The 67932-nt window shown below is 43.5% G+C and overlaps 2 protein-coding genes and 2 non-coding genes across 6 annotated transcripts; 2 read left to right on the top strand and 2 right to left on the bottom strand.

Annotated features, from left to right (window-relative positions):
- Positions 1–32081: 32081 nt before the first annotated feature.
- LOC123096364 (E3 ubiquitin-protein ligase APD2-like) lies at positions 32082–34401 on the top strand. Of its 3 annotated transcripts, none has more exons than XM_044518088.1 (9): positions 32082–32201; positions 32285–32535; positions 32678–32780; positions 32858–32908; positions 32989–33071; positions 33183–33332; positions 33416–33473; positions 33559–33862; positions 33949–34401. In XM_044518088.1, the coding sequence occupies exons 1-9, from the start codon at positions 32147–32149 to the stop codon at positions 34022–34024; spliced, it is 1131 nt and encodes a 376-aa protein (XP_044374023.1). In that variant the 5' UTR covers positions 32082–32146; the 3' UTR covers positions 34025–34401. The 3 variants fall into 3 exon arrangements, with proteins under 3 accessions (XP_044374023.1, XP_044374040.1, XP_044374032.1); XM_044518105.1 differs by having other exon boundaries at positions 33425–33473; XM_044518097.1 differs by having other exon boundaries at positions 32861–32908.
- On the bottom strand, positions 34121–34193 carry TRNAK-CUU (transfer RNA lysine (anticodon CUU)). The gene has a single exon. It is a non-coding gene; the product is annotated as a tRNA-Lys (tRNA).
- A 2418-nt stretch (positions 34402–36819) lies between the features above and the next one.
- TRNAF-GAA (transfer RNA phenylalanine (anticodon GAA)) lies at positions 36820–36892 on the top strand. The gene has a single exon. It is a non-coding gene; the product is annotated as a tRNA-Phe (tRNA).
- Positions 36893–37484: 592 nt separating this feature from the next.
- LOC123140671 (kinesin-like protein KIN-14K) lies at positions 37485–45247 on the bottom strand. The gene is made up of 21 exons (XM_044559960.1): positions 44953–45247; positions 44141–44295; positions 43937–44050; positions 43525–43762; positions 43036–43133; positions 42867–42950; positions 42709–42786; positions 42533–42625; positions 42413–42442; positions 41393–42031; positions 41236–41317; positions 41056–41151; positions 40792–40971; positions 40600–40706; positions 40306–40481; positions 40013–40177; positions 39673–39926; positions 39422–39585; positions 38200–38576; positions 37933–38033; positions 37485–37736 (listed from the first exon to the last, which is right to left on the bottom strand). The coding sequence occupies exons 1-21, from the start codon at positions 44990–44992 to the stop codon at positions 37663–37665; spliced, it is 3345 nt and encodes a 1114-aa protein (XP_044415895.1). The 5' UTR covers positions 44993–45247; the 3' UTR covers positions 37485–37662.
- Positions 45248–67932: the final 22685 nt, after the last annotated feature.

Here is a 67932-nt window from a genome sequence, read left to right on the forward strand (position 1 = left end):
ATGATGCAACCAGAAGATTTTGTCGATCCTAAAGGTGCTAACAAAACGTGCAAGCTCCAGCGATCCATCTATGGACTGGTGCAAGCATCTCGGAGTTGGAATATACGCTTTGATGAGTTGATCAAAGCATATAGTTTTATACAGACTTACGGTGAAGACTGTATTTACAGGAAAGTGAGTGGGAGCACTACAACCTTTCTGATAAGAATATGTGAATGACATATTGTTCATCAGAAATAATGTAGAATTTTCTAGAAAGCATAAAGGAGTATTTTAAAGGAGTTTTTTCAAAGAAAGACCTCGATGAAGCTGCTTAAACATTGAGCATCAAGACCTATAGAGATAGATCAAGACGCTTGATAAGATTTTTCAATGAGTACATACCTTGATAATATTTTGAAGTAATTCAAAATGGAACAGTCAAAGAAGGAGTGCCTGTGTTGCAAGGTGTGAAGTTGAGTAAGACTTAAAACCCGACCATAGCAGAAAATAGAAAAAGAATGAAAAGTCATTCCCTATGCCTCAGTCATAGGTTCTATGAAGTATGCTATGCTGTGTACCAGACCTACTGTATACCTTGCCATGAGTTTGGCAAGGGAGTACAATTTTGATCTAAGAGTAGATCACTGGACAACAGTCAAGAATATCCTTAGTGAGGACTAAGGAGATGTTTCTCGATTATCGAAGTGATAAAAGAGTTCGTCGTAAAGAGTTACATTGATACAAGCTTTTACACTAATCTAGATGACTCTAAGTCTCAATCTGGATACATATTGAAAGTGGGAGCAATTAGCTAGAGTAGCTCCATGCAGAGCATTGTAGACATAAAATATTTGCAAAATACATATGGCTTTGAATGTGACAGACCCGTTGACTAAACTTCTCTCACGAGCAAAACATGATCATACCTTAGTACTCTTTGGGTGTTAATCACATAGCGATGTGAACTAGATTATTGACTCTAGTAAACCCTTTGGGTGTTGATCACATGACGATGTGAACTATGGGTATTAATCACATACATATGTGAATATTGGTGTCACATCACATGGTGATGTGAACTAGATTATTGACTCTAGTGTAAGTGGGAGACTGAAGGAAATATGCCCTAGAGGCAATAATAAAGTTATTATTTGTTTCCTTATATCATGGTAAATGTTTATTATTCATGCTAGAATTGTATTAACCGAAACATAATACATGTGTGAATACATAGACAAACATAGTGTCACTAGTATGCCTCTACTTGACTAGCTCGTTGATCAAAGATGGTTGTGTTTCCTAACCATAGACATGAGTTGTCATTTGATTAACGGGAGCACATCATTAGGAGAATGATGTGATTGACTTGAACCATTCCGTTAGCTTAGCACCTGATCGTTTAGTATGTTGCTATTGCTTTCTTCATGACTTATACATGTTCCTACAACTATGAGATTATGCAACTCCCGTTTACTAGAGGAACACTTTGTGTGCTACCAAACATCACAATGTAACTGGGTGATTATAAAGGATCTCTACAGGTGTCTCTGAAGGTACATGTTGAGTTGGCGTATTTCGAGATTAGGATTTGTCACTCCGGTTGTCGGAGAGGTATCTCTGGGCCCTCTCGGTAATGCACATCACTATAAGCCTTGCAAGCAATGTAGCTAATGAGTTAGTTATGAAATGATGCATTATGTAACGAGTAAAGAGACTTGCCCGTAACGAGATTGAACTAGGTATTGAGATACCGACGATCGAATCTCGGGCAAGTAACATACCGATGACAAAGGGAACAACGTATGTTGTTATGCGGTTTGACCGATAAAGATCTTCGTAGAATATGTAGGAGCCAATATGAGCATCCAGGTTCCGCTATTGGCTATTGACCGGAGACGTGTCTCGGTCATGTCTACATAGTTCTCGAACCCGTAGGGTCCGCATGCTTAAAGTTAGATGACGTTTATATTATGAGTTTATGTGTTTTGATGTACTGAAGATAGTTCAGAGTCCCGGATGTGATCATGGACATGATGAGGAGTCTTGAAATGGTCGAGACATGAAGATTGATATATTGGACGACTATATTCGAACACCAGAATGGTTCCGGGGGTTATCGGATGTATACTGGAGTACTGGGGGGTTACCGAAACCCCCTGGGGGGGTTAATGGGCCTCATGGGCCCAAAGTGGAGCAGAGGAGGGGCGGCCAGGGCAGGTCGCGCACCCCCTCCCCCTCTAGTCCGAATAGGACAAGGAGAAGGGGGCAGCGCCCCCCCCTTTCCTTCCTCCTCTCTCCCCTTCCTTCCCCTCTCCTACTAGGACAAGGAAAGAAGGGAGTCCTACTCCCGTGGGAGTAGGACTCCTGCCTGGCCGGCCGCCCCCTCCCCCTGGATCCTTTATATACGGGGGCAAGGGGGCATCTCTAGACAGAACAATTGATCCTTGAGATCTATTAGCCGTGTGCGGTGCCCCCTTCCACCATATTCCACCTCAATAATATCGTAGCGGTGCTTCGGCGAAGCCCTGCGTCGGTAGAACATCATCATCGTCACCATGCCGTCGTGCTGACGGAACTCTCCCTCAAAGCTCGGCTGGATCGGAGTTCGAGGGACGTCATCAAGCTGAACGCGTGTGCTGAACTCGGAGGTATCGTACATTCGTTACTTGGATCGGTTGGATCATGAAGACGTGCGACTACATCAACCACGTTGTGCTAACGCTTCCGCTTTCGGTCTACGAGAGTACGTGGACAACACTGTCCCCTCTCATTGCTATGCATCACCATGATCTTGAGTGTGCGTAGGAAATATTTTGAAATTACTACGTTCCCCAACAGTTGTCACCGTCGGTGATGGAGGAAGCCGATGTGCACCATCCTCTCGGAGTCGGCGCTAGCACAAACGAAGGTCCTCCGCGCCCTTGTTCGCTGTCGTCGTGTGGGAAGATCCCGCCCGCCCGCCTAAGCGACATCTCGCCCACTTGAGGTATAACTTCTTGTACTGGTCCATTTCCCCAGGTTGCTGCATGCGGGTTTTCTTCTATGCGACTACTCCCCAGCTCCCCATGTATAGTAGCTAGGGTTCATCGGCTGGTCCAACATCACCTACTATTATAGAGGAAATGCCACTCGAAAAGTTGTCCTAATTTATGCCTCGGTGGAGGTATACATGTTGTTTCGACAAAAAGTGCATGGTGGTTGTGCGGTCATTGTCCATATGCTCTTATTGCTGCTGCTAATCTAATACTATCACTGGTTAAAAGAAGAAATGCTTTTTTTCTCGGGTATCTTGGTTTAGTTCCCATCAAGATAATCATGATGCTTCTGTTTGTTGGTGTACTTTTCATTAATTCTTATTGACAATTGAGATGTCATTGTTAATCTTGTAAAACAAAGTAACAACACTATATCCCTTTTTTATATTTTTGGAAACAACGATGTGTATCTCCATACCCGGGCATGTCTTCCTCAATTTTAGTGGAACTGCACAAAATTGGATGGCCATTGTTGTTCCGCCTCACTGTCCTCTGCCACGTGGTTCTTCCTTCCTCGAGCTTGATTACTGAGAAGAAATAGACCACAGTGAGGATTTGTCGAACTTCATAGGTGCCTCACCCAAACTTGATGCCAAATGGATGATGCATCACCACGATGACCTATCGATGCTCATGGTTGCACCTCATGGTTGCGTCGGCTGGTGAAGCTGATCGATTTTCAATGAAAAACAAGTTATCTTCCATCCGTGCTCTTTGCTTGTTACCCACAAAGATGATATCCTTCGTCAGTTCACCTTGGTTGCGTTGGAGACGCAGTCATCTTTCACGTTGGTGCAATTTTATCACACAATTGGCTATGAACCAAATGTTTCCTCGAAGAAGGATCGAGTTTGGTACTAAGAGCATAAGTTTTGTATTGATTTCTAAGCCTTCTCACAACTTTGTCTCCAGCTCCCCTGTAATTTTATTTTTCCAGCTATTAACTTTGATTAAAAAATGGTATGGACTAAAAACCCGGATGGACGTAGTAGCCCTCCATTTTTATTTACTCCGCATATTAGATTTGACTGAAGTCAAACTTTGTAAAGTTTGACCAAGTTTAGGCCGAACACAACAAACCATAATTATTAGAGAGGGCAAACTATACATACTCTCAAGCCATTCTGATGATTGAAATTAAAATTCTTTATTTGTACACACTCTCACACGTTTCCGATAATTTGGCATATGTGTGGTTGTTCACTTAAGGGAGGCTAGTGTACCGCACGTGAAGGACAGGAAGTGCGACCAGGACGCGTGGATCATTAGTTCATCGGAAGTACTCCCTCCGTTCCAAAATATTTGTCTTTCAAGAGGTTTGAAATGGACTACCACATACGGATGTATATAGACATATTTTATAGTGTAGATTCACTCATTTTGCTTCGTATGTAGTCATTTGTTGAAATCTCTAGAAATACAAATATTTAGGAATAGAGGGAGTAGATGTTTTCTTCACTGGTACGTTAAATAAAGAGTTTCATTTCATACTTACACAATTTAAAATGGTTGTTATGGAGAGAACAAGAAAACCACTCCACTATATATTAGTCGTATACACGTGTACTATATGGACGCAGCTTCATTGACTTAGTGCACCTGCCTTTGGGTTTATGACAGGTGGGCCCAAAACATGGCTGGCACACCTGTCATACAGCCAAAAGCAGGTGCAGTTAAGGCACCGGAGCTCAGTCCATACTACAGTATATATATAAGTTGGAGCCTCAGTGCTTGTTCACTAGGGTTTGCACTCTCCACACTCCCGCCGCACTACATATATATATACACGCTAGAGGCTCAGCATTCCTTTGCTAGGGTTTGCTATATTCATAGTCTGTCACCCTCTTCACCAGATCTAAACAAGACTGTGTTGGCCTCTTGTCTCTCTCTCCCCCCTCACAGCTGGTGAAGGAGGCGTCCGGATCCCGTCGCAACGGGAAGGGGAGGAGGTGCAGCGTTCACTCTATCGCCTTCAGCGAAGGAGGCAATCCACTGCCGGCTGCGTTGTTCTCTTTCACCCAGCGCCTGTGCGGGAGGGCCACCGACCCCTTCTTCCTCGCTATCGTACGTAGTGTGGGCAGATCCGGCCTCCCGCCGCACGCCTTGCCACATCCCGACGAACCTAAGGTATAAGTTTCTTTGAAACTGTCATTGCTCTAGCTGCATGCAGATCTTTGTCGATTTTGTAGTCGAATCTAGGTCTTGGTTCAAAGTGGAAAGAAGGGTGCGGTGGGGTGGAGCATGAATCTAGCACGTGGTTCAATGAGGAAAGGAGGGAGGGAAAGTAGTATAGACTGGCTATCCAGCCACTTTGTTGGTCGAAAAGGGAAAAAGGGAGTAACCCAAAACTGGGGTTCGGGTAGTTTGTGCAGGACTAGATTTGCTGCCCTCACATAGGAAAAAGGTTCAAAGAGAACAAATATGGGACCAACGCAGAAATGCTGCTTGGCTACATATTCTGCATCACCCATTTATATGTGTGGACGCACATGGTGCTGGCATGTCCAATGTCCCATGTCCCATATAACTATTTTGCTGTTGTTAATCTAAGAATGCTGCCGGAAAATTGAAGCAATGCCACTTTTAAAAGTAAATTACATTTTTAACAATGTTGTTTTAAGAGAATGTCTCTGTTAATATGAATCAATGCAACCGTTTTAGAAATGCTACTATCCTACTTTGTTTTCCATCAAGATAAGTTAGATGCTTCTTTCTGTCACCGTTTGTTTCATCCTCCTTTATCGGCAAGTAATTTTTTCCTTTTTTGCCTCTGTTAAAATAGGGGTCTCTATTCAACTTGTTGCTATTGCGATATTTTGCTTCCCTACGCGAAACACTTGTGTTTTAAGAGTGTTTTGTGTAGTTCAACTTGAATGTCACACCGGCGACTTTGCTTAATTTTGGTGGAACTGCACAAAAGGAGATCGAGATTTGTTTCCAGTCTTGGTGGCGAGTTCTTTCAAATCTTGGTCTCATCCACATGATGGTGCAGTGTGCTTTGAGATGTTGTGCTACTTGTTTTGGTACTGTTTTGGATAAATGTTGAATTGAAGCTATTGAACTGTTGTCTTTTACCATTAAGTGAGCAAAAATTGTTCCAACCCAGACATGATGCTTGTTGCTTTCTTACACAAAACTCTGCATCACCCCCTTTATAAGTAGATGGAAGCACATGGTGTTGTTGCGCCCACTCTCCCCTGAAACTGTTTATGCTTTTTGTTAATCTAATGCGGCTGGTAAAATTAAGCAATGCCACTCGCAGAATTAACTACTGAATCTTAGTTCAAAACTGCAACACTTGTTAGGGATTGGCGGAATTACCATTTTTGTGGCCGCATGTTTCATCCTCCTTTATTTGCGAGTAATTGATTCCTTTTTTGCCTCTATTAAAACAAGGATATCTATTCAAGTTGTTGCTATTGCAACATTTTGCTTCCCTACGCAAACACTTATGTTTTAAAAGTGTTTTGTGCAGTTCAACTTGAATGTCACACCGGCGACTTTGCTTAATTTTGGTGGAACTGCACAAAAGGAGATTGGATTTTCATATATGTGTTGGGATATGTTTCCAGTCTTCCTCGCGAGCTGTTTCAAATCTTGGTCAAGAAAGGTCAGTACCGACTTTCATCCACATGATGCTGCAGTGTGCTTTGAGATGTTGTGCTACTTGTATTGGTACTGTTTTGGATAAATGTTGAATTGAAGCTATTGAACTGTTGTCATTTACCATTAAGTGAGAAGAAATTGTTCCAACCCAGACATGATGCTTGTTTCTTTGTTACAACAAAACTCTGCATCACCCCCTTTATAAGTAGATGGAAGCACATGTTGTTGTTGCGCCCACTCTCCCTTGGAAATGTTTATGTTTTTTGTTAATCTAATACCGCTGGTAAAATTAAGCAATGCCACTCTCAGAATTAATTAACTACTGAATCTTAGTTCAAAACTGCAACACTTGTTAGGGATTGGCGGGATTACCATTTTTGTGCCGCATGTTTCATCCTCCTTTATTGGCCGGTAATTGATTCCTTTTTTGCCTCTGTTAAAATGAATCAGTCGCATTGTTTTAGGAATGGTACTATCTGCTTTGTAGTTCTTTCTACATGTTTAACCAAGGTATTGTTAAGATAATGTCTCTGTTAAAATGAATCAGTTGCATTGTTTTAGGAATGGTACTTTTCTGCTTTGTCGTTCTTTATACATGTTGAAACAAGGCATTGTTAAGATAATGTCTCAGTCAATATGAATGAATCACACTGATGGAGAATTGCTACTCTCCTGCTTTGTTTCCCATTAAGATAAGGTAGATCAGTAGATGCTTTTCTTCAGGGAGTACAAGTCATCAACCATTATTTCTCAGTAATTGTTTCCCTTATACCTATTGTTGCTTACAGGGATATCAAAATTAAAGCTCGGTTTTATTCCGACTTTGACTTTAGTTGAACTGCACAAAAGGAGCCAATGTGTCCAAGCCAAACAGCTGCATTACTGGGTCCAGTTGGTCGTTCCACTTTGCAGAAAGAAGCAGTCAATGTTTGCGCTACATTACAGAAGGAATGACTGAGAAGCTTTACAGAGTATTAGTAGACGCTGGTGAGATGACTAGTCTGCAGAGAGCATAGGCAACTCTACAACACGTGGAGTGCACTGGGCAAAAAGTGCTCAAACAAGTACAAGAAGCCATGATAGGACTCCACGATCATAGGCATTACATATTTTGAATGGGAAAAGCTTGTCAAAGTTTAATCATTGATGTTAGAAAGAAGACATTAGTTTAATATATTGGAATTGGAAAACCTTGTAAAAAATTGCTCATTGATGTTAGCCAGAAGACATGTGTTTGATATTTTTGAGTGGGACGCCCTTTGCTATGAGCAGCGTCGATCGTTTTTCCTATTCCAGTGTTCAGTTTAGAAGTAAATATTTACTGTGCTGATATGCATAGTCACATGAATGTTGACTTGTGTAAGGTATTTTAAGAGTTTGTTCTGAATATTGTCTATGTAATGCTAGGCCTTGTGTTTGATTACAAAGTTGAGCTTGGAATGTTGTGGCATGCGGCATCACGAGATGTTCACTGTGCCTCCTGAGAATAATGCTTCGTATTGTTTTGCATGTCGATCTAATGCCAGTGATTTTCTTATTAAGAAGATCATCCTCTTCTATTGTTTATGTGCTTAAGAAGTTCATCGTCTTATGTTTCATTCATAGCCTATACGACAAGCTGGGTAGGTTAGACGTGAAACCATATGATATTCCGACCAACTCATCATCTTAGGACGTGATTGGATCGTCGTTTTTCAACCAAAACCGCTTGTAAAACTGACGCTTGTAAATAAAAGCAGATGATCTCGGGCAAAGCGCTTGGTTGGTCGATTTCGACTAGTAAAATATGCACTGCTCTCTCAAATTACATGCGTAACCTGCCGGTTTTACTTACAGACCTCGGGCCCTCGGTTTCATTACGCCTGTATTTTACGCTTTATTTCCAATGACGACTAAATTACACTTGTATCTTAATACAGGTGTGAAATAAACCAGAGCTCCCAAGCGCGGCCTTATCGTTTCATGCCGTCTCAGTCTCTCGAAGGTGCTCGTAGGTGCCCGATGATCCTGGCTTCCTAAATGAGCAGCGGGCGCTTTATCAGACCATCCGTAGGGCCCGCGAGGCCCTCTTCGTCGTCCTTCGAGTTGTTGTGCTCGCCGTGGCGCCGAGCATTGTTAACATGGTCAACGAACATGAGGATTCAGGAGATGACTTTATTTTGACTGGATGACAGTAGGGACCCACTAGGGCCATAGCCGTACATACGCAAGTGCCTCCTTATTATGTACAACTATATATTTTTTGCTTCCTCCTGGTATTCTGACATCACGGTCCCACACCATTGTCAACCTATGTAGTCAATATAAATGAGAGATTGCACAAGGTGCGGCTGACAGCTGGGACCAAGCAGCTCGAGCAGTATTTGTATTTTTGAGGCATGAGCACTGCAGAGTTTTTCTTGAGTGATGTTTTCGTTGTTGTTTAGAGAAGAGCAGGGTATTAACTGGGTGGGTTGTGGCCCGTCTAGTCCAGGCCAGATATCCAGCCCAGATATAATTTTTTTCAAGATGAAAATGGCTAGCCCAGCTATACGTTTTTTGAGGAATACCCATGCAAGGTCGACTTATTATTCTCCACCCCGCTGGGCTGCAAATCTTTTCTAGGAGGGATGCATTAGGCTTAACAGGAAAATGGGCTTTAAAAAATAATAAATGAGATGTAATTTTAAAAACTGGGCATTAACTATAAAAATGCACCAAAAACGAAATTAGTTTATAAAATATTATTTATGGATTTTGAAAATCTTAATTTTTAATTGTTGCGCGCGCAATGTTTCCTTGGATTTTTACGTAATACAAATTTATGTTTAATCTGAATAGAAATTTCGGGATAAAAATATTTCAGATCCTATCAAAATGTGCGAAATTTTATTGAATTCTGTCTTGAACGGTTGGTTGAAATTATTAATCATTGTCCTAGCTAGAAAATGGGTTGTACTTTTAACGAACTGTAGATGGGTTGTATTAAATTCCATTAGAATTCAAAAATGGGTTGTACATTCTTACAAATCGCAAATGGGCTATAAGTTCTCGGCCACACACTTGTGAGCCTACTAAGTTGACGCGTCCCCTAAAAAAGAAGTTGACGCGTATACAAGGCTTTGTCAACTTATATTCAACACACGGTCCTAGCAGCAGTGGCCGTTGGATGTCCATCAAACGGATGTCATGCTTCTTTTTCAATCTCGGATATTCTAGCTTCGGCCTCTTAAAAAATGATTTCTCCCCCTGACATATGGGGCGCACCGTTTCGGAGGTTGACCTGTGGGCCTACTAAGTTGACGCGTACCAAGGGATTTGTCAACTTAGTCAATATAAACGATTCTAGCTGCAGTGGTCGTACGATGTCCATCCAACGGCCGTAGTGCTTCTTCAACCTCTGGTCTTCTTGCTCCAGCCGCCCAAAGCAGCGCCGGTCGTGCCGCCTGCTCCTGGCTCCCGTGGTCGGCTGTGCTGCCGCGGAGGCCTCACAACCCCCTACTACTCCCACCGCTGGCTAGGCCATCCCTCCACTCACCCACACTCCTTGTTATTCTGCGGCGACGGCAGCCTTACACCGCAGCCGAACCAGTGAACCCTCGTACTCCTCTCCGCATGGGCATCCATTGTCGCGTCTTCCCCGGCTCCATGTCTTCCCCGGCTCCATGTCTTCCCCGGCTCTGCATCATCCCCTTCCTAGGCCTCGCCGTCGTCCACCGCCATGGTGCTCTCGACGCGACGTGGTCAATGTGGTCAACGACTGACTTCCATCAAAAGAGTACTATACATGGAGAGGCTGATAGCTGGGTCCACGGTAGCCGCAAGGAAGTGCCTCATTATTACGCGCAAAATAATTATTCCTCCACCTAACAGCAGGGACCCACCGGACGAGCCACCGTATTTACTGAAAAAAATGTTTCCCCCCTGACTAGTGGGACCCACCGGACGGGCCACTGTATTTCATGAAAAGAATGTTCCCTCCGTTGTCAACTCAAACCCACCGGAAGTGCCTCCTTATTACACAAAAAAAATGAATACTCCCCCTGCTAGCTGGGACCCTCCTTGGTGGGAGGCTGACTTGTGGGCCTACTAAGTTGACGGGGGTGGAGGGCTTTGTCAACTTAGTCAATATGAACGATTCTAGCTCTAGTAACCGTACGATGTCCATCCAATGGTTGTAGTGCTTCTTCAACCTATGGTCTTCTTGCTCCAGCGGCCCAAAGCAGCGTCGGTTGTGCCGCATGCTCCTGCCTCCCATGGCCGGCTGTGCTGCCGCGGAGGCCTCACTGCCCCCTACTATTCCCACCACTGGCCAGGCCCTGCGGCGACGGCAGCCTCACACCGCAACTGAACTAGTGAACCCTCGTACTCCTCTCCGCACGGGCTTCCACTGTCGCGTCTTCCCCGACTCCGCGTCGTCCCCTTTCTAGGCCTCGCTGTCGTCCACTGCCCTGGTGCTCTCGGCGTGGCGTGGTCAACATGGTCAAGGAACAACTTCCATCGGAAGAGTACTGTACGTGGAGAGGCTGACAACTGGGTCCACGGCGGCCGCAAGGAAGTGCCTCCTTATTATGCGCACAATAATTATTCCTCCACCTGACAGCAGGGACACACCAGATGGGCCACCGTATTTCACGAAAAAAACGTTTCCCCCCTGACTGTTGGGACCCACCAGCTACAGTTTGGCACGCAAGGAAGTGCGTCCGGGAAAAACAACGATTCGACCCCCTGACTGCTGGGACCCACCAGCTACATCTTCGCAAGCAAGGAAGTGCCTGACAGTCGGGACCCACCTGGTCGAAGCGTACGTACTGTTGTTATTCTGGTCGCGAACGTGTACGTACATACTAGTCGATGTAGACGCGCACGTGTCATAGTAGAGGCGCGCACATAGCATGTACACGTACGTATGGCGGCCAGGGTGCAAGAAAGTAAATACAGCCACATATGTACATACGGGCGGGGTCTCGAACGCCTACTCGCGCATACGTACAGCCAGGGCTCGTGTACATGGTTGGGTCAGAATGGAGAAACTGCGTCGTCGACTCGTCGTCATGTTCATGGGGAGCCAACCGGCTGGGTCGGAACGGAATGTGTCATCGTGTTCATCGGGAGGGCTCGGATGGAACAGCTGATGGAAACGAGGCCTGGTGTACCACAGAATGGAGGAAACGGCCTTGTGTTCGACCGGCCATGTTCAAAACGGGATCTTATTCATTGGGAGGGGTCTGGCGTATCGCAAAATGGAGGAAACAGACTTCTATTGGACCTCCTACGGTCGAAACGGGGTCCTGTTGATTGGGAGGGTTGTGGTGTACTGCAAAACGGAGGAAACAGACTTGTGTTGGAGCGCTACAGTCGAAACGGGGGTCCTGTTCATCAGGAGGGGTGTGGCGTATCGCAAAATGGGACTCCACGGGATACTGTTCATCTCCACCGTCGACCTCCGATACGTCCATTTTGCATCATGCTTTTATATCAATATTTATTGCATTATGGGCTGTTATTACACTTTATGTCACAATACTTATGGCTATTCTCTCTTATTTTACAAGGTTTACCATGAAGAGGGGGAATGCCGGTAGCTGGGATTCTGGCTGGAAAAGGAGCAAATATTGGAAACCTATTTTGCACAGCTCTAAAAGTCCCGTAACTCCACGGAAGTTATTTTTGCATTTAATAATAAATTATAAGCAAAGAAAGTACCTGAGGGGGTCCACACCCTGGCTAGGAGGGTGGGGGCGCCCCCCCCCCCCTACTGGGCACGCCCCCCTGTCTCTTGGGCCCCCTGGTGGCCCTCCGCTACCCATCTTCTGCTATATGAAGTCTCTCATCCTGGAAAAAATCATAAGGAAGCTCACACGACGAAACTCCGCCGCCACGAGGCTGAACCTTGGCGGAACCAATCTAGGGCTCTGGCAGAGTTGTTCTGCCGGGGAAACTTCCCTCGGGAGGGGGAAATCATCACCATCATCATCACCAACGATCCTCTCATCGGGAGGGGGTCAATCTCCATCAACATCTTCACCAGCACCATCTCCTCTCCAAACCCTAGTTCATCTCTTGTATCCAATCTTGTATCAAAACCACAAATTGGTACCTGTGGGTTGCTAGTAGTGTTGATTACTCCTTGTAGTTGATGCTAATTGGTTTACTTGGTGTAAGATCATATGTTCAGATCCTTTATGCACATTAATACTCCTCTGATTATGAACATGAATATGCTTTGTGATTAGTTCCATTTGTTCTTGAGGACATGGGTGAAGTCTTGCTATTAGTAGTCATGTGAATTTGGTATTTGTTCGATATTTTGATGAGATGGATGTTGTCTCTCCTCTAGTGGTGTTATGTGAACATCGACTACATGACACTTCACCATTATTTGAGCCTAGTGGAAGGCATTGGGAAGTAATAAGTAGATGATGGGTCGCTAGAGTGACAGAAGCTTAAACCCTAGTTTATGCGTTGCTTCGTAAGGGGCTGATTTGGATCCATATGTTTCATGCTATGGTTAGGTTTACCTTAATACTTTTGTTGTAGTTGCGGATGATTGCAACAGGGGTTAATCATAAGTGGGATGCTTGTCCAAGTAAGGGCAGTACCCAAGCACCGGTCCACCCACATATCAAATTATCAAAGTACCGAACGCGAATCATATGAGTGTGATGAAACTAGCTTGACGATAATTCCCATGTGTCCTCGGGAGCGCCTTTTCTCATTATAAGAAATTGTCCAGGCTTATCCTTTGCTACAAAAAGGATTGGGCCACCTTGCTGCACCTTATTTACTTTCATTGCTTGTTACTCGTTACAAATTATCTTATCACAAAACTACCTATTACCTACAATTTCAGTGCTTGCAGAGAATACCTTACTGAAAACCGCATGTCATTTCCTTCTGCTCCTCGTTGGGTTCGACACTCTTACTTATCAAAAGGACTACGATATATCTCCTATACTTGTGGGTCATCAAGACTCTTTTCTGGCGCCGTTGCCGGGGAGTGAAGCGCCTTTGGTGAGTGGAACTTGGTAAGGAAAAATTTATATAGTGTGCTGAAATTTTCTGTCACTTGTTACTATGGAAACTAATCCTTTGAGGGGCTTGTTCGTGGTATCTTCACCCCGACCAGAAGAGCAAAGAGTTGCTCCTCAACCTAATGAACCTACTGAAAATGTTTACTTTGAAATTCCTTCGGGTATGATAGAGAAACTGCTGGCTAATCCCTTTGCAGGAGATGGAACATTGCATCCCGATTTACACCTTATCTTTGTGGATGAAATTTGTGGATTATTTAAGCTTGCAGGTATTCCCGATGATGTTGTTAAGAGGAAGGTCTTCCCTTTATCTTTGAAGGGAGATGCATTGACATGGTATAGGCTATGTGATGATACGGGATCTTGGAACTATAAACGATTGAAGTTGGAATTTCACCAGAAGTTTTATCATATGCATCTTGTTCATCATGATCGTAATTACATATATAATTTCTGGCCTTGCGAAGGAGAAAGCATTGCTCAAGCTTGGGGGAGGCTTAAGTCAATGTTATATTCATGCCCCAATCATGAGCTCTCAAGAGAAATGATTATTCAAAAAATTTATGCTCGGCTTTCTCTCAATGATCGCACCATGCTCGATACTTCCTGTGCTGGTTCTTATATGCTGAAGACTACTGAATTCAAGTGGGACTTATTGGAAAGAATTAAGCGCAACTCTGAAGATTGGGGTTCCGACGATGGTAAGGAGTCAGGTATAACACCTAAGTTTGATTGTGTTAAATCTTTTATGGATACCGATGCTTTTTGTGGATTTAGCGCTAAATATGGGCTTGACTCTGAGATAGTAACTTCTTTCTGTGAATCTTTTGCTGCTCACGTTGATCTCCCTAAGGAGAAGTGGTTTAAATATAATCCTCCCATTGAAGTAAAATTAGTTGCACCTATTATAGTTGAAGAAAAGACTATTACTTATAATGATCCTATTGTTCCTACTACTTATGTTGAGAAACCACCTTTTCCTGTTAGAATAAAGGATCATGCTAAAGCTTCAACTGTCGATCATAAGAGTGATACTAGAACTTATACACCTCCTGAGCAAATTAAGGTTGAACCTAGTATTACTATGGTTAAAGATCTCTCAGATGATAATATAGATGGGCATGCTATTTACTTCTGTGGTGAAACTGCTAATATTGTTAAACTAGATGCTAAAATACATAGACCTATTGTAGGCATGCATGTTATTTTTGTTAAAATAGGAGATCATTGTTATCATGGCTTATGTGATATGGGTGCTAGTGCTAGTGCAATACCTTATTCCTTATATAAAGAAATTATGCACGATATTACACCCGCTGAGTTGGAAGATATTGATGTTAAAATTAAGCTTGCCAATAGAGACACTATTAAGCCTTTTGGGATTGTTAGAGATGTTGAAGTCTTGTGTGGGGAAGTCAAATATCCTGCTGATTTTCTTGTTCTTGGTTCCCCACAAGATGACTTTTGTCCCATCATATTTGGTAGACCTTTCTTGAACACTGTAATGCTAAGATTGATTGCAAAAATGATGTTGTTATGATTGGCTTGGATGATATGACTCATGAGTTTAATTTTGCTAAATTTCGTAGACAACCCCGTGATAAAGAATTACCTAGTAAAGATGAAATAATTGGTCTTGCTTCTATTGCCATGCCTCCTGCTGATCCGTTAGAACAATATTTTCTAGACCATGAAAATGATATGTTTATGAATGAAAGAAGGGAAATAGATGAAGTATTCCTGCAGCAGGTTCCTATTTTGAAACACAACTTACCTGTTGAAATCCTAGGGGATCCTCCTCCACCCAAGGGTGATCCCATGTTTGAGCTTAAACCATTAGCTGATAATCTTAAATATGCTTATCTTGATGAAAAGAAGATATATCCTATTATTATTAGTGCTAACCTTTCAGAGCAGGAAGAGGAAAGATTATTGAAAACTCTGAATAAGCACCGTGCTGCTATTGGATATACTCTGGATGATCTTAAGGGCATCAGTACCACTCTATGCCAACACAAAATAAAAGTGGAGAAAGATGCCAAACCAGTCAGAGATCCTCAACGAAGATTAAACCCTAAGATGAAAGAAGTGGTAAGAAAGGAGATACTAAAGCTCCTTGAGGCAGGTATAATTTATCCCATTGCTGATAGTGAATGGGTAAGCCCTATCCATTGTGTCCCTAAAAAGGGAGGTATTACTGTAGTTCCTAATGATAAAGATGAATTGATTCCGCAAAGAATTATTGCAGGTTATAGGATGGTAATTGATTTCTGTAATTAAATAAAGCTACTAAGAAATATCATTACCCTTTACCTTTTATTGATCAAATGCTAGAAAGACTATCCAAACATACACATTTCTGCTTTCTAGATGGTTATTCTGGTTTCTCTCAAATACCTGTGTCAGCGGAAGATCAATCAAAAACTACTTTTACTTGCCCTTTCGGTACTTTTGCTTATAGATGTATGCCTTTTGGTTTATGTAATGCACCTGCTACCTTTCAAAGATGCATGATGGCTATATTCTCTGACTTTTGTGAAAAGATTTGTGAGGTATTCATGGATGACTTCTCAGTCTATGAATCCTCTTTTGATGATTGCTTGAGCAACCTTGATCGAGTTTTACAGAGATGTGAAGACACTAGTCTCGTCCTAAATTGGGAAAAGTGTCACTTTATGGTTAATGAAGGCATTGTCTTGGGGCATAAAATTTCTGAAAGAGGTATTGAAGTTGATAAAGCTAAAGTTGATGCTATTGAAAAGATGCCATGTCCCAAGGACATTAAAGGTATAAGAAGTTTCCTTGGTCATGCCAGTTTTTATAGGAGGTTCACTAAGGACTTTTCTAAAATCTCTAGGTCTCTGACTAATTTATTGCAAAAAGATATTCCTTTTGTCTTTGATGATGATTGTGTAGAAGCATTTGAAATACTTAAGAAAGCTTTGATCACTTCACCTATTGTTCAGCCACCTGATTGAAATTTACCCTTTAAAATTATGTGTGATGCTAGTGATTATGCTGTAGGTGATGTTCTAGGGCAGAGAGTTGATAAGAAATTAAATGTTATTCAATATGCTAGTAAAACTCTTGATACTACCCAGAGAAATTATGCTACTACTGAAAAAGAATTCTTAGCGGGTATATTTGCTTGTGATAAGTTCAGACCTTACATTGTTGATTCTAAAGTTACTATTCACACTGATCATGCTGCTATTAAATATCTTATGGAAAAGAAAGATGCTAAACCTAGATTTATTAGATGGGTTCTCTTGCTTCAAGAATTTGATTTGCATATTATTGATAGAAAGGGAGCTGAGAACCCCGTTGCAGACAACTTGTCTAAGCTAGAGAATGTTCTTGATGACCCACTACCTATTGATGATAGCTTTCCTGATGAACAATTAGCGGTCATTAATGCTTCTCGTACTGCTCCATGGTATGTTGATTATGCTAATTACATTGTTGCTAAATTTATACCACCTAGTTTCACATACCAACAAAAGAAAAAATTCTTTTATGATTTAAGACATTACTTCTGGGATGACCCACACCTTTATAAAGAAGGAGTAGATGGTGTTATTAGACGTTGTATACCTGAGCATGAACAGGAACATATCCTATGCAAGTGTCACTCTGAATCATATGGAGGACACCAAGCTGGAGACAGAACTGCACATAAGGTATTGCAATCTAGTTTTTATTGGCCTACTCTCTTCAAAGATGCTCGTAAGTTTGTCTTGTCTTGTTATGAATGTCAAAGAATTGGTAATATTAGTAGATGTCAAGAAATGACTATGAATTATTCTCTTGTTATTGAACCATTTGATGTTTGGGGCTTTGATTATATGGGACCTTTTCCTACCTCTAATGGTTATACACATATTTTAGTTGTTGTTGATTACATTACTAAGTGGGTAGAAGCTATTCCAACTAGTAGTGTTGATCATAACACCTCTATTAAGATGCTTAAAGAAGTTATTTTTCCGAGGTTTGGAGTCCCTAGATATCTCATGACTGATGGTGGTTCACATTTTATTCATGGTGCTTTCCGTAAAATGCTTGCTAAGTATGATGTTATTCATAGAATTGCATCTCCTTATCACCCACAGTCTAGTGGTCAAGTAGAGTTGAGCAATAGAGAGCTCAAATTAATTTTGCAAAAGACTGTTAATAGATCTAGAAAAAATTAGTCCAAGAAACTTGATGATGCATTATGGGCCTATAGAACTGCATATAAAAATCCTATGGGTATGTCTCCGTATAAGATGGTTTATGGAAAAGCATGTCACTTACCTCTTGAACTTGAACATAAGGCATATTGGGCCATTAAAGAGCTCAACTATGATTTCAAACTTGCCGCTGAGAAGAGGTTATTTGACATTAGCTCACTTGATGAATGGAGAACTCAAGCATACGAGAATGCCAAGCTGTTTAAAGAAAAAGTTAAAAGATGGCATGACAAAAGGATACAAAAGCGAGAATTTAACGTAGGTGATTATGTGTTGCTATTCAACTCTCGTTTAAGATTTTTTGCAGGAAAACTTCTCTCTAAATGGGAAGGTCCTTACGTTATCGAGGAGGTCTATCGTTCCGGTGCCATAAAAATCAACAACTTCGAAGGCACAAGTCCGAGGGTGGTGAACGGTCAAAGAATCAAACATTATATCTCAGGTAATCCCATCAATGTTGAAACTAACATTATTGAAACCGTAACCCCGGAGGAATACATAAGGGACACTTTCCAGAACGTTTCAGACTCCAAAAAGGAATAGGTATGTGGTACGGTAAGTAAACCGACTCCAAAACAATTCTAATGGCAATTGTCCTCCGTTTTGGAATATTTAAAAAAATTTGGAAGCAAGAAGTAATCCGGGAAGGACACGAGGCCTCCACAAGGGTGGAGGGCGCCCCCCTACTAGGCGCGTCCCCCTATCTCGTGGACACCTCGTGTGCCTCCTGGACTCTGTTTTCTTGCACGTTACGTATTTTTGTCGGTAAAAATTCATTATATAATCTCCCGAAAGTTTTGACCACCGTATCACGCAAAAATCTTCTGTTTTTGTTTCGAGCTGTTTGTGCCACAGATTTGAGCAACATGTCATCTCAGGATTCGGAGGGAGAAAATTATGTGGCTGATTACCTTGCAGACCCTAAAGTCTACGGGGATTTGGACCATTGTGGCTGGACCACTGAGGAAGAAGAAGACTATGAGCCTGAGGGAAAGGAGGAGACAAGCTCAGACGAAGATGGAGTTCCATTACCTCAACCGGGGGATATGCACGTGGAGTTTAAAAAGTCAAGCCTTCCTGATAGAGCAAAGAAGCGCAAGATCGAGTTTATTCCTTTTCGTCTCTTGCAGGAAAACAAACAGGAATTGTGCAAAAGAATATTAAGCCTCGAGCGGGAGATCGATGATTTAAGGGAGCAAAATTCTATTCTCAAGCGTAAGCTGAGAAACAAGCCTACATCATCGACAACTCCCACCTCACCACCTCCGAGGACATAATCACATGGGTATGGGCACTCCCCTTGGCAACTGCCAAGCTTGGGGGAGGTGCCCCGGTATCGTATCACCATCACACTCTTATCTTTACCGTTTTACTTAGTTCGATCCCTTTAGTAATATCTTGATCTAGTAGATTGAAGTCTTGGTATGAATTAGTTTTGAGTTTTGCTTTGTGATCCATCTATGTAATCGAGTCCGTGAGCTATCTATAATAAAGATTAGTGTTGAGTCAAGGGCTTTGCTATCTTACCATGATCTTAAGAAAACAAAAAGAAGTACAAGATTTCATATTAACCTTATGGATAGTAATGACTTCACATATAGAAAGTATGAGGCTTAAAGGTTGGTGAGAGTTGACAGACATAGTTTTGGTCATCGTTGCAATTAATTGGAAGTAATAAAGAAAGAGAGGTTTTCACATATAAATACACTATCTTGGACATCTTTTATAATTGTGCGCACTCATTAAAGTATGACATGCTAAAGGATGTTGGACAAGGAAGACATCGTAATGGTTTATGTTTTCTCTCATCTCAGTTAAAGTATATTGTCATAGATCTTTCAAACATGTTGAGCTTGCCTTTCCCCCTCATGCTAGCCAAATTCCTAGCACCAAGCAGAGATACTACTTGTGCTTCCAAATATCCTTAAACCCAGTTTTGCCATGAGAGTCCACTATATCTACCTATGGATTGAGTAAGATCCTTCAAGTAAGTTGTCATCGGTGCAAGCAATAAAAATTGCTCTCTAAATATGCATAACTTATTAATGTGGAGAAAAAAAAGCTTTATACGATCTTGTTATGGAAGCAATAAAAGCGACGGACTGCATAATAAAGGTCCATATACAAGTGGCAATATAAAGTGACGTCCTTTCGCATTAAGATTTTGTGTATCCAACCATAAAAGTGCATGACAACCTCTGCTTCCCTCTGCGAAGGGCCTATCTTCTACTTCATGTCTTTTACTTTATGCAAGAGTTAAGGTGATCTCCACCTTTCCCTTTTTCATTTTATCCTTTGGCAAGCACCTCGTGTTGGAAAGATCATGATACATATATCCAATTGGATGTTTGTTAGCATGAATTATTATTGTTGACATCACCTAAAGGTGAATATGTTGGGAGGCAATATTATAAGCCCCTATCTTTCTCAGTGTCCGATTAAAACTCCATAACCATAAGTATCACGTGAGTGTTAGCAATTGTAGAAGACTATATGATAGTTGAGTATGTGGACTTGCTGAAAAGCTCTACTCTTGACTCTTTCTGATGTTATGATAAATTGCAATTGCTTCAATGACTGAGATTATAGCTTGTTAGTTCCCAATGAAGTTTATGTTCCATACATGACATTGTGAATGGATTGTTACTTGAGCATAAGAAATCATATGACAAAATCTATATATGTTGTTGTTATAAGAATGATCATAATGCCCTCATGTCTGTATTTAATTTTTATCGACACCTTTATCTCTAAACATGTGGACATATTTTTCGATTTCGGCTTCTGCTTGAGGACAAGCGAGGTCTAAGCTTGGGGCAGTTGATACGTCCATTTTGCATCATGCTTTTATATCAATATTTATTGCATTATGGGCTGTTACTACACTTTATGTCACAATACTTATGGCTATTCTCTCTTATTTTACAAGGTTTACCATGAAGAGGGGGAATGCCGGCAGCTGGGATTCTGGCTGGAAAAGGAGCAAATATTGGAAACCTATTTTGCATAGCTCTAAAAGTCCCGTAACTCCATGAAAGTTATTTTTGCATTTTATAATAAATTATGAGAAAAGAAAGTACCTGAGGGGGTCCACACCCTGTCTAGGAGGGTGGGGGCGCGCCCCCCCCCCTACTAGGCACGCCCCCCTGTCTCCTGGGCCCCCTGGTGGCCCTCCGTTGCCCATCTTCTGCTATATGAAGTCTCTCATCCTGGAAAAAATCATAAGAAAGCTCACACGACGAAACTCCGCCGACACGAGGCTGAACCTTGGCGGAACCAATCTAGGGCTCCGGCAGAGCTGTTCTGCCGGGGAAACTTCCCTCCGGGAGGGGGAAATCATCACCATCATCATCACCAACGATCCTCTCATCGGGAGGGGGTCAATCTCCATCAACATCTTCACCAGCACCATCTCCTCTCCAAACCCTAGTTCATCTCTTATATCCAATCTTGTATCAAAACCATAAATTGGTACATGTGGGTTGCTAGTAGTGTTGATTACTCCTTGTAGTTGATGCTAATTGGTTTACTTGGTGTAAGATCATATGTTCAGATCCTTTATGCACATTAATACTCCTCTGATTATGAACATGAATATGCTTTGTGAGTAGTTCCGTTTGTTCCTGAGGACATGGGTGAAGTCTTGCTATTAGTAGTCATGTGAATTTGGTATTCGTTCGATATTTTGATGAGATGTATTTTGTCTCTCCTCTAGTGGTGGTATGTGAACGTCGACTACATGACACTTCACCATTATTTGGGCCTAGAGGAATGCATTGGGAAGTAATAAGTAGATGATGGGTTGCTAGAGTGATAGAAGCTTAAACCCTAGTTTATGCGTTGCTTCGTAAGGGGCTGATTTGGATCCATATGTTTCATGCTATGGTTAGGTTTACCTTAATACTTTTGTTGTAGTTACGGATGCTTGCAATAGGGGTTAATCATAAGTGGGATGCTTGTCCAAGTAAGGGCAGTACCCAAGCACCGGTCCACCCACATATCAAATTATCAAAGTACCGAACGCGAATCATATGAGTGTGATGAAACTAGCTTGACGATAATTCCCATGTGTCCTTGGGAGCGCCTTTTCTCATTATAAGAAATTGTCCAAGCTTGTCCTTTGCTACAAAAAGGATTGGGCCACCTTGCTGCACCTTATTTACTTTCATTGCTTGTTACTCGTTACAAATTATCTTATCACAAAACTACCTATTACCTACAATTTCAGTGCTTGCAGAGAATACCCTACTGAAAACCGCTTGTCATTTCCTTATGCTCCTCTTTGGGTTTGACACTCTTACTTATCGAAAGGACTACGATAGATCCCCTATACTTGTGGGTCATCAACCTCCTCCAGCCTCCACGGGCTACTTTTTATCCACCGTCAACCTCCTCCAGCCTCCACCTGCGACTGTTCATCCACGGGCTCCTGTTCATCCAGCCTCCACCGCGCGCTACTCCACCGGCTACTGTTCAACCAACCCTCTCCACGGGCTCCTGTTCAACCACCCCTCCACAAGCTACTGTTCATCCAGCCCTCCACCGGCTACTGTTCAACCAGCCCTCCACGGGGTCGTCCTGTTCATCCAGCCCTCCACGGGGTCATGTTCATCCAGCCCCAACCGACTCGATCGATCAGGGTCATGTTCATCCAGAGGCAACACCACGGGGTCCTGTCCATCCACCCCCACCGGGAACTGTTCATCCAAACCCCCCAGCAACGCTCATTGTTCATCCAGAGGCAGCATCGATCGGCTTCAGTTAGCAGCAGTAGCGAAGGAATCGTTTGATCGGGTTCAGTTAATAGCCATCGATCGATCGCTCGGGTTCAGTAACGCGTAGCCTGTAGTGCAATCGCTCGGGTTCAGTAGGAGAACGCCTCGCTTGGGTTCAGTTAGAGCCCAACACCTCGCACCCACGTGTGTGCGTGTACGAGAGAAACGCGCAAACCTCCGTGCATCGCTCGGCCCCGACCACCCACCATAATCGGGAACACCCTGATATTTTCCTCGCCTTCGCTTCTACCACGTTTTTTTCCGTCATGGACGGCCCAAAGAATGTCATGCAGCTGCGTCTCCGGCCCGCCCAGGACGAAAAACCCATTTTTTGTCATGATTTTTTGTCATAGAAGTAGGAGCCCATCACATCTATAATGATACCGGGCGTTGTCACAATTACCGTCATAGAAGTGTCATAAGTATGACAGAAAAAAAATTCGTTCGGCCCAAAATGTCACGGATGTGTCTTTTTTTTGTAGTAACTAGATCAGTTGATCCCACGTGGTGCTAAGATTGCGCTTTGTGAGTTGACCATCTAGATAATCTTCGAGCTTCATATGGGTCAACCAACATCTTTACTTCATGCCCCATCTTGATTTCTTGGAAGACACAATGAACTCTTCATTTCCCTTCATTGCCTCAAGAAAGAGATCACCAAAGATTCTTTCATGACCATATCAAGTTTCACTATGAATATCATATTGGTCATCATTTGCTCTTCTAAAAACTCCATCATAATCTCTTGAGAGGCACAATGAATTCTTCACTCTAGTTGCTTGCTTCAAGTCTTGATCAACCGAGACCCAACACATGATCTTACCATGATCTTGTCTTGAAGCCATAGCTTGAGTTCTTCTCTTTGATTTTTCTCTCAAGCCCTTTATTCTTATAAGCCCACATATGTCAATCTTTGAGATCTTCTAACGAACTCCACCTTGAATATATATGGTTAGACATTAAAATCAATCATGATGACTTCAACAGAAATCACCAAAGACTAACTTGAAACCTCACTGGAAATGGGACTTCGAGTGCCAAAACATAGGGCCCATGTGCACGGAGGCCAGGGACCCCGTGCGCACGGGGTATCCAGAGAGTTGACACTCGACCCTGTGTGCACGGGCGTTAGGAGGCTTGTGCGCATGGGATATCCGGAGAGGGATACCATGAGGACTTCTTCGGATGTTTTGATGTCATTCTTCACAAACAAACCCAATGCACTTCAAGCATCACTACGAAACATATCTTCATATAAGATTCAATGCACTTGATGCTCCATAGGAATTGTCAATTAATACCAAGGCTTAGAGCAAATATATCTTCATATATATGGACTTCATCCTTAATTCCATCTAATATCCTTAATGCACCATCTATGGACAATACCTTCAAATTTATCTCAATGAAAACATTAGTTCATAGAGATTGTCATTAATTACCAAAACCACACTTAGTGGCTACATGCCCTTTCACCTAATATAAAAGGATAATATGAATTTTAGATAAAAGGCGAATAGAAGTTAGATGAAGAAATGAGCTTTCATGCCACCTATGGATGGAATGTTCAGAACGAATCTTGATTATTTATAGAGGAGAGGGGTGGAGATTGGGAGCGGCAAGGAGGGAGTGGTTCAGGCGAATAGAGGGAGCCTGGGGCGGCACGTGATGAAAGAAAGAAGGAAGACACGAGGATGAGGGTGTAAAGCCGTGAACGAGTACCCTGCAAATAAAAAGTTATGAACGAGCTATCTGTTGTTGCAGCTCTCTCACACGGATAGATGGAGGTAGAAGAAAGAAACACTTTCTAGTGACCAACGCCCCGGCGTTCAGTGCCCCGGCGTCTTTTCTTTTCTTCTCACTACACTGGCTCATTTCAAACACATACAAACCGGCTGGCTTTGTAGCCCAGCAGCAACGCAACGCCTACGCTTCCTACGCATGCACGAACGTGCCCAACTACATGCAGGCGATCCACTCGGTCTTCGCGCACGACGCGGCCGCCGCTGCTAACAGCCAGACTACTACACAGCAACTAATTCATGCATGCACGCCCGTCTAGCTAGCTAACTCACACCACCACGTCACACACGCACGCACACTTTGCCATACACTGCCCATACACACACACGCCACGCTGCTGCGTCCCGCACGTCCCGTCCGTCCCGCGCGTCACCGACACGCCCGACAAACCCGACGAGCCCGACGGCACCAGTATGTCCCGCCCGTCCCGCGCGCACCCGACGCGCCCGACGAACCCGACCACACACGCCGTGGCTTATTCCAACACACACCCCCTAAGCCACGGCCTAGAGGAGTCCGTCGTCGTCGACGTTGGCACCGGCCAAGAGAGCCTGCTCCGCCGCCGGTCCTTTCCGCAGCTGCGGGCACTCGCGCCGGAAGTGCCCGTGCTCCCCGCACTTGTAGCAGCGCCTGCGCCTGTTGCCGCCGCTCCCCGACGCCACGCTGCGCCCGTCGTCGTCGTCCCGAGCACCGCCGTGTCGACGCTCCCGCGCTGCCCACTGCGCCGCCGTCATGAGCAGCTGCTCACCCCCGCGCTCGCCACCGTCTTGTCCACGGCGCCGAACCCGCTCGTCGAACGCACGCAGCCGCCCGAGCGCTTCGTCGAACGCCATCGTCGTCACGTCGTGGAACTGCTCGATGCCGGCGACGACGGGGAAGAGGCGATCCGGCACCGTATCCAGCAACTTCTTGACAAGTGCTGCGTCGCCCAGCGTCTCCCCGAGGTTGGCATACCTCGCCGCCATCGCCGCGAGCCTCCCGCCGTACACATCGAGCTCCTCGCCGTCCGCCATCTTCATCCGGTCGAATTCGCCGCGCAGCGTCCCCAGCCTCGCCGCACGGACCCGATCGGCGCCGACGAACCTCACCTTCAGGGAGTCCCATACCTCCCTGGCGGTGAGCTTCGTCGACACCTGCAGCAGCACATCCTCCGGCAACGCCCCGAGAAGCAACGCACGCGCCATCTTGTCCTTCCGCGCGTTCACCGCCGCGTCGCCCGGCGCCACCGCCTCCCATACGGTGTGGACGTCGAGGATCGCCTGCGCCTTGATGGCCCAGACCGTGTAGTTGTCCGCGGTCAGCATCGACATCGCCATCGTCGCCGATCCGCCCGCGCCACCGCCGTGTGGGACGAGCGCCATGGTCGTCGGTGATCGCCCGAACCGAAGCTCTGTATACCAATTGTTGTTGCAGCTCTCTCACACGGATAGATGGAGGTAGAAGAAAGAAACACTTTCTAGTGACCAACGCCCCGGCGTTCAGTGCCCCGGCGTCTTTTCTTTTCTTCTCACTACACTGGCTCATTTCAAACACATACAAACCGGCTGGCTTTGTAGCCCAGCAGCAACGCAACGCCTACGCTTCCTACGCATGCACGAACGTGCCCAACTACATGCAGGCGATCCACTCGGTCTTCGCGCACGACGCGGCCGCCGCTGCTAACAGCCAGACTACTACACAGCAACTAATTCATGCATGCACGCCCGTCTAGCTAGCTAACTCACACCACCACGTCACACACGCACGCACACTTTGCCATACACTGCCCATACACACACACGCCACGCTGCTGCGTCCCGCACGTCCCGTCCGTCCCGCGCGTCACCGACACGCCCGACAAACCCGACGAGCCCGACGGCACCAGTATGTCCCGCCCGTCCCGCGCGCACCCGACGCGCCCGACGAACCCGACCACACACGCCGTGGCTTATTCCAACACTATCCTTTTCTTAGGAATCAATCAATTTTTTTAGGAGCTAGAGTCCTGGGGATTGGGTGGCTAGTGGACCTGGCGCCTGTATGCTGTGAACGAGAAATCCTTTCCTGGGATCGACCAATTTTCGTGGGGGTTGATCAGCAATGGCCAGTGGGCCTGGCGCCTGCGTGCTATGTTTAAGCCGCTTGCTGCCATGAGGCTACTAGGGCTTTTTTGGAATGGGGTCAACTTTTTTCACTGTGTCATTTTTCTTCATGGGCTCTATGTATGTAACATAATTTGAGCCGAGGTCATAGGGGTTAGTCGACAATCCAACACCGTAGCTCCGCCCCTCTGCACTGCCTCTTGACGTGTCTTGCAGGTTTCTTTAAAGCTATCTATAAAGTTGAACGCAAATATTGGTTTTACGGGATGAAAAGGGGGTCTATCGTTTTATCGGCATGTAGGGTGTTGTTGTGTTGCGATGCACTTGAGGTGGAACTATGTTGCGTGCATGGAAGTGCTCTCGTTTGCTAGCCAACGAAGTTATCTCCCCATTATCGTCGAGATGGACTCTCTTATTACAGTCTCCATGCTTCAAGATTGTGAGTTAGATAGATCGACTTATTCCTCGCTTGTGATGGAAATTAGGTATCTTAGAGGTCTTTGAGAAATTTGTATTATTCTTGTTAACTATACTCAAAATAAGGTTAGATATTGCTTGGCTAGTTTGTGCAAGAGTAGAGGAGAGGACAATGACTTGGGTTGGGTCGGGCCATACAGAAATGTTAGAGTTAGCTCTTCTAGATTATATGAACACTATCATTGAGTAATGCAATTCTTCACTCGCAAAAAAAGAAGATGTTTATGCTACCATTTGCTTTCTCTGACCGACCCTCTAGCCGCTCTGGCCTCGCCATCGAGAATCATCTCCTTTTAGAACTTCCACATCACAAAATAAGACTTCGAGTTTGGGAACTTCCTAATCCACACGAATTTTAAATCCCATTTTGATAAATATAACCCAATTTTTTTTTATGTGAACCATGTAGGAGAGCTGCATGTTTTATATTAAATGAGAGAAAGTACAAACGGCCAATAGACACTGTCCAAAAACAACGACACAAGAAAAGAACCAACAAAAAGCACAACTTTGTTCAGAACACACCTAAACAACCGTTTCATCATAATTATAAGTAAATGTAATACTCCGGCCCCTCCCACGTTGATAATACCTGATGAAGGTATAGGCATAATTCGTTTCGAACATACCTGAACAACCGTTTCGATTGTTCGCTCAATAAACATTTTTAAAATGACACATATAATTTTAAAACATCCTCCATACATATGATGAAAGTTTTAATATTTTAAGGAAAACTGCGCTTGGCCGATCCATCTAGGGGGGGGGGGGGGGGGGGGGGCGCTTGAGGAGAGCGCATCATTCACCTCGCTTCAAGCCAGGATACAACTGCAGGAGCTATATCTCACTTATAGCAAGATAGAAGCTCCACTCGCCTGAACGATTTTCGTATAGCTACAGTACCAGGTCGGCCCAATTCGCGATCAATGTATGGGTTTTTTAGCGCATTTCTTCCGTGTGCTTTTTGGTTTTTTCCTTTTAGCTGGTTTATTCAGGTTTTTTATTTTCCGTTTCTTACTTTTCGTTTTCTTGTTTATTTATTAGTTTTAGCCGGCTTCATCAGTTTCCTCTTATTTTCAATATGTTCCATGGTTTTGCATCGGTTTCTTTGCTTTTTCTTTGTTTCTTTACCATATTTCTTTGTTTTTTCTTCAACACATGTCTACATTTTCATACACACTAGTAATTTTACATATATGCCAGAAACATTTTTTTGTACAAGTTTAATTTTTTCGAATACATGATTAACAATTTTAAATGCCTTTTTTTGAACAAAAGTTTTATTTGATGACTAAATTTTTCATACACATTGCATATTTTTGGTATATATTAGGAACATTTTTTATACATTTTTAGATATATTATTAAAATTTTCATTACAAAATCGACATTTTTCCGAAAATTGTGTTTTTATGTTCAGATTTTATAATACACATTCTACATTTTCCGTATACATCAGAAACTTTTTTTTACATGTTCCCCATTTTTAAATAGATGATTAACCTTTTTTTTACATATTCTGTTTGATGACTGCTTATTTTACACAGTGTACATTTTCTATATGCATCAGGACATGTTTTATGCACCTTTAACATTTTAAAAATATCTGATTAACAGTTCTTTTATACAGGATCAACATTTTTTGAAATTTATGTTTTAATGTTCAATTTTTTAATACATGTTCTAAATTTTTTGTATGCATCAGGGACATTTTTTGTACACGTTTAACTTTTTTTAAAGCATATAATTTTGATGTTTATCCTTTTCCATACACATTATACAATTTTTGTATACATCAGGAACTTTTTTATATACACACGTTTCACATTTTCAAATAAATGATTAACAATTTTATAAAGTTAGTTTTAAAATGTTTATCTTTTTTCATACTCATTGTGCATTTTTTGTATACACCGGAAACATTTTTTCTATAAACATTTAATATTTTTCAAATGCATGGTTAACATTTTTTCAAAAATGTATGTAGTTTTTAAATATATATAGAATATTTTAAATTATGTACAAAATTAAAGAAAAAAGAAATCAAAATAAAATGACCTGAAAAAGCGAAGAAGACTCCCATGCGCCTGGGTCGGCCCAGTATGGCTTTCGCTTCACGCGAGGCCTACCATCGAACTCACGTGGAGCGAGGTATAGCAGAGGCTAGGTATAGATGGGTGAACATTGTAATGGGCATGGTTACCTCAGTCTCTTCCTTAGTTCTTCTCAATGTGCAGAAGCTTGAAGAATTTAAGTCTACTTGTGGTATTCGACAGGGGATCATATCTCCCAATACCTCTTTTTTCTGGCAACAGAGGGTCTTCCGTGCCTCTTGAAAACTAGAGTTCAGATCTAATATGGTGGTATGCAAGTCGCTTCATCACCTCCATCGGTGAACCATTTGTTGTTTGCAGATGACAATCTGCTATTTTTTAAAGCAAATAATGGGAGAGTTGAGGAAGTTTATCATTGGTGGGAGACATATGCAAGAGCCTCTGGTCAAAGAATAAACAAGGACAAGTCTTCACTCTTTTTAGTAAGGGATGCCCTGAGAAGGCTAGGGGTGCAATTAAAAACATCCTACAGGTCCCTAATGAGCAATTGAATGAAAAATATCTTGGCATGCCATTTAATGTAGGGAATTCAAAGAATGAGGCCTTCAAATATCTCAAGGACAGATTGTGGAATAATATACAAGGATTGATGAAGAAACTTCTCTCAACAGCTGGTAAGGAGGTACTAATAAAATCAGTAGCTCAAGCTATCCCGGTGTAGTCCATCTTTTGTTTTAAACTTCCTAGAGGATTGTGCCTACAACTTACATCACTGATAAAAGCTTTCTGGTGGGGTATTAAGCAAGGCTAGAGGAAGCCCTACTGGGTGTCATGGGATTCTATGAGCATGCCAAAATACATGGGAGGTTTGGGTTTCTGAGATTTTGAAATTTTCAATTTGGCTCTCTTGGCTAGACAGGCGTGGAGGGTTCTTGAAAACCCTGGCTCTCTTAGTGCCAGAATATTGAGAGCGATGTATTTTCCGGACGGTGAGTTCTTGTCGGTCGAGCTTGGTGGGCACCCTTCTCAAATTTGGAGGGGAATGATAGAGGGTTTAGACACTATGAAGCTTGGGCTGATAAGGCGAATAAGCAATGGGAACATGATGACTATTTGGAACATGAACTGGTTACCCCAGAAGGAAAATATGAGGCCCATTGTTGCCTTAGTTGCTGATCCACCCCTGGTAGTCTCGGAACTAATGGACATTGAGAGTGCACGTTGGAACACAACGTTGATTGAGCAAGTATTCTTACCATACTATGCAACATCTATCTTAAGGATTCCAGTGTGTATCCAGAACGCGGATGACTTCTGGTCATGGGATTTTGAGAAGAATGCAATATTTTCCGTTTGATCTACTTACAGGATGATCGTGGCAACGAAAAGGGGACATGAGGATTGGTTGGAGGAAAGAGCGGGATCCTGAAACAAAGCTGATAATGAGCGTTCTTGGGAAACTTTGTGGAAAGTGTCGGTTCTGGCGAAGCTGAAAAACTTCTTGTGGCGTTTGGCAAAGAGCTCATTACCTACGGAAGATGTACGAAAGAATAGAAAGATGACACACCATGAAGAATGTTTTGCTTATGGAGCTCAAGATTCGTGGAGACAGAGATAGTCGACCATGACGTACTCGATCACATGATAGCAACATCAAAACCCACAGCGCAAGCCTGGTTGTTTTCCATGATGGAAGTACTGAACCATGAGGAGTTGACAAGGTTTACGGTTACTATGTGGGCAATTTGGGATGCCCAGAGATAATTAATTCATGAAGGGATACACCAAAGTCCATATGTTACACACACATTTGTTGTCAACTTCATAGTTGAGCTAGACCAACTTTCATTGCCACCATAGCCACAAATGAGGACAGCCCCACAACATTTTCGCCAAAATTTCAAGTGGATCCCACCAGCAGAAGGCTTCATACAAATTAATGTTGACACTGAGTATCATTAGAACGGAATGTGGGCACGGCAGCTGCTGTTTGTCGAGACCATGATGGAGCTTTTCTGGGCTCATCCATGCTGGTCATTCAGGGCATGACTGGCCCTTCGACGCTTGTGGCGATAGCATGCAGAGAGGGACTATCAACTGCACAAGATCTTGGGATGCATCTCCAAATTTCTTCGGACTGCAAACAGGTGGTACATCATATTCATCGAAAAGTCGGAGGAGACTATGGCATTATCATCATGGATCTTACAAGCTTCTCGTTTGTTTACTTCTAGTAATTTTTCTTTTAAATCTCGAGCATCGAACTATGAGGCTTATAGGCGAGAAGTGCATAGATGAACCCATGGGCATATGAATCCACTTTGGAAAATTTATTTCTAAATGCCAAAGAATTCTAAAAAAATCACTCATGCATCACATTCTATGTGCGCACGGAAAGTTTCACGGGAAAACAACTTTTTCTTTGGCCTGTGCAGAGAAGACAAAAAAATGTGTCGTGAAGCGCATTAGAAGCACTGGAATTTGTCTTTTTTGCGGAGGCAAAACCAAAAGATATTTTTTCACAAAACTTTATGCCGTGCGCACATATTGCAAAGATGTATGCGTGAATTTTTTTAATTTTTTTGACATTTTTAAATGTGTTTAAAATGCATTTTTTTTAAAGTGGGTTCATATGCCCATTGGTTGAGCACGTCCACACTCGCTTAGGCTAGCCAGTTATGGTGTTTCTCTCCTTGTCAGGAGGCATTTGTGGTTGGGTATTCTGCATGACCCAATTGTAATCCCTATAAACATTTACCTAATCAATAAAGGCCTAGCAGGCTTTTCTCAACAACAAAAAAAGGGCACAGCCCATCGCATTCTCTCAGAAAAAAGGTACAGCCCCTCCCAATCCACAAACAAACCTCTCAAAAAAAATCCACCACAAAGCTGAACAACCGTTTCACCGTTTCGGCCGCTCAGACCGGTCGTTCCTCTAGGAGCCTTGGGACTGGTAGGTAGCTGCGAGCACGCGGCCTCGCAGGCTAGCAAAGCAGAGCACCCTGGCCGTAGTCTCCAATGGCCCCACCCTCACGCCAGCAGTCCATACGTTCAGGAGTTCATCTCTCGCACGCTTCCTCTCCTCCCTGCCATGGCGGCGGCAGCGATGTCCTGCTTCGTCGTCGTCCTCGCGCTCTGCCTTCTCGGTCCGCTACACGCACAGTTGCTACGGCGTTGTAGTTAACTGACATCGGTGTTTCGCCCTGATGCATTGATCGTGCATGTGCAGTGTCCATGGCGCTGATGGCGGGGCACTACTACGGCCGAGCGGAGCTGGTCGCCGGCCCTGGCTGCTCGCGGCTCCTGCGGGCGAACCCGCTCTTCGTGCAGGACATCACGGTGAGGACTGCGGAGGAGGAAGGGTCGGGAGCGAGCGGGCTCGTGCTCTACGGGCTCGCCGAGATACCGGGCCTCCTGGACGACGTGCCCGCGGTGTGGTCGGAGGCTCGCCGCGTCGTCCTGCCGGCCAACTCTCACAAGGTACACTGCCCTGCACTCGCGCTTCCGTCGTGTCAGATGATCGATGCTCTACACGCGTGGTTCAGAAGTTCAGACTAAGCTATGCATAAAAACGGTGTGAACTAGAACTGTATTTTGTGTGTAAACGCGCACGCGCATGCAGGAATGGGTCTACTTCCTGAACAGAGGGAGTCAGATCGAGGTCAACTACAGCGTCGAGCCTGGAACTGGACCAACCAATCCACTCCGCGTCACCATTGCTCAAGGTAATAGAGGGTTGTAATTAATTAACGTCCTAAAGCTACTACTAGTACTCATGTGCTGAGATTTTGAGCTTGCACAGCAGCAGGTAAGGTAGGCTTCACGCAGTGGTCAGAGGAGCCATCGGTACACGGTAAGCATGAGTCTCTGATGAACCGCAGCTGTGTGGTAACATTACAAGATCGTAACGTGCCAGGCCTTTCCAAATCACAGGAACCGGAGCAGTTAAGCAGAGCATCAATTCTTCCGAGGACTACTACATCACCGTCGGCAACCTGCGCGACCAAGACACGACGGTAACAATTTTGTAGAGTGGCATCCCATCCCATCCCATGTTCGGCCGGCGTGATCGATCTTGGCCTGTAACAGCAGTTGAGCGGACTACTGATTTGGGTTTTGGCATGCAGGCGATGCTGGATTTCAGGATCAGCGCCGTGCTCTACAACACGAGCGGAGCAGAGTACGCGTGCTCGCCGTCGCCGGGCGGTTCCGGCTGCACGTACCGGCTGCCGATCCTGGGAGAGAACGTGGCCGTCCTGTCGTCCGGCCTGAAACAGGTGAGGATAATGAACCTCTGAGCATTCAGCCACGGTACGGCCTCTGTTGTGAGCTTCTGAGACCGGACTCTGACGATGGACAGGGCGTGAAGGTGGAGCTCTCGTACGGGCCGCGGTGGATCGTCTACTTCGTCGGCTCAGGTACGGCGCAAATGCAACCTCAGCTCAGCTCCATGAAATCACGCCGCTGGGATGTACTCCAGCTGAATGTTTCCTTCGCGCACAGCCATCCTGGCGGTGTCGCTGCTGCTGCTGTACGAGGTGCTGAGCGTGCTGCTCGGGTTCTGCTGCGCCGTCGCCGCGGCCCAGAGGGAGACGACGGCAACGACGGCGGCCTCGCTGCTGGAGAGCAAGGAGGAGGAAGAGGGCGGGAGCCGGGGCTCGTCCTTCGAGTCAGTCTCCTCCCACGACGGCGAGGCGGGCGACGAGGAGGAGGGGCGGCGGCTGTGCGTGGTGTGCTGCGACGCCCGGAGGGACTGCTTCTTCATGCCCTGCGGCCACTCCGCCACCTGCCACGCCTGCGGCACCAAGTAAGAATCATCTTATGCGCAGCTTCTCGTATTCTGCCATGGAAGGATTATAGATCATGGGGGGTGATGGTGGTGGTGCGTGGCAGGATTGTTGAGGGAGATGCTAGCTGCCCGTTCTGCCGGAGGAAGCTGAAGAAGGTGAGGAGGATCTTCTGCGTATGAGCGACATTCTGATCCGATGAAGGTTGGCTGGTCTGTGACCTGTGAGGAACCGAGGATGGACATGACCGTGAGGGTCACCAAAAAAAAAAAGATTGACGCCCACCGTGGGGCTCGAACCCACGACCACAAGGTTAAGAGCCTTGCGCTCTACCAACTGAGCTAGACGGGCTTGACGAGTGGTAAATAATTAGCAGTTAGTTAGTGTGAGTTTTCAATGCGAAGAGCGTAGAATGGTGTTGACTATGACCGTGTACTAGCACTTTATGGCAGCCCGTAAGTGGTTGCTTTGACGATCATGGCGTTATAGGTTTTCTCTATGATACGATGGGCATTATCATGGTTGTTGGTCACTTTTATGTTTTGCAATGATGGATGCTCTCATCATTTGTGATTGTTCCCTTTACATGAATCATATTTCAAGTTTCCCCAGGGTCTTTCCTCTAAACCTAGACAATGAAACTCATGAGCTCCTCGCACTGGCTATTACCCCTCTCAACATATCTTAGTCTTTTTTTTCGTGGAAAGGCACCTTATGAAAAGCAATGGTTGGGAGGTCGTCGACGTAGACCAAAAGATGACGATTTGCGTAGCAAATTGCAGCCCCAGAGAAGAAGATGCCAAAAAGTGCATGTAGATACTCCGAAGACTACAAACGCCGACCGAATCCGTCCAAATCCACCGTGACCCGGATCTAGAAAGATTCATTGAAGACATACCTCCACAAGCCCTCCATTGACGCTAAGTGCACTGATGAAACGTGGATAGGACGGGAAAAACATTATTCCAAAACTAAGACAACACCGTCGCCTTGCCGCGCTGACCAAGACACAAAGACTCCCTAAAACTAGCCTAAACCAAGACACCCATACCGATGTACGCCAAATCCGAACTAGAGATCAAGACCGCCGCCATCTATGACCCCGTCTCTGGGGACCTTCGTACGTTGTCAGCACATGCAACATTGTCGGTGAGCTCCGCCGACCCAGAATCGCCGTCGTCCAGCCACACATTCGCCGCCACCACCAGCTCCGATCCACCGCAACTGGCCAACCCACCACATCAATCTCCCACATGGACAAATCCTTCTCGACAATGCCCTTTGGACGCAGGCAGAGGATTTGAAAAGTTGGTGGCGACTGGTGGCTACGTCTTCGCGAGAGGATAGAATGGGTCTACGCGTAATTTTTTATGATCATTTCTAGAAGACCCTTTAGGTTGTAGGTATGGAGCAAGAAATTCCAGGGCATGTTTGAACGCTAGCAGACCCATGTCAAATTATATGTGAGATGTCCAAGGCTATCACTTTACTTGCCCACATCTTTACAATCAAGAGACATTTTCATGCATGAACCGGGGAAATGAATGTCAATACTTTGGGATCATTAAACAAAACAGTTGGGCGACCCTCCTTCACCGCCTCCTCCTCCTCCTCCAAGAAAGAAAGTTAGGGTTCGTGCCTCGCCGGCGCCGGCGCAGGTCCGCCTCGTCTCTGATGGCCCTAGGGCCATGGAGGCGCGGTGGATCCTGGCAAGGGCCGGCGGAAGGGCTTCATTTTTAGTCATTTTTTTCAATTTTGTTAGGGTTTGTGTCCTACTCAGGAAGGCGAGACGGTGGCGGCTCCCTGAAGATGAAATAAAGGTCTCCCCGCCTAGCCCCCGTTCCGGCAATCAGGGGCGGAGCTGCATCTGCATCTACCCTGTTGCACCATTGCTAGTTTAGCCTGATGCACTCATGCACATGCTTGATCCAAGTGCTAAACTATCAGTAGAAATCAACTTGACCCTGTTGCCGGTGCAACAGGGTAGCTCCATGCAGCTCCGCCCCTGCCGGCAATGCGTCTAGCATCGTTGGTGGGCGTGTGAAGGTGTGTCTCCGGCAGATCTATCTTTGGTGGATTTGCTCGGATCTCGTCGTTGTTCGTCTACGTTCGTGTGTCTTCGGTTTGAATCCTTCCGATCTACGTTATTTTTCATCAGCGGCAGTTGCTGTTCTGGGGTGCTGGTCCATGGGGTCTTAGCACGACGACTTCCCGACTGTCTACTACAACAAGTTGTGCCCGGCTCCGGCGATGGAGGGGCGATGACGGCGGCGCGCCTTCGGCTCGCTTCGGTGCTTGTAGTCGTCGCTAGGTGGTCTACGAATCTAGATGTAATTTTTATTTCTGTTATTCGTTGTACTGCCATGATTGAAGATGAATAGATTGAAAGTTTTTCCGCAAAAAAAATAATACTTTGGGATCATTCTTCTTTTTCTGGCTCATAACTACAAGTAAGGACTTTGAGGAGTGGAGAGGGGCAATTCATGCACTACAAGTTGGAAGCGAAACCTGCCATATTTATCAGCAATGTCATATATATGTCGTGTGGTATTCTTATTCTCATGTCGATAGTGCATTAGCCAAAAGGCTGGATGGATGAGCTTGACTAGCTCTCATCCGGACGAAAATAATGAGGAATAAATTGTAAGTGCTTGTTGATGTTAAACTAAGAAATATTCTCTTCACTCTTCTGCATTATTCAGTTCACTTGTTTAAATATTTCATTCTTCACTTGACGCTTTTGAAGATCTCTATGAAAGGGACATGCAATTAATAACTACGTACATCTGAATTTTCCCTATTCTACATATATTGGTATAAAATACAAAAATTGGACTGTTATCGTACGTCCTTCGTTTCGTCGAATGGGCAGTCGATAGGGAACGATTCATGCATTACAGCACACGAACCTGCCATTTTCATCAGCAATGTTCCTGTATACTGCACTTATGTGGCTCTAATGGCTATATACACATAAGCGGGGATAGCTCAGTTGGGAGAGCGTCAGACTGAAGATCTGAAGGTCGCGTGTTCGATCCACGCTCACCGCAATTCATTTTTGATGATACATCTATTTTTAGTTACAAACAAACTTAAAACTCTGCAAGTCTTTCTGTTCTTATCTCTGAAAACTCTAGAAGTAATCCTTTTTGTTTTTATCTCTGAAAACTCTATCTTTTCAGTTACAAACAAACTGAAAACTCTGCAAGTGTATCTGTTCTTTTCTCTGAAAACTCTATAAGTAAATTCTTTCTGTCCTTATCTCTGAAATCTCTAAAAGTAATTATTTCTGTTCTTATCTCGGAATACTCTAGAAGTTATTTCAGAGCAGTAGTCTTTAGTTTTTTTTTTTAATTCTGACTATTGATTTCCTTTCTTTTTTATGAGCTCTCAGAGCGGTAATTTCTTGTGTAAAGACTGAAGCCTGAAAGAGAGAGCAGACTAACTGCCATGATCATGCACATTGAAACTGTAACAGGGGTAGCAATAATCCAATATCCTTTCATTCTTTTCGACCGATAATCGACGGACTCCAAGAGGCCACAATATCAAACCCTCGTCACCAGACCAAATATAGAAACCCAGTCAATTGTCATCAAAGCTATGAACATGCCAGAATCTCTCAACATTGCACCGTCCTCGTCAGAATGGAAACAGGGAACATATATCATAGCCTTGTTCTATTGTCAGCAATTTGTTTCACATTTCTCCAGTTACAACAGGACATTTATCCTACAGCTACCCTCGACTATTTCCACCTTTCTCGTCTCGTCGAGTTACAGTCACCATACAAAATACATCCAAGCAACTGGAGCGTGCTCTACTTCTGCCATCTTTTGGTTGCCTTGGCCGAAGAGCCTCCCGCCAACTGGTTGGATGGGGTCCTTGTGTGACCTGGTTTGTCAATATGATCTCATTCTCATTATTATCAGGAAAATTAACTATTGGCTCTAGTTTGAAAATCTACGATACTTTCAGGCCTAGATAAACCTATTATATGGACCTCAAAATGAAATTTTCCAAGTTCTGAAAGTTTATTGAGCACTAGTACTAATATCTTTGAGGTGCTAGAAAGAAGTCATATGCTTACTTGGAGTCTTCAAAACTGCATCCCTTGGTTTTGGTCTGGAGATTGCTGGCTGCGCGCTTTTTGTGAGAGTTGATCTGGCTGTTCGCGATGGACCTCTATGCCTGAAATTATCGAGCACTACCAAATTAGTAAGCTTGCTTTTCAAAAGATGAAAAACTCTCATGACAATAAGTATAGACAAAAGAAGTTACTCCTGATGCATAGTCATAGTAATGAAAGAAACAATTGATGATTTTCGACAGAAAAGAAATAGGAAAGAAAGTGTACATTTTGGTATCGTCGATCATGTCGGAGTTAGAGTTCATAATATTCCTCCTGCCAATAGTATACTCTGTTTCTCTTACTAATGAACCATCTTCAGATAAATTGTCTTCATAATCTGCTACATCCAACCCCACAGCCACGATGTTAGTGGGTGAAGTCTGACCAGCATCTGCATTCACCTCGGCATAACTCAGAGGGTCTGATAGTTGTCTCTTTTGGTTTAATGTGATCAGCGAAGTCTCATTGGAACTAAAATTATTTGGCATGCTTGAACCATGGTTGTCAACAACTGAACTTGGGGACTTATCTTTGTCTTTCATGACTTGGAGCTGCTCAATTTCCATGTCTTTTCGTGAAATAGTGTCTTTCAAGGACGAAACCTAATAAAGCACAAACATCAACTTATATCCATAATATGAGAGAATCTTTATCAGGGAAATAAATTAACATCACCTGCAAGCGGACAGTGTGGGGTTTCAATTAGCAATTTACGCCACCAGTTACATAAAAACTTGAACCATACGTATCTAACAGTGATATTGTAAGCCCTCGTTTTATCTATGGTCCTATGGAAACTTGACAATTCATATTTTTAATTTCTTTCTATAATTTCCAAAAGTTGCGGTGGCAATTTTTCAAAGAGGGAAATAGTAGTGGCATTTCTCTGAATCGGCATAATTGGAGTGGCATTTATCTAGTTAACCCAAGAAAAAAATAGCAAGAGTTCCCAAGCTATTCATGTCTCGCTTTTCTATAGGTTTGTATCCATTATAAGAGTTCCCAAGCTATTCATGTCTCGCTTTTCTATAGGTTTGTATCCATTATTTGTTCAATACTAGCACAACACTATCAAGAATGTAGAAAAATAAGTAACATAACCCAGCAGTAAATAAACTCCTGCTATTTTGCTGCTAATTCTTCGCAGTGTTTTGATACATGCTATGAATTGTAGTGTTTACGGTTTAACACCTTACCAACTGTACTTGTAGGTATACAACAATCACTTTGAGTCAAAAAATGGGGTTCCAACCCGTTATTAGAAGTGATCATAGAACGGAAATATCTATCTTGAGTTTTTAGGATGATGTTCACAATTTAATATCACCTTTATATGTAAGTCTATCCTTTTATTTTACACTCTTTCCCTAACTAAAATGGTTTCTTAAGTGCGCAAAAAAAAAACTCCAGCTCAAGACAAGTTAGAGAGAGGCTAAAGTATAAGAACCTGTTCCAGCAGCTCTTTGATGTCCTTTCCGTCTTTGTTACTTCTTGCAGCGCCTAACTCTACTCCAGAAACTCTTTCAGCAAACTTTAAAGTGCTTATAGTTTCTGAATATGACTCAATATCAGGATTTATTTGGACAAACATTAGTGTCTTTGCTTGTCCACCTGCGATAGAATATTTAAAGAAATAATTATAAAGATCAAATAAAACCTCCAAATGCATGATTTATCAACAAGTAAACAATTGATTACCTAAAGAGCTTTGAAGAACTTGTGTGAGCTTGCTGTTTCTGTAGGGCACATGGGCATTTTTCTGTGCTAGAGCAAAAATGACATCACCTAAAGCAGAGAGAGATTTGTTAATATGTTGAGCCTCTTTTAATCTATCTCCCATTGCTTCAGACCGCTCTACTCTTTCACTGCCAGCAAGATCAACGAGATGTAGGCATCCTCTAGAAATGGATCCAGTCTTCACATCCACCCCTCGAACATGTACAGTTAGAATGCTACATGTAATAACATATTTTTAACAAATCCATAATATAGAGAATAAAGATAATATAATGTAAATTTGGTTCAAAGTTCAGTTAACCTGTGGGACCGGCTGCTTCTTTCATTAAGAGCTGTTGCACCAACTGCTCTATTTGCTAATCCAATTTCCATCAAATCTAAAACATCTGATGTTGATTTAACTGGATATAAGCTCGCATCCGGTAAAACGAGTCCATTAGGCTGAGAAGTACTCCAAATCCCAAGTGTTTGTTTATGTTAAGGAATACTGGTATTACGTTTATAATTTCAATAACATGAATACAAAAAATTAATAAAAACATGATTATAAGAAATGTAACGAAAAAAATCCATGCAATATTATCAAAAGGATATCGTTTCTGCGCAATTTTGTTTGACAGAAGATCACGAACTTGTTCATTGTATATCTCAACCATCTGTACTCCCACCTCATACGAGAAAATATTTCTCCTATTTAGTGAAATATCAAATAGATCATTTAAAGCCCGGTAATTGACACCCCAATCTTTCTTTGATGTACTGGGTCCACTCTGAAAAGTAAAAATATATAGAGAGAGAGAATAAGAGACTGATAATTATATAGTCAACAACACTACCAGCACAGTCCGATAAAAAATTAACCATGATTCTCAAGACTAGTGCTAGTACCATTGTGTAAGTTTTTCCAGAACCAGTTTGCCCATATGCAAAAATACACACGTTGAATCCATCAAGAACTGACCGAATCAACGGTTGAGTGTCAGAAAATACATCCGCTGTTAATTGAAAAAAAAGGTAATTAGAAATTATTAATAAGCAAAAAAACATAACAAGAGAAATAGTATTATAATAAAATTGTACCCTGAGAAGCAAATGAGCTAAACACTTTGTTAAATTTGAACATCCGCTGTCCATCTTTTCCTTGTTTCAATGGGTTTGAAATCAAAAGCTCGCCACTTTCACCAATGTAATCAATAGTAGTTGATTGTTTATCTTGCCCAGGAAGAAATGGTCTTACGCGACAATACACTCTTATATTGCCTAGAAAAAAAGCATATGTTGATAAAAAATGTTAACATGGAAATTGTATTCTTTAGTTGAAAGAATATTTGAGCAATGGAGCACCTCTCAATTCTTGCACTTCATTAAATAACTTCTGGTTTTCAGCGAGAACTTTGTGATAGTTGTCAGCAGCATCAACCAAACATTTTAAATTGGAGCCTACACAAATTTAAATAAAAAAATATCAAACATAATTGTGACCGCATAATTTTACACATCAGAAATCAATGCAACAAAGCATACCTAAATTAGACATTTCATCTCTCCACTTCATTTGAAAAGCATACATGTCACTTTTTATCGACCTTGATGATGTATTTAAGCCCTATCATTACAAATCAATATAGAAGAGTGAGAAAACAAAAGGATATAATAAATTATAATTTATAAATTAACATACCTTGACATATAATTGTTGGTTGTTCATATAATTATGAAAAATATTTTCCTTTTTGTTCCATAACTGTGATTTCTGTTGATAGGTTGTCTCAACCTCTTCGATTTTCATGTTTGATCGTAGTACATGAAGCTCAAATTCTTTAACTTTGGTGGCTAATTGCTCTTCCATTTGCTTTGTCTTTATTTCAAACTGATCAAGCTGTTGCTTATGTAGCCTATTCATTTCTTCCATTTCTTCCTTAAGACTTGATATCATGTTTTGGCCATCCTCTTTTTCTATTATTAACTGGTGAGCATTCTGATCATGCAACCTATTCATTTCTTCCATTTCTTCCTTAAGTCTTGATATCATGTTCTGGCCATCCTCTTTTTCTTTTATTAACCGGCCAACATTTTGCTTATGCAGGCTATTCATTTCTTCCATCTTTTCCTTAAGGCTTGATATCATGTTCTCATCACTCTCTTTTTCTTCTATTAACTGAACAACATTTTTCTCTTGCAGCCTATTCCTTTTTTCCATCCCTTCCATTTCTTCCTTAAGACTTGCTATCATGTTCTCAGCATTCTTCTTTTCTTTTATTAACCGGACAACATTTTGCTCACTGAGTTTTTGTCTCTCTTCAATTTTTGACTTCTCTTCCTGTAAAAAACAAAAACAGAACAGTGCAAAATGTTATCATGTGGCTAACTATTAGCATAATTTCTCCTAATAGTACAAATGATAAACCAAATTAACATACATTTTCATTCTTATTCTTTTTCTACACAGATATTTACATTTCATTAAAATACTCCCTCCGTCCCAAAATTCTTGTCTTAGATTTGTCCAAATACGGATGTATCAAGTCACGTTTTAGTATTAGGTACATCCGTATCTAGACAAATCTAAGACAAGAATTTTTGGACGGAGGGAGTAATATATATAGAACACTATAAGCAAACAAAATGTATTAATTGAAGATTAAGGGAACACATGAAATATATAAAAAAGGAAATTAGAATATTCACACACGAGTCATACCTTCACTACTTGGAGCAGATTTACCGTCATCTAGTCAAAAAAATGTACATAATATCAGCACAGAGAAAAAATGTCTATAATTTTATGATTTCTCCTGACCATCAAGTAAATAATGTGTACCTGATTTTCTTCATTTGTGCCATTTACTAATACTTGGAGTGCTTTAATTTTTGCAAGGTACTTTTCTTCCCTTGTCTTGATGATAGTATTTTGCTGAAAAACAAGGGATCGTCTGATTCAAATGTTGTATTTATAAAACAAAGAAAACCATAAATATCAAGAAACTTTCCTCTTACATTTCTTATGTGCTCTGCTTGAACACAGAGACGACGCTCAATTTCCTGCACTACTTTCCTCAATAGAAAAACTACACGCTGGTGTGATGAGATTCAAGTCAGATGTAGAATTTAGGAATAAAAATAAGAGAATCATTTGGATTAAAAAAAAGACATACGTGTGGAATTTCTCCCTTTTTTCTCTCAATGCTTTCGTCCAGAATGCCATTAATAACGGTAAGCAGAGATTGAGTTGATGCATTCTGTGAGAATATAACTTGCATTAGGAAAGGGATATCAAATCATAATATATAGCAATTAAACAAATTTAGGCAATAAGAAGTTTACATCTAAACTGTTTGAATGCATCATCTCTGAAATCTTGGCAGCCGGAAGATCAGCATAGGACCCACGTTTTAGCTGGAAAATCTCACGAAGCTTTTTTCCTGCAGGGTAAATAACAAGATGATACATACTAAAGTGTATAAAGTAGCAACCTCGAAAATATACATGGTATTTGTAGTCAGCAACTAGAATTGCAAGAAAGCATAAATACTAAACAATATTGTGCATATGAAGCATCGGAAGTCGGAAGCATGTTAAAGCCCCGCTAAGGCACTCGATCTGATCGGATCATGCTTAGGCGTTATGTTTATGACATGTTAAAAGTACAACATGAATACATATATGATGTATCCTATATGCTAATCCGACAACATGATGGTCAGGTGGCAACTAAACCATTGTTAGATAATTCCAGAGCGCAAGGCTAACTCTCTAGAGACTTCTTTTACAGCTCATATACAAAGCAGTGTGCAAACAAGAATTCGTGCGTACCATTGAAGGCAGGAGTTTTCTGCTGAGACTTGGGGTATGGAACCCCATTTCCCCTGTTCTCTCCTGAGGGTGTTTTCCCTTGTGGTGCAGCAGCAACTAGAGACTCGTCAGTTTCCCGAACTCTCCATTTTTTTCTCGAAGGAATCTTTGAAACATCCTGTGAATTATCATCAACCACTCCAGGATTCAGATTGTCCCTCAGAACCAAAAGGCAATCCACCACTGATGACATTGATCCCTGTAACCATCAAGTCCATGGGAATTAGCATAATGAACATGTCAGCAATGCAAACCATGACCAACAATTCCAAGTTTCTAACTATCTTAGTACACAATATTAGTTTCAACAATTACAGGAATTAAGAGCTAGAGCATGCATACCAACTGCTGAACATGATAAGAGCAAACTAACCTCCTCGAGATCCTTCACACTGAAGCCTGGCAGCCCCATGTCAGCAACCACCGAGAGGAACTTCTTCACATTTTCCGACCACTGCTCTGAAGATGTATAACCAGCACCTGACCCCTAAACAAAGAACAGACATAATCAAAACACTGGCATCAAAATCTCCGCAGCTCACGAAACCCAAACGTTTCAGAAGCACAGCAGGCACACCTCAAGGACACCAGGGATGGGTGTGTTCAGGATGCGGCACAGGACTGTGCCGTCGCTGAGCAGCTCCCGGAGCTCTTCATCAGATGAATCCGGTGGCATGCCGTACTCCGGGATTAAGGCACTGATCCATTTGATCACCTCTGCGCGTCCAGCATCTACACAGGTTTTTGCAGCACCATGTAAAGCACACATAGCAAGCATGCAGAAATCACATGTACATGATCAACGACAGATGAAATCGGACATTTCAGAGGATCCCTTGAGAAAACAGAACGAGACACGACAAAAATGACCAAAAAAAAAAAATCGAACTCTGACGGCATAGCGAACTGAATCTTAAAAGCAGAGAGTTCATACTTAATACAGATGCTAGCAAATATCTTCAGCGAAATAGGAATCAAATTATCGAACACCGAGAAGCAGGAAAAAAAATCAACTCCACAGCACATAATTATGCTCAGGAAAATCTGCGTTCCATAATTTCACTAACCAAAATTCGAGCACCTCTCGAATATAACAACTCGATAAAGTACTAGAAGCCGGGTTGCATATAGCTGATGAACTCGCCGGAAATCACGAGAAAATCGCGCTGACCAAAATTTGAACCCCTATTTCTCGAATATAAAAAATCGACAAACTAGGAGAAATCAAGTTCAAAGTCCAGAGCACATTAGAGCTTAAGAATAGTCGGGTTCCATATAGGTGACGAACTCGCCGCCCAAAAATCTGGAGAGCACGCTCGCCGACCAGAAATCCAGCTCACGGGCTCCAATTCCGCAACTCGATAAGCAATCGGAGTTCGGCCGCCTCACCTGCCTGGAGCCCCTCGCGGTCGCCGTCCACGCTCCCCATTCCCCGCCTCCCGAACCGGCGCGCGACGGTCCCGGCCCAGATCGAGGCCGCCGGCGGCGAGACGCGGGCGGGTTCGGCCTCGAAACGGACGGCAATCGAGGGTTTCGGGCGGCGACGCGGGGGCTGGGGTTTTGCTTGCCGGCCGCCGTCTCCTCTCCTCCCCGTGCGCCGGCCGGTGCGCGTGCTTTTGTTTCGGGTTGGTTTGTTCCTCGCTCGCGAATGTCGCGGCGTTTTTAGTTTTGTTTTGCTTTGATGTCGCCAGCTCGTTTCCTCCGTTAACGCCGTCAGTTAGTGTGGGTGGGTGAGTGAGGGAAGCTCGGGACGGGAGGCCTATGTTTACCCACGAAAAATTTGATCTTTTGCCACACTTTACTTCTCTATTTGATCATTTGCGCCCCCTTCCCCAAAGGCTGCCGGGTGGGGCCCGGGGCCACTGTCATTGAGACAGTCATAGTGCAAATCATCAAACCCCTTATAAAGTGGGGCAAATCTCAAATCCCCCATTTACCCACTCTGTTTAAATCAAAATATGAAATGTACAGTACTCTCTAAAGAAATATAAAATCTTTTAGATCACTATATATAATATAAGATGTTTTAGATCCCTAATATTAGATCTTTTTTATCATATATAAGTTATATTTCTTCAGAGAGGTAGACGTATATAAGTTTAATTTTATCATAAATCAAAGTTTTTATAAGTTTGACTAAGCTCATTGATAGCATATGTCAATACTACAATATCCAATAAATACGATATGAAAGATATAAGGAGTAGGGATCTCTATATTTTCAATTTTAAAAATTATATCTCACAAAATCTTCTCATTAAGTATTGCATGAATAATGATTTGATATGCAATCTAAACTTAAAGGGACCTCTACAAAAATATGTATATAATAACAAGGACTTTCATCCTTGCCTTTTCAAAACTATATTAGGCATTCGATCAAACACGTGGAGATTTTCAGAAATGCAATATAGAAAGTTTATCCTTTTTAATACTTGGCAGCACAAACGATTGTTAGAAGATGAAGTTCAGAAAACCGACGTGAAAGTTATCAAAGTGGCGACGAAGATGACATTAGAAGCACTAGGTTGAAAAGGCACAGTCAACCTCGAACAAGAAAAAAATTGCAATAACTGCACCACTAGATGGCAATCACCACACGAAGAGCATGTGGTAGACTTCTTTTTCAGTGCATTAGCTCCCTACTTTCGCTAATCAGAATCATGGTACATATTTGCAAACTTGGATCGAAAACTCCCAACCGCAAATCTAATCCCAAGTTCCCAACAAAGAACAACTAAATTTACTCCACATGGGACACATAGATGGACCACCGTCAAAGATGGGAGCACGTGTTGCTAGTCTTCGGAAATAGTTGTATCCATAAGCTTCAAGCAAGTTGAGGAAGCCACTAGATCTCTTTTGCTGATCGAATTTTGTGACAGGAGGTCTGACATCCACCATCAATGAGGCACGAGTAGTAAAACTCCATGTCACCTTGGATCGGTCCCTCGTGGGCATAGCTCCATGGCCTCAAGTTGCTACCTGAAATGGAAAGATGCCATCCAAGGACTCTTAACACATGATGTGTCACCTAAGAGCAACATCACCCGATAGAGATATAACCAAGATGCAAAGGATAGGGAAAACGTAACCATCCCAAAAAATTATATCTCGTTGTGACAGAGGATAAAGGTGAACTATGTCCAACAAGACGATTCATAGAAGAAGAAAGCATGTGAGGTCGAAGGACACAATGAGGAAATCAAAAGGAGATTAGGATCTCGAAAAACTAAATGTAAAATGGTTGAAAGGGGCGAGGATCGATGTGTAATGGACTAAAGTGACATGAATAGAACTTCTACTCCGAATTTTAGGATTTGGCAAGTTTTAATCCCAAGCTAGTTTGTCCTTAGAGCAACTAAACTTGGAAGTAACTGGAGAGTTGAGTTTAGAAGGATGTAAACAATGAGGCGATGTTGTATCTTGAGGTTTGGATAGTTGGCGCTATCCCACTACTCATTCATGGAGGCATCGAACCACAAAGGTCTTGGTTGTGCTGTCCACAAAGGACCCACCAAACATAAGCCTACCCATTCCACAATGGATTATGGATCTAAAAGGTCAAACCTCACTTGTTGTAGATCTTCACAAAGAAGGCGATCTCTTAGCTTTGTACAAACTCTTGATTCCTTCACAATATGGTGGTTGAAGGCTCTCAAGCAACTTCTACCCATCTAGGAGATGCATACCCTCCAAGAGTAACAAGCAAAGCAAAGTCACTTCATGAACTCTTCAATCAAATCACTCTAAATAACCCATACAATCTCTCTCACACTGTCACACAAAGGATATATGATTTGAAAAAACAAAGGTGAGCATTTAGGAATATGGGTTCAAGAAAGGGAGGAGCTAGGTGTTCATACAATTAATATATTTTTATTAATCACCATGTTCGAACAGGGGTATCTAAAGATGCATTTTCAACGGTGTTCTCCAAATCCCCACTTCCACCATGGGCAGGTCACAAGGACGAAAATCTAGCTCATTTTTGGTTCTGGGTCAATGTTCACCATAAACCAGCATAAGGCCTCAAATCTAGTCTCCATACCACTTTATCCTCATCGTACCAACCATTGTGAGTGGGAGGAGGGTGAATGAACCTAGATTTGGTTTATAAGAGAAGGTATTTAAAAGAATGTAAGGTTTTGTCGTCCTCTCGGCCATCGTTCAACCTTATGCATGTTCCTCCTCCCTCTCTCTGTTTTGATTTCCCCCTCCCATGTTTGTTTTTTCCATCACTTTTCCTAAAAACGGCATCAACTACCCCACCTCTTATTGACTTACCAAATAATATTATGTTCTCTCTAATAAGCCAATGAATGCTTATCATATAATTTTTTATAAATATTTACCAAATAAATCATATTTTTTACACAATCACACTAATTTGGACAAGTAAATCATGACCTAAACTACTAGAATTTGTATGCCTTTGTTGCAATGCATGCACAATTATCTTTTCAGGACAGAAAAACCTAGAAACATAAATAAAAAATGCATAGAGCATAAACTCAAACGAATTTATAGAGAATATGGAGGGATCGAGACTCTCTCCCCTAGCTTATGTAGCCAACAGAGGCAATAGGAGAGGTAATCATGGGGCGCTCACAAAAAGCTAGGCCGGACGAGTGATGGGGAAACAGAGGGGGGAATGGTGTGGAATCGTAGTAGTATAACCATGACCAAATCAAGATTAGGACCCTTGGGTGATACATGGAAGACACGACTCTGATGGCTTGGTTAGAGATGATATTGTCCTACCTTGATTAAGATCACATATAGCCCCATGGTATGACTTCATCGACACAAAAGCTCTGAGGAAGAATCTAATAGACTAACCATAAGATCCAACTCGTGAACCCAACCTATGTCATTGTAATGAATACAACCCCAATTATCTGACATTCTAATTATGTGTGCAATCAATCCAGATCATCTCATTGTATAAAAGGACCAATACCACCAGTAAACAAATATCATTGTTGAAAGGATCGATATAGTTGACTATGGGTGGATAGGAGACTAAATTTTAAGATTATCCTTCAATTTTAGGGAATTGCAGATAAGTAGGTTCGCTAGATATGCAACTAGGTGAACACAACCTATATATCAAGAAAGCTCAAAACAATCTATGCTAGGGAAAAAACAATTAACAAGCCAACAAGCATACAAGGCAAGTAAAAGTGCGGGAAAGGATTAACCACAAGTAAAAGCTCACACTCTTAGGGGAATGCTAATCTCTGTTGGAGCGGTGCCGAAGCCAAAGCTCCGGAACACCACCAAGTGGCTCAACATATTCTCCCTTGAGTCAACCCCAAAGGGCGAGACTCGAATCACTCGGGGATGGTCTTGAAGGTGACCACCATGCCAATACAAACTTCTCCGGAGCACACCACACGCAAGGAAGCTTCCGAGGGTACCTCTAACCACCTAGGAGCCCAAGCTCCGAGAGTAACAAGTGTTGATGTATAAATCAAGCAAGTAGCATGAATCGGTTTGGTAGAAGTGTAGATAGTGTCTTGCTATGTAAAGTCCCAAAGTATTGCAGTGTTTGATGGAGGTATCGAGAGTATTGAGTAAATTAGAGGTTAGGAATGGTGGAGTGATACGTCTCAAACATATATATAATTTTTGATTGTTTTATGCTATTATCATACCACTTTTACATATTTTTTGCAACAATTATATCATTTTTATTTGGACTAACCTATTAATCCAGTGTCAAAGGTCAATTCCCGTTTTCTAGTGTTTTTGAGAATGTAGGTCAAAAGTTCATGGAGCCAGAATGAGCTGAAATTTTTTTATGATTTTTTTGGAAATAAAGACACCCGTAGCCAGATGACAGAAGTCGGGGGAGTTATGAGGGCCCCATACAGCACCTGGCGTGGCCAGGGCCCCACCTGTGTGGGCCATCCACGTGAGCTCCCTAGGTCGGTTGAGGCCCTTCTTTTGCCACAAGAAAGCTAATTTATGGAAAAAGTTGTGTTAAAATTTGAGTCCGATCAGAGTTACGGATCTCCGGATATTTAATAAATGGTGATCGGCCCCGGAAAGAGTACCGAAAATAGAGAGAAGCAGAGAGAAAAGAGATCCAATCTCGGAGGGTTTCTTGCCCCTCTGGGAGCCATGGAGGTCAAGGACCATAGGGAAAACCTCTCCCCATCTTGGGAGAAGCCATGGAAGAAGGAAGAGGGGGCTCTCTCCCCCTCTCTTCCATTGGTGCCCAAATGCCTCTCGGATAATGATGACCCACAAGTATAGGGGATCTATCGTATTCCTTTCGATAAGTAAGAGTGTCGAACCCAACAAGGAGCAGAAGGAAATGACCAGTGATTTTCAGTAAGGTATTCTCTGCAAGCACTGAAATTATCAGTAACAGATAGTTTTGTGATAAGCTAATTCATAACAGGTAACAAGGTGCAGCAAGGTGGCCCAATCTTTTTTGTAGCAAAGGACAAGCCTGGAAAAACTCTTATATAAAGCAAAGCGCTCCCGAGGACACATGGGAATTATCGTCAAGCTAGTTTTCATCATGCTCATGTGATTCGCGTTCGTTACTTTGATAATTTGATATGTGGGTGGACCGGTGCTTGGGTACTACCCTTCCTTGGACAAGCATCCCACTTATGATTAACCCCTCTCGCAAGCATCCGCAACTACGAAAGAAGAATTAAGGTAAACCTAACACTAGTAGAAAAACACCTATTAGTCCCGGTTCGTAAGGGCCTTTAGTCTCGGTTCATGAACCAGGACTAATGGGTCGTTACTAATACCTCCACCCACTAGTCCCGGTTCAAACACGAACCAGGACCAATGTTCCTCCACGTGGCCCTGTGCGCCGAGCCCAGTCAGGGGGCCTTTGGTCCCGGTTGATGGCTCCAGCCGGGACCAAAAGGCATCCACGCGTCTGCATTCCAGTGGCTGGGGCTTTTTTTTAAAGGAGGGGGGTTGGGGGTTTTGGGGGGTTAATTTAGGTGTTTCATATATTGTGTTAGCTAGCTAATTATTAGAGAGAAGTGTCATCTCTTATGTCCGTGCTTGGTCGGTGCTACATACTATATATACATAAGTGATCGAGAGAACCATTCAGTACAGAAGTTCGTCATGCATACCGAGAGAAGTGATCGATCGACCTCTCCTTCTCCGAGAGATTGGTCGAACAACAAGTTTTCGTATCATGTATCCGACGCTACTGGCTACATGTACAATATGTATAAGATCTCTTAATTACAAACCCCTAGCATTTGAAATCAATTTCCACATGGTATTCTCCGGCTTTACTAATGACGTGTTCAAGAAAGAATCCCGCCAATTCCTATTGAATTGCTTTCATGCGATCTGGTTCTAGGAGTTCATCCCGCATCTGCCACGTCTAATTTGAAGAAGGGGGTTAATTAATACATATATATGAATGAAACTCAACAGAAATGATGGTGTAATAAAATGAAATTGTGAATATTATTGCTTACGCACTTCATATTGTCTTCTAGAGTAGCCCCGCTTGTTTTTCAAAGTCGCGGTGTGGATGAACTCGCACACGTAGTATCCACAGAAATCATTCCCTTCCTCCTGCCACAAGCACTTTACGAGAAATAGAGGTCAATCAAACTGATAATGAAGCATTATAAATGGCATTGATGAAAATATAGCTATAGAATCAACGGGAGATGCGCGCAACTAGCTAGCCAGTAGTACTTACTTTCGGGTATGTATATCGCAGCTCCTTCGGCAGTCCCAGAGCTTCTGCGGTGAACTGTTTCCAAACCCTGCAAGACAAAGAAAATAATTATTATTACTTAAGATATCAGGAAATGAACAAAAAGTTGCCGATATGGTGCGATAATGATCGATTGAACTTACTTGCTGAGCATTTCAGTGATGTCCGCATAGGTTTCGGGATCTTTCCGTCTCGAGTCTAAGACGGTTACTAGTCCACGCTCAAGCTTAATCTCCAGAAGAATATAGTGGTACCTGCACACGCATGCATAACTCATCAATTACATTACTATAACCTCGCTCGAGTAATAAGGGAAACCGAATATGCACACGACAGTAACACTCACTTGCCGTTGTAAGCAAAGAGTATGGTATCTTTGTTTTGATTTTTGATCAACGATTGTAGCAAGTTGTCCTCGGCCTCTTTGACGTTGTTTTCAACCAGAAATACATCTATGATATTTGTGTTAATGAACCCAATATCATAAATTTCTTGTTTTTTGCACTCGACGATCTTCAATCTGCATAATATATTGAGGATAATTAATTATAAATACATGCAATGAAAGAGCCGAGCTATATATAGAGACTTAATGACAGAAATAGTACTTACAGGCAGTAGCAAAAGACCATTAATTTATCGAGGGCCTTTTGATTGAAGAACTCGAAGAACTCCTCAAATGGAACACACAACAGATCATTTGAAACGAGGTCGTGCTCCTCTTTAATGTTCAGATACAAACTGTTCGTCCCCTCAGACTCTCTGCAGGTTTTCATGTACCAACTATGGAATCTTCGCATCATTGTTGTCAGAGATTTTTCATCTTTGACGAGAGGCTTCCCGTACTCGTATCTGTGTTCGTCCACCTCCATGAAATCAGGAAGTGCATTGTCAGGCAGGTAATCTCAAGATTGCCATAACCGGGCACCGTCCCCGGAGCATTAGACACATTAAGCGGGGGGCACGATTGCTGTGCTTGTTCGCCGAGCTGGGCAATTTTTCCCCTTTGCTCGTTCTTTTAACCTTTTATCATTAACAGTAGTTCCCGACCGCTTGGCTTGGAGATATGTCTGTTCAGTAATGCGCTCATAGTTGGTTCTTGGTGGAGACTTTGGTGGTTTCCTTAGGGCATCGATAGTGCGCTTTGCTTTCACCGGATCTACCTTCTCCTCTGGAGGTGGATGTCTCTTTGCTTTCACCCCTTCAAAGAACTCCTTCACGTGGGTCTGCACAATCGTATTGTTTTCCTCCTCAGACCTCTCGTACGGTAACTTCTCTAGAGGCTTGAGAGATGATGGACCGTATTTGTATTGCCTCCCGCCTCTGGTTGTGCTGCTAGACGCCGGAGCAGACGGAGCGGCTGCGGCGTCTGTATTCTTTCGTGCTTGCTTACGAGGTGGAGGGGAAGGAGTACGACGCGCCGGAGCAGCCGGGGCGGCGGCGGGTCTCTTCCGCCCTTGCTGGCGAGGCGGAGAAGGAGGAGGCTGCTGGCTGCTTGGGAGCGCCGGCGCAAGCGGAGAAGGAGGCGGAGTGCCGCCATGCGCCGGAGAAGGAGGCGGAGTGCCGCCACGCGTGCCCTGATCGTCACTCGCCGGAGGAGGAGGCGGTGGAGAAGGCGGAGTGCCCTGACTCGCCGGAGGAGGAGGAGGAGGCGGGGGCGTCCAGTTCGGAAGGTTGATGAGCTTCTTCCGCCATAGGCATGGAGTCTTCAGAGCAGAACCCAGCCTAGTCTCCCCTTCACCGGTAGGGTGGTCAAGCGGGAGGTCCTCAAATCCCTCCGTTATTTCATCCACCATCACCTTAGCATATCCTTCTGGAATCGGCTGGCAGTGATAAGTTGTGCCGGGTCCACTAGGATAAACTTGGCCAACAGCCGCCTTGACCTTCAAAGTCATCCATCGCGCCATAATGTGGCAACTTTGAGACTCCGTGATACCATCCACGGGATAGCTTGCAGGAGCCGTCAAGACATGCTCCGGCTGAAGCAGCTCGGTGGAAACCACGCTGCTTCTCCGCTGAGATGGTGGGGTGGCTTCGGGGGAAGCTTCGGCAGGTCGTTTGTTGCGATCTGTTGCTTCTCGTTCCTCTTCTCGATCCTCTAGCCCCATTACCCTTCCAAGCAGCGCCTGCAGTTGGTCCTGCTCCAGTTTCTTCCTCCTCTCGTGGGTTTTGTAACCCCCTGCGTCCGAAAAACCAACCTTCCACGGAATGGAGCCTGGCGTGCCTCGTGTCTGTCCAGGGTGCTCAGGATTCCCAAGGGCCATTGTGAGCTCGTCCTTTTCCCTGTTTGGAAGGAACGTCCCTCGCTGCGCTGCAGCGATATAGTGTCGAAGGTTCTTGATTGGTATTTCCAGTTGCTCGTCCGTCCACTGGCACTTCCCTGTTACAGGGTCCAAGGTTCCGCCAGCCCCGAAGAACCAAGTCCGGCAACGGTCTGGCCAGTACATTGTCTCTGGTTCGATCCCTTTTTCAAGCAGATCATGCTCAGCCTTGGACCACTTAGGTCGGGCTTTGAGGTAGCCACCTGACCCCGTGCGATGGTGAAGCTTCTTCTTCGCAGCATTTTCCTTGTTTCTCGCCGACATCTTCTTACTCTTTTCCGATGTCTTGTGGGCCACAAATGCGGGCCAGTGATTTTTGATCTTCTCATATTTGCCGATGAATTCTGGTGTCTTTTTTTTCGACAAACTGGTTCAGCTCTTTCCTCCACCTCCTCATTAGGGTTGCCATCTTCTTAAGAGCACAAGACTTGATTAATTGCTCTTTAACTGGATTCTCCGGATCCTCCTCTGGCGGTAGGGTGAAATTTGCCTTCAGCTCAGTCCAAAGATCTTCTTTCTGCATATCATTGACATAAGACACCTCAGGGTCTTCCTCCTTAGGCTTATACCATTGCTGGATGCTAATCGGGATCTTGTCCCTAACAAGAACCCCGCACTGAGCAGAAAATGCCTTCCTTGTCCGGATGGGTTCAATCGGTTCGCCGTCGGGCGCGATTTCTATGATCTCAAACTTTTCATCCGAGCTCAACTTTTTCTTCGGGCCTCGTCTCCTTACCGAAGTTGTGCTCGATCCGGAGGGCTAGAAATTATAAGGAAGAAAGACGAGAGTAATTAATATGTGTATATATACCAAAACAATGGAAGCATCAATTAACTAGTCAGCACGGGCTTAACTAATATATATATACCTGGTCGGACTCGGTTCGGTCACCGGAGCAGTCAGCATGGTCTCCTTCTTGTACCTCCATTGTATCATCGGGGCCATCATGAACATAGTCCTCTTCTTGTACCGGCATTAATGGGCCGAAGCCATCATGAACATAACCCTCTTCTTCATCCAGCTGACCATCGGTGTCGAGGAGAAATGACGCAACATCATCACTTCCATTTGCGATTATGTCCCCCAACATCGCTTCTGTTTCTTCGTCTCGGGAGTGCTCCATAGTTTCTGCAAATATTTACAACATGTCAATTATTATTCAAACATGGTACAGATGGATATATATATATATATATATTAGTGGAAAACGTAGAACTAGCTAGCTAATCACAATAAGGAATCATGTTAGTGGCCTCGACGCTGCTTCTCTAGGGTTTGGGGTCGCCTCGACACAACGCTTCAAGGGTTTGGGGTGGCCTCAACGACAATGCTCTTTTAACTTGGTAAATTTGGGTGGCCTCGAGAGAGTTAATTTGTCGGGTAGGGGCGCAGCGGGAGGGGGTAGGAGACCAACATCGTTTTCTCTCTAGGGTTTGGGTGTCCTCGAGAGTTTTGGTCGAGCGAGAGGGCCGAGGGCCGGGGGGTGTTGTCATTGTATAAGTTATCACGGTCGAGAGGGGGTATATATATCGACCGCCCCTCATGTCGAAGTTACCTAGAGGGGGTTATATCGACAATGACGCGACATACATATACATGGGAAAATAATGTTATCGGGGAGGGGGTATCGGTACCACCCCCTCGTGTTGAAGTTTCTTCTTTCTCCTCTATTCCTTTCTTTCTTCTTCTACTCTTCTTTTTCTTCTTCTCCCTCGAGAAAGGAAAATAATTAAGGAAAAGGAAGAAAAAAGGAAGAAGGAAGAAGGAAGAAGAAGAAGAAAAAAAAGAAGAAAAAAAAGAGGAGAAGAAGAAAGGAATAGAGGAGAAGAAGAAAAAATAGAATTTTTTTTCTTCTTCTCCTCTATTCCTTTATTCTTCTCCTCTTCTTTTTCTTCTTCTTTCCTCTTCTTATTTATTTCTCCTCTTCTTCCTCTCTTCTTTTTCTCCTTTCTTCCTCTTCTTATTTTCCTTTTTCCTCTCATTCTTTTTCTTCTTCTTCTTCCTTCTTCCTTCTTCCTTCCTTCTTCCTCTTTTCTTCCTTTTCCTTATTTTACTTTCTCCTCTACACTAACCTAAAATCGATATCTACTAACAACCTAAATATAAAATTAATACATATATGAAAAAACATATATAAACAAAAAAATGCTATGAACATTATATTCATACATACATATATAGCCACATCCATTCATCATATATATAGCTACCACATACATATATACATATTATATATATATGAAAAAAATGCAATGAACAAAAAAATACACTTATGAAAAAAATACTATGAACATGTACACATATATACACATAAAAACACATATACACAAAAAATGCAAAAAAAAACATATATACTTGCATATATGTATAATTTTTTGCATATATAATTTTTTGCATATATAAACTTCTGCATATATAAAAAAAAGAGGAAAGGGCGTCGGCGGCCGGACTGAAGGCGGCGGCGTGTGGTCGGGGCGACGACAATGGGGTTGGGAAAGGGGCGGCGCGCGCGGCGACGGTGACGGGGTCGGGGAAGGGGCGGCGCGTGCGGCGACGGCGACGGGGTCGGGGAACGGCTGGTGGCGCGTGCGGCGACGACGATGGTGTCGGGGCCGGCAGGGGCGGCGGGCGCAGCGACGGTGTCGGGGCAGTGGCTCGGCGGCGGCGACGGCGAGCTGGACCAACCTGACGGCGTCGGGGCATGGCTCGGCGGCGACGGCGACGAGGAGCAGAGGCGTCGGGGCGAGAAGAAAGAGATGGGTTTTGGCGAAAACTGCTAAGTCTTGTATATATAGCAAGAGCATTGGTCCCGGTTGGTGGCTCCAACCGGGACTAATGCCCCTTTAGTCCCGGTTGGTGCCACCAACCGGGACCAAAGGGCGGGAAGCGGCGGCCTTTAGTCCTGGTTGGAGGCACCAACCGGGACTAAAGGGTGGGCATTGGTACCGGTTGGGGCCACCAACCGGTACCAATGCACCCCCTTTAGTCCCGGTTGGAGCCACCAACCGGGACCAAAGGCCCCTGTGCTGCCCGCGTCGCGGCCAAAGTTTAGTCCCACCTCGCTAGTTGAGAGGGGCACGTAGTGGTTTATAAGCCCCACTGCCGCATCCCTCTCAAGCTCCTCTCCACTGCAGGCTTACGGGCCTACTTGCTACTGCTTTGCCTGATGGGCCTTCTGGTCCTACTGCGGGCCTGAATCCTGGCCCATAGTAGGGTTTCAAGTCGTATTCAGGCCGTGGGGGCCCAGTAGGAGGCATTTTTTTTGTTTTTTTTGTTTTCCTTACTTATTGTTGCTATTTTTATTTTTTTCCAGTTTTTTTGTTTTGTTTTCTGCATTATTTATTTTCTTTTGTTTTTTGCTTTATTTTTTAATTCTTTTTGCTTTTAGTTTTAGGAAAATTATAAACTTTCTGTTAGTGCCATTACTTTTCAAATTTGAAAACACTTTTTTGTTTTTTTGTTTTCTTTCTTGCTTTATTTATTTTATTTTGTTTCTACTTACAACAAAATACTTATTGTTGTTTTTTTGTTTTGTTTTCTGTATTATTTATTTTCTTTTGTTTTTTGCTTTATTTTTTAATTCTTTTTGCTTTTAGTTTTAGGAAAATTATAAACTTTCTGTTACTGCCATTACTTTTCAAATTTGAAAACACTTTTTTTGTTTTTTTGTTTTCTTTCTTGCTTTATTTATTTTATTTTGTTTCTACTTACAACAAAATACTTATTGTTGCTATTTTTAATTATTACGAGGGTCGAACCATAAGACATTAAAGCATTTCAAATGAACTCTGAAAAAGTTGAAAGTTGGCATGGTATCATAAATTGACCCACACATAGCATGTGCATATACAAAACGGACAATGGTATCATACTCGTTAGTTACAAAGTTGGCATGGTATCATCATAATAGTTGCAGGAGAAAGTCTTCACTTTTTTTTCGCTTGTGTCATTTGCTTATTGCGTCGTAACCATGGATAATCTTCATCGTTTATCAGGATGCTGGGGTCAGCCTTGACTTTGAAGGGAGGAATTTCATGAAACTTTTCATAATCTTCAGACATGTCTGTCTTGTCCTCCACTCCCACGATGTCCCTTTTTCCTGAAAGAACTATGTGGCGCTTTGACTCATCGTATGATGTATTCGCTTCCTTATCTTTTCTCTTACTCGGTCTGGTAGACATGTCCTTCACATAGATAACCTGTGCCACATCATTGGCTAGGACGAACGGTTTGTCAGTGTATCCAAGATTTTTCAGATCCACTGTTGTCATTCCGTACTGTGGGTCTACCTGTACCCCGCCTCCTGACAGATTGGCCCATTTGCACTTAAACAAAGGGACATTAAAATCATGTCCGTAGTCAAGTTCCCATATGTCCACTATGTAACCATAATATGTGTCCTTTCCCCTCTCGGTTGTTGCATCAAAACGGACACCGCTGTTTTGGTTGGTGCTCTTTTGATCTTGGTCAATCGTGTAAAATGTATTCCCATTTATCTCGTATCCTTTCCAAATCGTAACAGTCGAAGATGGTTCCCTGGACAACAAGTACAGCTCATCACAAACAGTGTTGTCACCTCTGAGACGTGCTTCCAACCAACTGCTGAAAGTCCTGATGTGTTCACATGTAATCCAGTCGTCGCACTGCTTCGGGTGTTCGGAGCGCAGACTGTTCTTGTGTTCATCGACATACGGGGTCACCAAGGTAGAGTTCTGTAGAACTGTGTAGCGTGCTTGAGACCAAGAATATCCATCCCTGCATATTATTGAGTCCCTTCCAAGCGTGCCTTTTCCAGTCAGTCTCCCCTCATACCGCGATTGAGAGAGACCTATCTTCTTAAGGCTAGGAATGAAGTCAACACAAAACCCGATGACATCCTCTGTTTGATGGCCCATGGAGATGATTCCTTCTGGCCTAGCGCGGTTACGGACATATTTCTTTAGGACTCCCATGAACCTCTCAAAGGGGTACATATTGTGTAGAAATACGGGCCCCAGAATGACAATCTCGTCAACTAGATGAACTAGGACGTGCGTCATGATATTGAAGAAGGATGGTGGGAACACCAGCTCGGAACTGACAAGACATTGCACCATATCACTCCTTAGCCTTGGTATGATTTCTGGATCGATCACCTTCTGAGAAATTGAATTGAGGAATGCACATAGCTTCACAATGGCTAATCGGACGTTTTCCGGTAGAAGCCCCCTCAATGCAACCGGAAGCAGTTGCGTCATAATCACGTGGCAGTCATGAGACTTTAGGTTCTGAAACTTTTTCTCTGCCATATTTATTATTCCTTTTATATTCGACGAGAAGCCAGTCGGGACCTTCATACTAAGCAGTCATTCAAAGAAGATTTCCTTCTCTTCTTTGGTAAGAGCATAGCTGGTAGGACCTTCATACTGCTTTGGAGGCATGCCGTCTTTTTCGTGCAAACGTTGCAGGTCCTCCCGTGCCTCAGCTGTATCGTTTGTCTTCCCATACACGCCCAAGAAGCCTAGCAGGTTCACGCAAAGGTTCTTCGTCACGTGCATCACGTCGATCGAAGAGCGGACCTCTAGGTCTTTCCAGTAGGGTAGGTCCCAAAATATAGATTTCTTCTTCCACATGGGTGCGTGTCCCCCAGCGTCACTCGGAACAGCTAGTCCGCCGGGACCCTTTCCAAAGATTACGTGTAAATCATTGATCATAGCAAGTACGTGATCACCGGTACGCATGGCGGGCTTCTTCCGGTGATCTGCCTCACCTTTGAAATGATTGCCTTTCTTTCGACATTGATGGTTGGTCGGAAGAAATCGACGATGGCCCAGGTACACATTCTTCCTGCAGCTTGCCAGGTATATACTATCGGTGTCAAGTAAACAGTGCGTGCATGCGTGGTATCCCTTATTTGTCTGTCCTGAAAGGTTACTGAGAGCGGGCCAATCGTTGATGGTCACGAACAGCAACGCCTTTAGGTAAAATTCCTCCTGTTTGTGCTCATCCCACGTACGTACACCGTTTCCATTCCACAGCTGTAAAAGTTCTTCAACTAATGGCCTTAGGTACACATCAATGTCGTTGCCGGGTTGCTTAGGGCCTTGGATGAGAACTGGCATCATAATGAACTTTCGCTTCATGCACATCCAAGGAGGAAGGTTATACATACATAGAGTCACGGGCCAGGTGTTGTGATTGCTGTTCTGCTCCCCGAAAGGATTAATGCCATCCGCGCTTAAAGCAAACCATACCTTCCTTGGATCACTTGCAAACTCATCCCAGTACTTTCTCTCGATTTTTCTCCACTGCGACCCGTCAGCGGGTGCTCTCAACTTCCCGTCTTTCTTACGGTCCTCACTGTGCCATCGCATCAACTTGGCATGCTCTCCGTTTCTGAACAGATGTTTCAACCGTGGTATTATAGGAGCATACCATATCACCTTCGCAGGAACCCTCTTCCTGGGGGGCTCGCCGTCAACATCACCAGGGTCATCTCGTCTGATCTTATACCGTAATGCACCGCATACCGGGCATGCGTTCAGATCCTTGTACGCACCGCGGTAGAGGATGCAGTCATTAGGGCATGCATGTATCTCCTGCACCTCCAATCCTAGAGGGCATACGACCTTCTTTGTTGCGTATGTACTGTCGGGCAATTCGTTATCCTTTGGAAGCTTCTTCTTCAATATTTTCAGTAGCTTCTCAAATCCTTTGTCAGGCACAGCATTCTCTGCCTTCCACTGCAGCAATTCCAGTACGGTACCGAGCTTTGTGTTGCCATCTTCGCAATTGGGGTACAACCCTTTTTTGTGGTCCTCTAACATGCGATCGAACTTCAGCTTCTCCTTTTGACTTTCGCATTGCGTCCTTGCATCGACAATGACCCGGCGGAGATCATCATCATCGGGCACATCGTCTGGTTCCTCTTGATCTTCAGCAGCTTCGCCCGTTGCAGCATCATCGTGCACATCGTCTGGTTTCTCTTGATGTTCAGTAGCATCACCGTATTCAGGGGGCACATAGTTGTCATCATACTCTTCTTCTTCGCCGTCTTCCATCATAACCCCTATTTCTCCGTGCCTCGTCCAAACATTATAGTGTGGCATGAAACCCTTGTAAAGTAGGTGGGTGTGGAGGATTTTCCGGACAGAGTAAGACTTCGTATTCCCACATATAGGGCATGGACAACACATAAAACCATTCTGCTTGTTTGCCTCAGCCACTTCAAGAAAATCATGCACACCCTTAATGTACTCGGAGGTGTGTCTTGAACCGTACATCCATTGCCGGTTCATCTGCGTGCATTATATATAATTAAGTGTGTCAAAAATCATTACAGAACACTAAAACCAAATTAATAGAAGTTCATCATCACACTAAAACCAAAGTACATACATAGTTCTCATCTAACAACATAAAGCTCTGCAGAGCATCTAAATTAATTAAACCATACACTGAAACTATGTAAAACATTTCAATGCGAAAACAAATGCGATCATAATCGCAACCAATGTAACAACTGATCCAACGGCATAATGATACCAATCCTCGGTATGAATGGCATATTTTCTAATCTTTCTAATCTTCAAGCGCATTGCATCCATCTTGATCTTGTGATCATCGACGACATCCGCAACATGCAACTCCAATATCATCTTCTCCTCCTCAATTTTTCTAATTTTTTCCTTCAACAAATTGTTTTCTTCTTCAACTAAATTTAACCTCTCGACAATAGGGTCAGTTGGAATTTCCGGTTCAACAACCTCCTAGATAAATAAAATCTATGTCACATTGGCCGGCATAATTGTCATAAACAATAAATGAACCAATAGTTATGAAAAGATAATATATACCACATCCGAATCATAGACAGGACGAGGGCCGACGGGGGCGGATACCAAAACCATCACACTATATAAGATGCAATAATAAAAGTAAGAAAATTATACAAGTATCTATATAAACATACAAGTAAGAGGTTCACCACGGTGGTGCCGGCGACGAGATCGGCGCGGGCGATCGACGATGGTGAAGACGGGGACGGGACGTGACAGACCGCTAAACCTAGACAAATATTGAGGAAAATGGAGCTTGGAGGTGGAGCTTGGAGAGGAGAAAGCTTAAGTAGTGCGGCTCGGGCATTCCATCGAACACCTTGTGTGCATAGGAGGTGAGCTAGAGCACCACAAAGCTCCCTCCTCGCATGCCACGAAAAACAGAGCAGTGAGAGTGCTCTGCTCGCGGGGTATATATAGGCAACTAATTGGTCCCGGTTCGTGGCTTGAACCGGGACTAAAGGGAAGCCTTTGGTCCCGGTTCAGGCGACCAACCGGGTCCAATGGTGGTGGGCCAGGAGCAAGGCACATTGGTCCCGGTTCGTCCCACCAACCGGGACCAAAAGGTCCAGACGAACCGGGACCAATGGCCCACGTGGCCCAGCCGGCCCCCGAGGCTCACGAACCGGGTCCAATGCCCCCATTGGTCCCGGTTCTGGATTGAACTAGGACTAATGGGCTGACCCAGCCTGGACCATTGCCCCCTTTTCTACTAGTGTAACCATAGCATGAAACATATGGATCCAAATCAGCCCCTTACGAAGCAACTCATAAACTAGGGTTTAAGCTTCTGTCACTCTAGCAACTCATCATCTACTTATTACTTACCAATGCCTTCTCTTAGGCCCAAATAATGGTGAAGTTTCATGTAGTCGATGTTCACATAACACCACTAGAGGAAAGACAACATACACTCATCAAAATATCGAACGAATACCAAATTCACATGACTACTTATAACAAGACTTCTCCCATGTCTTCAGGAACAAACGTAACTACTCACAAATCTTATTCATGTTCATAATCAGAGGGGTATTAATATGCATAAAGGATCTGAACATATGATCTTCCACCGAATAAACCAACTAGCATCAACTACAAGGAGTAATCAACACTACTAGCAACCCACAGGTACCAATCCGAGGTTTTGAGACAAAGATCGGATACAAGAGATGAACTAGGGTTTGATAGGAGATGGTGCTGGTGAAGATGTTGATGGAGATTGACCCCCTCTTGATGAGAGGATCGATGGTGATGATGATGGCGACGATTTCCCCCTCCTGGAGGGATGTTTCCCAGGCAGAACAGCTTCGCCGGAGCCCTAGATTGGTTCCGCGAGGTTCCGCCTCGAGGCGGCGCTTCTTCCCGAAAGCTTCCTTAAGATTTTTTTCCAGGGCAAAAGACACCTTATACCAGAAGATGGGCATCGGGGGGCTGCCAGGTGGCCCACGAGGCAGGGGCGTGCCCGGGGGGTAGGGCATGCCCTCCACCCTCGTGGACAGTGGGTGGCCCCCCTCTGGTGCTTTCTTTGTCCAATATTTTTAATATATTCCAAAACTGACTTTCGTGGAGTTTCAAGACTTTTAGAGTTGTGCAGAATAGGTCTCTAATATTTGCTCCCTTTTCAGCCCAGAATCCAACTGGCGGTATTCTCCCTCTTCATGTAAACCTTGTAAAATAAGAGAGAGAAAAGGCATAAGTCCTGTGACATAATGTGTAGTAACATCCCATATTGCAATAAATATCGATATAAAAACATGATGCAAAATGGACGTATCAGGTAACCATCATCACGGTGATCGTCTCCAGCAACGTCGTTGTCTTCACCGACATGCATCTCCATCACCTTCCTCCCTCTCTATTCAATGGTCCACTCTCCCGCAACTCGTTATAATCCCTTACTTGAACATGGTATTGGACGATATTAGTAATTATATGATGATTTTTCACATCTTCAATATGTTTGAGTAGATTATTTTTGTCCTATGGGTTAGCAAGTACTCCTTCCATTTCATAATGTAGTATATTAAAGTCAAACTGCACAAACTTTGACCAAGTTTATGGAGAAAAACTTTCATATCTTCATTGTCAAACATATATCACTAGATTCACCATAACATATAGTTTTATATTTTATATATTTGATACTGTAGATATAAATAGTAATATTTATATACTTGGTCAAAGTTTGAAGAGATTGACTTTTCAGAAAATTTATACACACTACATTATGAAATGGAGGGAGTATTTTTTCGCAAAAACTTCTAATCTATACATCTTTAATCATGTCCATACAACAAATATAAAAAATAATTATTATTACATCCAGATTCGTAGACCACCTATCGATGACTAAAGCGCTGAAGCGAGTCGAAGGCGCGCCGCCATCATCGCCCCTCCCTCGTTGGAGCCAGACAAAACTTGTTGTAGTAGATAGTCGGAAAGTCATCGTGCGAAGGCCCCATAGAACAAGCGCGCCAGAACAGCAACCGCCGGTGATGAAGAGACGTGTAGATCGGAAGGAACCAACCAAAAGACACATGAACGTAGACGAACAAAGACCGGAACCGAGTAGATTCATCAAAGACAAGCACCAACCGAATCATTTGAGATCCGTCGGAGACACGCCTCTATACACCCTCCGACGATGCTAGACGCACCACCGGGACAGGGGCTAGGTGGAGCGAACATTATTTCATCTTCCCGCCGCCGTGTCACCTTCTTGAACAAGACACAAACCATAAAAAAACTAAAAGAAAAATCTACAAACGGAGCTCTCCCGCCGACAGGGGCCGAGATCCACCACGCTCCCATGGCTCTCAGGCCATTGGAGACGAGACAGACCGGCAGTGGCGACGGAAGGCAAGAACCCTAAGCTTTTTGAGAGGAGGTGGCGGCTACGTATGGAGGAGGTGGCGGCTGCGTAGGGAATAGAAATGTGTATTGAGTATTGTACTTGCTTATGTTGGACTGCCGCTTCAACAAGTATTTACTCAACATCAACTTGAAAGTAACAAATCCAATCTCAGGGGAAACGCAAAAGGACTTCAAATCTAGAACACACAACATAACTTCATAGGTCAGTCAAATCCATTTTCTAGGCCCCATTACTAACAATTAAAAATTGAACAGTTCAATTACCCTCGTCCCAGTCTAATGTATGGCTCGTCATATGAATACTCCGATGATATCACATAACAGTTTTCTTAAGCATTATAAACACATGCTTCTGTTTTGTTTGGTTCGCTAATGAGTGTGCCGAATAACTCAATAAAGAAGACATATAAAGTGATTTTAGACCAAATTTCAAGTTTGGTCAAAATAACAAGACTACATTTTTCCGGACACCTGGCCCAGCCCCATTTCCATTGCTGAAAACGGAACCAAGAAACAATAAAACTACTCCCTCCGTCTCATAATATAAGAACGTTTTTGAGTGTCAAAAACGTTCTTATATTATGGGACGGAGGGAGTAATAACTAAGATCATCAGAAAACTCAAGTCAATGTTTTTTTTTTAAAAAGCCTTACACGTGGCACAACTACATCACCACAGACAGTGGCGGAGCCAGCTCAAGCTTAGAGCCTGGGCAAGTTCTAACTACTGCAAGTTTAATTAGCTTTTGCCCAAACAAACTGTTAATCAAACCATTATTTTATACTAGAGTTACATGCACATGGAGCATGGGAGCCCGGGCAGCCGCCCCGGCTCGCCGGGTGCTGGCTCCGCCACTGACCGCAGAGCAAAAGATTAAAAAATAGGAACGCTGGAAAAAGTATCAGTATACTTTTCCTTGATAGAAAGAGGGATCCGTGGAATGTTTCAATGTACCGGAGTGCAGCTTTGATCGATACTCCAGCAACGAGCAGCAGCTTTGATCAATACGCTTTGGCACGAAGGGCTGATGGATGAACTGACGGCGTCAAGTTTTTTTTTTTTTGAGACAAACTGACGGCGTCAAGTGAAGCGTCCTGACGGCGTGGGCGGCACACACTTTTCGAAGTTTGGAAGCGCTTGAGAGAAAGGGGATGGCGGGCGGCCGAGGGGCCCACTTGATGGCCGGCACGTTTGGCTGCGCTGACGCGTTCAAGCAGTTGAACCGTGTTCCCGCCGGGCCGGCCATTGAACTGAATACGAACCCAACTGTTTTTTTTCTTCTTTGAACTGAATGCCGACGGTTTCATCCATTTTTAAAAAAAATATCCAATGTATTCATTTTCAATCATAGAAGCATGAACACCAGAAAATAATAAAAATTACATCCAGATTCATAGACCACCTAGCACAATTACAAGCACTGAAACGAGCTAGAGGCGTGTCGCCGTCATCGCCCCTCCCTCATCGGAGTCGGACAAAACATGTTGTACTAAACAGCCGGGAAGTCGTCGTGCTAAGGCCTCATAGGACCAGCGCATCAGAACATCAACCGCCGCCAAGGGCGTAGCCAGGCCCCAGGCTACCAGGGCCATGGCCTGGGGCGTGGTCGGCTGATACTTGGTTGAATGTAGCTATAGAATCACTGTTTGGCACTATTTTGCACTGTAGCAATGCTGTTGGCCCGGGGCGTGGCTTCAGCCTGGCTACGCGGTTGACCGCCGCCGGTGAAGTGTAGCGTAGATCGGAAGGATCCAACGTGAAGACACACGAACGTAGACGAACGACGAACAGATCCGAGCAAATCCATCAAGTACAGATCCGTCGGAAACACAACTCCACACATCCACCGACAATGCTAGAGGCACCACCGAAACGAGGGATAGGCAGGGAGAATCTTATTCCATCTTCAGGGAGCCGCTGCCGTCTCTCCTTCCTGAGCAGGACACAAACCCTACCAAATCTCAAAGACACATCTAAAAACGGAGCCCTCCCACTAGCAAGGGTCGGGATCCACCGCGCCCCATGGCCCTAAGGCCACCGGAGATGAGGCGGACCGGCGGCAGCGTCAGTGAGAGGCGGAGAAACCCTAATTGGGGAGGAGGCGGCTGTACTGATGTTTAATTAGTACCACAATTGTTTCTTCTCTTCAAGCAACCAGGTACCAGCACAGTATTGAACGATTCTAGGGTTCTTTATTAAAAGAACACCATCATATATTGATTTATTAAAAGGTTATTACAATCCATCCTTACAACATAAGGCACATAGGACGAAAATTATTAAGAAGAACATGATCAAGATTATTATCAAAATTCAACTTCGCAATCTCACACGCCATCCCATTGGCCCGACGATTAATTTTATATAGCTTAAAGCTGGGCACCGAGTCTCTAATCCGAAGCTCACATGCACCTGGCTGAACCTAAAATCCAAAAGATTTTTTTTAAATGTTATAAACAATGATGAATGTTTCACTAGCGTACAAAATTTCCTGATTGGATGACATTCATGGAGGTCAGGAAAATGAAAAAAAAGATGCTCCAAAAATGGAGATCTAGAAAAAAATAATACTCAAAAGATTAATTTTTAAACCATTTTGAAGCACCAATTTTATTTTTTTGGCATGGGTGAATGTAATTCCATCAGGAAAAATTGCGTGCAAGTGAAACACTCATCAATGTTGATTGTCAAAAGATATCAGAATTTTTTGAGTTTTGTTTTGGAATTTACTTTTCACTTGAGTACATGTGAGCTTAGGAACAAAATAGCACTTTCAGCTTAAAGTTTTGGAGAAGCCTAGTGATGCTCAGCACTCCCTTCTTCAGATCAACGACAGGGGGGCTGTCCAAGATCTCATTTCAAACAAGGAAGCCACAAAACAACCACTCTCCAAATTAACAAGCTTGTGAAGTGTAACACCCATATAAAGACCTATGAATGCACGCCCGAAGCTCCGCTTCATCCACACTAGTGCACCGCCCGATAAAGTCCCACAAAGATATGATAAATCGCCATAAGAGTTCTAGCAACCAATCTTCATGCTCGCGGCGCTAATGCTCTCCACAAAGTCAGAGTCGACGTTATCTTAATATAATCAGGTGGGGGAGGCCACCACACCATATCCGAGGTACTAGCTTTGTCCTAAGTCAATATTTTTTAAGTTTGACCAAGTTTATAATAAAATTTACTAATATCCACAACAACAAATATATATAGTATAGAAATATGTGTTATGATGTACTCCTTTCGTTCACTATTATAAGATGTACTAACTTTTTCTGAATCAGATCTACATAGACACATTTCAGTGTGTTTGCTCACTCATTTTAATCCGTATATAGTCCATATATAAATATCTTAAACATATTATAATAGTGGAAGGAGGGAGTATCTAAAAAAATATTAGTTATGCGCTTTAGATGTTGGTATATTTTTTATTATTCTTGGTCAAAAGTATATATTTTTTTGACTTGGGACAAACACGAAACTTTCGATATTTTGGAACGGATGGAGTACATCCCAAATGGTCAAGTGGGTTTCTTGCGAGCAGAGGCAAAAGTTTGAGTCGGCGCGAAGTTTTTCCCCCTCCCTTCTTCCGCACTTTGGAGTTCATCTTGGTTTCCCTTTTATCAT

This window comes from Triticum aestivum, chromosome 1B (genome assembly GCF_018294505.1).
Source record: "Triticum aestivum cultivar Chinese Spring chromosome 1B, IWGSC CS RefSeq v2.1, whole genome shotgun sequence".
Lineage (NCBI taxonomy): Eukaryota > Viridiplantae > Streptophyta > Magnoliopsida > Poales > Poaceae > Triticum > Triticum aestivum.

What these genes read in the sequence shown, in the direction of transcription:
- LOC123096364 (XM_044518088.1), top strand. Translation starts at nt 32,147, where the DNA reads ATGGCGGCGGCAGCGATGTCCTGCTTCGTCGTCGTCCTCGCGCTCTGC. An exon ending in TGTCGTCCGGCCTGAAACAG is followed by an intron (nt 33,333 to 33,415) that starts GTGAGGATAATG and finishes GACGATGGACAG; the next exon opens with GGCGTGAAGGTGGAGCTCTC. An exon ending in CGTCTACTTCGTCGGCTCAG is followed by an intron (nt 33,474 to 33,558) that starts GTACGGCGCAAA and finishes CTTCGCGCACAG; the next exon opens with CCATCCTGGCGGTGTCGCTG.
- LOC123140671 (XM_044559960.1), bottom strand. Translation starts at nt 44,992, where the DNA reads ATGGGGAGCGTGGACGGCGACCGCGAGGGGCTCCAGGCAG. An exon ending in TAGCTCATTTGCTTCTCAGG is followed by an intron (nt 40,707 to 40,791) that starts GTACAATTTTAT and finishes TTCAATTAACAG; the next exon opens with CGGATGTATTTTCTGACACT. An exon ending in TGCAGTTTTGAAGACTCCAA is followed by an intron (nt 37,737 to 37,932) that starts GTAAGCATATGA and finishes TTGACAAACCAG; the next exon opens with GTCACACAAGGACCCCATCC.